The following is a 72,089-nucleotide window of genomic DNA, read 5'->3' as shown; positions in this document are numbered from 1 at the left end:
GAAACTTTAAAGATAACAGCCTACGCATGAGGTCCATCTTGAAATTCTTCATAAGTTCTTCAGAGATAATGAATCATATGTGTCACAGCTATATAGCTAATACAAGTAACAACTTAATAGATACTATATGTAACAGCTAATTACATATGTGTAACATTTAAATATATAATACGTACATCTTAACAGATAATATGTGTAAGAGCTAAAACGATAATGTGTGTGACTTACCATGCCACATTCATAACGGAGGTGATGAGAGTTGAAATGAATTAGAATAGTCTTTATGAATGCATGTAAGATTGTTAGAATAGTCTTTATGAATGCATGTAAGATTATTAGAATAGTCTTTATGAATGCGTGTAAGATTATTAGAATAGTCTTTATGAATGCGTGTAAGATTATTAGAATAGTCTTTATGAATGCATGTAAGATTATTAGAATAGTCTTTATGAATGCGTGTAAGATTATTAGAATAGTCTTTATGAATGCATGTAAGATTATTAGAATAGTCTTTATGAATGCATGTAAGATTATTTGCATATATAACGAAGTGAATGAACCTGTTTGTGCGTATGTTGTTTTTGTGTGTGTGTTTGTGCGTGCGTGCGTGTGTGCGTGCGTGGTGTCCGTGTGTGTGCCTGTACTAGTTCGGATCAGTGCTGGATCTACTATCGTAAATTCACATGCGTACCCTAGCGTTATACTGACTCCATGCCGACCAGTCCATCTGCAGTCCCATTAATGCCAAACGCTTGGAAACATATCACTGTATGAGTGTTGTATCTTCGAGTGGTTGTAGCTGTCTTAGTGACACTGCAACTTGTAGCTCTTTCATCTGTTACGGCTCTAACAAGCAGAGGAGACTAATCAGCTCGAATAGGGGCTCAAGTGAGTAAGGGAAGAATGTATCCTCGCATTGTGACTTATGTCAAATAATAATAGCAAAATTTTAATGGAGTGAGTGAGTGAGTTTAGTTTTACGACGCACTCAGCAATATTCCAGATATATTGCGGCGGTCTGTAAATAATCGAGTCTGGACCAGACAATCCAGTGATCAACAGCATGGGCATCGATTTGCGCAATTTGGAACCGATGACATGTGGCAACCAAGTCAGCGAGCCTGACCACCCGATCCCGTTAGTCGCCTCTTACGACAAACATAGTCGCCTTTTGTGGCAAGCATGGGTTGCTGAAGACCTATTCTACCCCGGATCTTCACGGATCCTTATTTGTATCAACTTGCATTGGGGTTAAATGGGGTGAACAGACTCTTACGACAAGCATGGGTTACTGAAGATCAATTGTAACAGGGATCTTCACGGGTTTGTTCGTATACGAGTTATCATAGATTTCATATCTTCAATTCCAGATTGCACAGACTCCCACCGACCTCACGAGAACGACACCAACAAGTTCCAGGTGTTCCACAACAATGTCTGGTGGGACCAGGTGTGTCAGACCGGCCTCATTTGGAACCAGACCCTTTGCAGGTGCGAGTACTCCTCAGGTTTGAAGAGGATGCCCAAGTGCCCCGACTACCGGGCCCACAGCAACGACACCAGCAAGTACGAGCAGTTGGTCAACAGCAAGTGGATCATCCGAGAGTGCAATCTGGCTGTGACCGGTTTACTCTGGAACCAGACCGCCTGCAGATGTGTGTGGGGCCCAGATGGTGAAAAGGACTTCCTGTCTCGCCAAAGTAGGTCCCGAGGCTGAATTTGTTAGGCTGCAAAAAATGTTTAATGTTTACCCTATATACTTTTCAAAACGTGAAGATGTAGAACTTTCTTATTGAAAACCGTTTGGTGTTATGATAAGCACAACCAATAATCACACATTGAACTGGATTCCATCATGCAAAACCATCTGTCAAGTATATTTTATGGGAGTGAGTGTATGTGTGAGTTGGGTTTTACACCACTTTTAGCAATATTGTGAGCACAAGAAATGGGCTCACACACATGGGGGATCGAGTCCTGGTCTTTGACTTGACGAGCGAACGCTTTAACCGCTAGGCTGCCACATCGCATGTTTCACTTGACACGGGAAAACGGAAAATACGTTTTTGTTGCAAAAATACATGAGTGTCGTGAATGAAGCTTTTCCGTTTTGCAACTTATACAAAAGATGTGAGTGATTTTTTCTTAAACGCCACAGAATGCAATACCCATGCCTATATCACAGTGCCTTGCACTAATATATTATTCACAACGTTCCACTCAGTCGGACCTCCATGACACAGTACCGAACCTGACTACACCATTAAACGCCACAAGGATATCGGAGCACGAAGTTCATGATTCTCATGTATGCCATGTACTGCATACGACATATTCTTGTTGTACGTTTTCACGTATTTATGCATTTATTATATATCTTTTATCCTGTATTTCAATCCTGATTACGCAGTATTTCGTTTCTTTGATGCTGTATTTTATGGACTTTCTCGCACACTATTTGTAACAAATGCCAATTACTTGTCGAAAACCGTAACCAGTAATTCTGAAGGAATCCGTTACCCCGGTGAAGAAAATGATTCATAAGTACACCGCCAGGCACAGAAAGTATACACTTGACAGCCTCATTTGACCCCAAGATTACAAAACTTACTGACCCGTGAAGATCCGGGTTAGAATTGATCTTCAGTAACCCATGCTTGTCCTAAAAGGCGACTAACGGATCTAGTGGTCAGGCTCGCTGACTTGTTGACACATGTCATCGTATCACAAATGCGTAGATCGATGCTCATGCTGTTGATCACTGGATTGTCTGGTCTAGACTCGATTATTTACAGACCGCCGCCATATAGCTGGATTATGGCTGAGTGCAGCTTATAACTAAACTCACTCACTCACAAACCTTACTAAACCTTACTATTCTTAACGCAGTCGCGAAAAAACTGCAAACGAATGTTCTTAAATACAACTATGGCACCTTTGTCAAATCCTTTATCATCGGATAAGTGGTTATACTTCCGGAAGTAATCAGAGGTGAGGTGAGGTGAAGTGAATTTGGGTTTAACGTCGTGCTTGAGAATATTTCGCTCATATAACGACGTGCATGCGTGTGTATGTGTATGTGCGGCTTCTTGTACTAGCCCAGACTTAAGCTGGTTTTATAGTGCTAGCCCACTGAGATACCATGCCGCAGTGAAGCATGAATACCCCACTCCGACACATTATACTGACTCCGAGCCGACCAGTCCTTGTTGTACCCATTAATGCCGAGCGCCAGACAGGGACCAACAAGTACCATATTTTAACGGCTTTTGGTATGACGCGGTCAGGGATCGAACCCGCGGCCTTCCGCTCTCCGGGCGGACGCTCTAACCACTACACCACGGAGGCGGTCGGAAGTAATCAGAACAATAGTTTACCATAAAAGTAAGCGATATATAATCATGGGATAATTTTGTAGTTCACTTGTAAAAACATATATAAAAAGCAGAAGCGAAAACGAGGAGCGGCGAAAATGTTCTCATTGTCCTAAATAACGGCTAACAACCTTGGTGACCTGACAATTATGAAGTAGGTCTTAGCAGTACTCCTTTACTGAAGGAGTGCTAATGGATCTGTTTACTGTATTTACTAAATAAATGTCTTGTCTTACAGGAGCCACACCATGCGACACAATGTTCAATGTTACATTTGACAACGGCATCCTTGACAACGCAAAAAGCTCCTACATCGAGTTGTCACCAAGTGCGAAGATATCCCTTCGCGAGTCCACGCAAAAGGGTAATAAGTACGCATACTTGGAGGATGGATATATGAACGTGTGGTACTTCGCCGGAAATGAACTCAGCGAATCTCTACGCGTTGAATTCAGCTTCAAAGCTGAAGATAATCCAACAACACGTGACAAATACCAGATCATCTTGTCCAATGGGTGCAACGTAACTGCCCTTGGTTACACGACCCCGTCTCTTGCAATTGGCTACAGGGCAGCGGACGAATCCTTCCTTCTCGCCTTCGAGACGATCAACGTGAGGAAAGCCATTGTCTGTACACGCGAGCTGGTGAGTGTAGGAAAACAAAACAAATAAAAACATTGTCGTCTGTTTGAAATTGTGTGTCAGAGAGTTTGGCTGTAAATATGGAAATATTTCTAAACGATGTTAAAGAAATAATGCTCCCTTCATCACAGGAGTGCTAAAATCAGTTTTGCACTTGTAGCGCATCTGCTCTTGTATAAGACTCAAAATAGCTTTTGAGTTGAAGTCGTGGCTATCAAACAATCTGAACTATTAAATCAGTTAAATATGTAATGCATAAAACATACATAAGAAGGTCACACAATAAATTTCAAAACGCGCAAACATTAAGGATACCCAAAAGTGCATTTCGTGGTTTTACACGACGGAAGATGACGGAATATACGACTTCCACCATTCAACAAGTGAGGTTTACATGAATTGTTGACCACAGTGTCTAATAGAGTCTTATATTTGCTCAAATCGTCTCATGAGAATTATAACACCATTCTATTTGAATGGTGAGTACTTCTTAGCGCGGCTGAAATGAGTTTGTTTCAGCATGTTTTTGATCAATGGATGACCTACGGTGTTAATTCCTTATTTCATAAATGGGTGGATATGTGTTCAAATACTTTCGTTATGTTCTGTCGTGTGGTCTGTTGACAATGTTTAAACCGTCAGTTCCGATGTGTTCGTTTTCGAGATTAAGGTCTCCAGTTCTTTTTTTCTGTTAAGGATTCCCTCTTTAGTTCCCCTATGTTTTGATATCATGATTTAAGTCTGCAGCTCTTCTTTGTTCCATTGTCGCTGAATACGTTTTTAATCCAAATATGTTCTATTGGCTCCGGCCAAGTCTTCAATTCAGACCTGTTCTATTGTCATGGTGTTAGTCAGTATGATCTGTTGTCAAGGTGTAACTATCCATTGTCTGTGTTCTGTTGTGTGTCCTATTATTTCCGTCTATTGCAGTCACCATATGACTGGCACCGGGTGTCCCTCATCTACGAGGACGGCACGCTCCTACTGAGGGTGGACAATCAGCCGTGCATCATTTCTGAAGACTTCACTGGTACGTATGGCACATACACTTAACATCCTTGAGTCGAAAGTTCATTGACCGATCACAAAGATTTTGATCATGTCTTTCTTTAATTGAATACGCAAGGAAGACATTTCATAAGTATGTATTCATCTACATAACTGAAACATCTATTGTTTCTTTTTTATTTTATGAATAACTAAGCCTTTCTTTTACCTTTAACTGTTCCATACAGTAATCTACTCCAGTTCACGGTCGTTATCATTTTTGTGTTGAATGACAATGTGGAATTGTTCTGGGATTTGTCCTCACTCGAATGAGTTTGACACAACAGTGTTCATGTGTATATCATTAATCTCTAGTTTCGATGCGAAAACAATGATTTCCGTAAGCTCCTAAGACGTATATTGGGTTAAAGAAGCAGGCTTTTGGGTCTTACTAATAACACCAGACCGGAAATACCAACCAACTTGTGGTTTTCAGAAATATATTGTACGGGGTCCCTCTTATTCATGCCTTCCCCAAAACGACAACAACGTAACACCTGTCTCAACTATAAAACTTTAACTTACGACAGTTAGCGACGATGGTATTGTCAGAATGGATCCGGATCTGATTTGAATTATACAGTGATGCGACCATGGCGGAAGGCTTTTACGGCCGCTTCACACACAATAATATGGAAGCCTGTTAGTGCCACAGTGTAGAAAAAAATGTCATCTTCGTAGAAGATAATTCCATAAAGGAAGGAGATACTTTCATCGACGAGGATCATTCTTCCATCTACGTAGAAGATGCTTAGATCTATGTACAGATATAAGATCCGTGTAAAAATATCTTGAAGAAAACGTTATTGTGATCGTCATCAATCATTTCCTTTCTTACCAGGTCCCGTACAGAAGACGTCTTGCCCGCTGACCGTGGGTACTGATCCTTTAGAGAAGGAGACGAAATACAGAGGTTACATTGACGATGTGAGTTTTGTGAGAATCAAATAATAGTTGTTATCGTAGTTTTCTACATTTCATATCCTTATCGAGTTGTATTGGAAGGTGGTGAATCCTAATAGACTGACTGACTGAGTATGGTTTTACGCCGTTTTTAGCAATAATCCAGCAATATCACGGCGGGGGACACCATAAATGGGCTTCACAAATTGTACCCATGTGGGGAATCGAACCCGGGCCTTCGGCGTGTGGAGTGAACGCTTTAACCACTGGGCTACCACCACCACCAAACCACCCCACCCCCAAACCACCCCACCCCCAAATTGACAGTTTCGATAAACCGCTACGATAAGTAACCTGTGAAGGTCCGGGTTAGAATGAACCTTCAGTAACCCATGCTTGTCGTAAGAGGCGACTAACGGGATCGGGTGGTTAGACTCGCTGACTTGGTTGACCACATGTCATCGTATCCCAATTGCGCAGATCGATGCTCATGCTGTTGATCACTGGATTGTCTGGTCCAGACTCGATCCTGACCACCCGATCCCGTTAGTTGGTTGATGTATGTCATTGTATCCCGCTTTTTGGTGCTCCCGAATTTAATTCACTGGATTGTCTGATCCAAACTCGATTATTTACAGACCGCCGCCATATAGCTGTAATATTGCTGAGTGCGGCGTAAAACTAAACTCTCTCACTACGATAAGTAAATGTGTGTAGAGGATTTTGGTATTTTGTTTTACCAAAACGTTCATGTTTTCATATACATAATTTGAAAGAATTGTCTTACTCATTTGTACTGAAATTATTTAGGGAATAGTTATTAGAAGAAGACTATTTTAAAAGTGGCGACTTTGAACAATATTTGGACAATGTTCTCGATTCAAAATTTTAACGCTGAATGAAAGAAAAATCTGGATTGTCTTTACATGGCCGAAAGTGTATAAAGCATTAACAACTGCTATCTAAAGTCTCTTCCGGTTCACATTTTTAGCCCCTTGAAGTGCAACTGTCGTTCGAAATGCCCCGTGTTCACTTTTCCGAGGCAAGATCTTTCACTTTAGTAATCTTTGATTGGCCAGATGAAATTTCCTTCTGATTTGACTTGTAATGGGGCATCCTAAGATCTTTTTGTATCGATAGCGAGCACTTCGAACTGTATATATCATAAATGTTTAATGCAAGTCCCTTAGGCTTGACAATCACGTTTCAGTAAAACAATCGCATTTTGTATCTTCTAGATCCTGGTCGCCAGATACTGCAGACGATTCGTGGAACAAGTACCACTTGACGACTTTGATCTCCATGACTACAACGAAGAAGAGGCAGATGACACAGAGAACTTGATTGACACATTCTCAAACATCGACGTAGGATTCAAAGCATTGCTTTAAAACCACGATTACCTACAGCAGACAGTGACAGATGTGTGCGCTGAGAATTTCACCACAAACAGTGGGACATTTGCAAGTATGGTCCCCGACTAGTTGTAGTCTCGTGGACATCTCGCGAGATTTCCTGCAACGTGACTTCCGCCATAGCCAAGTAGAGGCCATGCGTGGCTTCGCGTAGCCTGGCTACTTGTGTTTCATGAGCACCGATGTGTATTCTTATTTATTGTCGTCGGATGTGGAACATGTCCTTTTATAATATATATTGGTCTTTTTATGTATTTTCTGGAATAAACTTTTAAAAAAATACAACTATTTGTATCCATGAACGGTAAGTGTAACGCGTCCCGTCAAGCCATCCCTGACGTTGGGATAAGCTAACTGATATTAGCCTTTCGCCAACACCAGATCTCATGACCAATTTTCAATGTATTCATATAGTTTTCAAAGTTTGTCTTCTTTTGCGTCCATTGGAACATGACACATTATCCTTAGCGTTAAGTAAGCGCAAATTATTGTGAAACATATCTGCGAATGAAATGTTTTTACATGCAAAGACAAATATTTTGATGTTGCAAGGTAACGATCAACTGTACAATGGAACATTGCACCTAACATGTGGAAATGAACCACAACAGAATAGTCGGTTGACAAGCAACATCACACGGTCTGTAGCGAGTGTGTCCACCTTGTGCATTGATGCAGATCTGGAACCCCTTTGTCTCATTGAGGCCACTAAACACTGTTGAAAGTCCCGAGGAAAACGATTTCACGCCGGGAGAAGGATATTGCCGCGTTCCCGCAGCGTTGTTGGAGGATTCGGTTGACGTCGTCGACGTTGCTCTTTTTCATGCGTTAAATTGGTGACAAACCTGGGCATATCACATTAACATTGTTCTGATTAAAACACTGGAGTACAACTGAGCTATATCTGGCGTTATCGTTCTGTTGCAAAAACGGTAAAGTGGCCATTTACAAACTATCGTCTCGGTACCTCACAGCCTGCAAGTTTCCCTCAATCACAACCATTGGCGTCCTTGCTACAGCTGTTAGTTGACGCCAGGTCATAACTCCCCGCCACGAGCACCTGGCCTGACGTAAGGTTCACCTGTGGGCCTGTAGACTGAAGGAAACATGACTCATCGGGGAAGAGAATGTGCTTCTCGTCGTCGAGTGTTGTCTGCTCCACTGAAGACGTCGACGACCTGGCGTCAGACGTAGACGGGTAGACATTGTCAAACTGTCCTCCTCGAAGATATACCTCTGTAGCCAGGTATGGTGCGAGCGGTTGAGGGTTGCTGGTTGGAACCTGTGATGGAGTTCGAATCCATAGGTCTTGGGGCTGTTACTGGTAGGCGGACATTATGGGGACGAACTATAACTTGATTGGTTTGCTTAAAACGTCGCCTATGGAAGTTGAATCAACGAGCAACGTCACGCTGCTAGGTAGAAGGGTTACGAATACCTATACCTCATCAACTGCTATTTTCACCGAGGTGTGGCATGTCGAACTTGTTCCTTTCGTAGACTATTGTAACACACTCTTTCTCAATTTCAAATCCAAAAATTCTTTCACAAGACTACCAATGAAAGTATTCCACAATAACTTTTGCCCCTGAGTATGCTATAAGATCTAATATCGGTGCTCACCGTTTAACGATCTGCGGCTAAGTCGACATCTGTTCGCTAGTCCCAAGACTTCAAACCAACTACTAATTCACCGACAAGAACTGCAAGTTATGATCATAATTCTCCACGTCACTCTTAGACCCGGTTTGTGTGGTGGCCACTGCCATTGTTTAGATCGATGGGACATCCCCCTGACGTAATTCTAAATGTCGTTGGCTGGGTGGTACAGTGTTTGCTCGTTACAATAAAGGCGATGTTCGTTTCTAAATGGGTACAATAGGTACAAAGCCCATTTCTGGAGGCTCCAGCCGATATATGGTGTGAATACTGTTAAGTGCAAAGTAAAGTGTATTTTAAAGCGAGTGGCATTCACGTGGGAGCTTAATTTGGGAGACTTTCATCCCTTAAAACGTTCATAGATCCTGTATTAGAATGACATTTAGAGTTTACTGAGTTTAGTTTTACGCCGCACTCAGCAATATTCCAGATATATGGCGTTTAGAAGTGATACACATAAGGAAGAGAGTTTTGTGGATGACACCTTCTTTTATATGAGGAACACAACTTTTAGGAGTATGATCCTTACTCCTTCATCGGGTGAATATACTCCGAAACGTTGTGTTCCTCATAAAAAAGAAGTTGTCATCCATAAAACGCTCTTCCTTTATGGAGACTGTGGTTCAAGGTATTACGGATACTAGTGCAGAGTCAATACCTGATTTCCTTGCTCATCCTCTCACATTACCTTGAGTTAGTGAGTGAGTGAGTGTACACTTTGAGCATAGTCACATACGAATACCAGTTTGGATAAGCCATATGGACATGCCTCAGTTACCGAAAACCAGCCAACCATAGTAATCGGATTTGAATATGCATTGGTGAAGTTTGGTCCACTTTATTCTCAATCTTCTCTTAAATTAAAATTGAAAAAAACATTACGAAAATGCAAGATACATTTGTCAGTTACCCTCTCCACAGAATCGTTTAAACACACCCACCATTCTTGTTGGATCTAGCATTCTTGTTGAAAGGCAGTCGAGTGAAGGAGTGTTTGTTTTGAGATTTGGGTTGATGTTGACATGAAACGGAAGTTAATGCAAACGGATTACGATTCTCTGAAGGTGTAGAAAGATCGCTTAGTTGATAATATTTGACCGGTGGCGAAAAACAAAATCAAATATTGTCTGGACACGTGCGACACACAGACTTCGTTCAACAAAACAAAACGACATCTACCTGAATGGAAGGAGCACGACAGTATTCTCAAAGACTTCTGTTATAATTCGACTGGTTGATCTTTTTCTTTATTTTAAAAGTTTATTTATTAAAAGATGTAAACACAATTTTGAATCTGCTGTTGCAATAAAACTGGGCAAGCCAAATTTCTTTAAAAATGTGTGTTGTGGATGCCCAAGAATTGTTTCCTCGACGTCTTCTTAAATGTTGAGATAAAAACGCTCTTTGTAATAAAATTAATCTTAGAGTAAGAGAGTCAGTGAATGAATAGTTTCACACCGCCCGCCTTTAGCCTTATTACAAAATATTTACTTAGCTCCTTTGCACTTTTTAAATCAATGTTTTGAAGACGTGTATACAAGACAGGAAAACCTTAATACAATAACCCAACGCAATGATGTTGGTGTACGACACTCTGCATTTATAAACATTTGTAACAAGCTTCAGTCAGTAATGTTTATCAACGCAACGAACAGTATACAGTGCTATCACAGCGTGATGCCGGAGCGAATGAGCATGATTTGACAACACTTTATAATGTTCCAGCAATATGGGACACCAGAAATAAGATTTACACAATGTACCCATGTGCACAGGGGCTTGTAACGCTAAAAACTGCCATCAAGGTATATACTGTCACTGACGGGGTCACTGACAGAGTTGTGTCGTGCCCGTTCGCCATTGACGACCTTGGCTTTAACCTGCCCCGCACTAAAAAGAGTCAGCGATTTGATGGGACATATTTTATTTTTAGCCAATGAGCTCCCTTACTCTTTTCAGTGCGGGGCAGGTTAAGGCCAAGGTCGTCAATGGCGAACGGGCACGACACAATTCTGTTTGCGATGAATAAATGTACGTAAACTCATTATGAGAGTGAGATGTAAGTGTCTCCGAAAGAATGGCGACTCGCGCTTACAGGCGCCTTCAGTTCAACATGTTTTGGTGCATGTCGTCTGTGTATACTGTGAAATAAACAAGAAAATGGGTGAGTTACTGCTACAAATTCTGAGCAGGGATTTTGGTTCGGAATCGAGAAATGACGATTTTTCGAGCTTCTGAAGACCCTAGCTCCCAAAGTACTGCTTCGATTTTTGTGCTGTATGTCTCATTTTGTAGGTAAATCTATTGGCTTGAAATGTGTGCATACTTTAAATGGAATAAATACATTGAGCATTATTGAATTCGCCCTTAAACGAACTTGGTGTGTTGACCTCGTTACATCACTTTCCTTTTATATAGTATTAAGACCCCGTCAGTGACAGTATATACCTTGATGGCAGTTTTTAGCGCTACAAGCCCCTGTGCCCATGTGGGGAATCGAACACGGGTCTTCAGCGTGTCAGGTGAACGTTTTAACCACAAGGCTACTCAGTGTGATCTGGCGAGCTCGACGTGATGCAGGATGATGAACATGTGGAATCCGCGACTACGGTGTTGGTAAACCAAGGATGACACAAGGATGCAAGACGAACCCATGACCTCTACAGGGCGTGTTACGTCGCCTAAAGTGACAAGGTCGTCGGTGGCCCCAGTATAAAAAGACTCATCAAATACAGGGAATGGCTCATGTTGACCGTGCATTGAGATTGTCAAGTGAAGTTTGGCTGTGTTAACTAGTCAGGTAAACAAACGTACTCTGACAGGTGCAGTGTTGAGGTTCTGGCCATTACTGGACGACATCTAGGCTTAGACGTCAAAAAATCCTTAAAGATCAAATATACTCCAGGGGGGTACAAATACATAAATCACTAACTGGCATTAAAACCCCGTCATTAAAACTACTCATTTAGATCTTTAATTAATTTAAATCGACCTTTTTGACAACAGTGCACAATTCTCACCCGCGAACGAAAACCTCTGATGAATACTATAATAAGAGGTGAAAAATATATCACTACTGACAAACCTTTCTTAAGTTCTTAAACTGTTCGTAAGGCTTTGTAGCGGTATTCAGTTGGCTGGTAAAATCTCCCTTTGACAAACAACACGATAGTGATATCTCACTTGTGGCATGGATTTAATAGCGACAATACATTTAAATTATTTGTACATTGTGGTGATTCTAATGCTATAAACTACACGACAAAAATAACTCACACATGCAGAAAACAACACGCATGCAATACTTGTGGAGAGAGGCCACAGAAGGGAATTACTTCTGGCCCACTGGACGACAAAAGTCACATTGAGAATGGAATAAAATAACTCGTTCCTCCATCTTGAAAAATCAAGGGTCAAGGCCACTGGTCCAGTGACCCGGACATAGGGCTCCTGATGAGACACATTCTGGTAGTATTTTACTGTTGCGGGCAACCACGTGTGATTACCATCTGGAAAGAGATGATGCCACATACAGAGCATATTCTGCCGTTATACATATGCAAGTACAGCAAACGTACAAGTTCATGTCACAGACAGCATGCAATTACCTCAGTGAGGTGTATATCTAGGTTTATAAGTCCACCAAGGAATTCGTTTAACTGAATAAACTTACAGACAATTATTTGTATACTAGTATTTTTATTAGTTATTGGAAATAACATATGAAACGCGAATGCCAACTCCATGCTATGAAATTCGTTCGTGATCATTCGGGTAGGTTGAGCAGAGTTGTTCGATGCCAAAATTGATAAAACTTTTGAAACCAATTTACTGCTGCTCCCATAGTGATATTGCTGAAACATTGATAAAACCGGTTAAACCCATACTCACTCACTCACTCTTCCCGAGTGAATAGCGGTGGGGTAGCCTAGGGATTAAAGCGTTCGCTTGTCACGCCGAAGACCCGGGTTCGATTCCACACATAGGTACAATTGTGATGCCCATTTCTGGTGTCCCCCGCCGTGATATTGCTGGAATATTGCTAAAACGGCGTTATATTGAACTCACGCACTCTTTCCGAAAACAAAGTAAACATCACATTTACAAACCTCGTCAAGGTGAACACATGATTTTTCCCCAGGGAGCGTCAAGGGGCAGTCAGTTGTCTTGATGTCCCCTGAAAAGTACGAATATTTGAATAGTTACACTGACCAAATCGGACCAAAATGTGAATTGCAAGGTTCTTGATAAGACCATTCAAAGAGCAGTTACCACCCAGAGTGGTTTGACTTCAATTTCCTATATTATATGCGAGAAAACGTTTACGTAATCAAAAGAAAGCTCTGCATCAAGCAAAGTGTTCGATTCCGTCTGAATCATAAACAATTGTTAATATGGTGATATTACCACTTGGCACCCGTCACTAATACAAGCCAAGTGCTCACCTGAACAAATCTAGCAACATTGGGTGCAGCACTCGGTGTAACTTACAACTGCAAAGCTTCACTCGTAAAAAGCAACCTCACTTCAACATTCAGTCACACCTACTGACATGAACTGTTTCACTACAACCTACAATTATGAAGGATGTGTTGCAGCGTACAACACACACAGCCTTCACACAGCGCAACCTTAAGGCAACCAACAACATCACACAAACTACTTACACAATGCAACCTACTGTCAACCAGAAACATCACACAAACCACTTACACAATGCAACCTAATGGCAACCAACAACATCACACAAACCACTTACACAATGCAACCTAATGGCAACCAACAACATCACACAAACCACTTACACAATGCAACCTAATGACAACCAACAACATCACACAAACCACTTACACAATGCAACCTAAGGCCAACAACAACACACAAACCACTTACACAATGCAACCTAATGGCAACCAACAACATCACACAAACCACTTACACAATGCAGGCAACCTAAATCACACAAACCACTTACACAATGCAACCTAATGGCCAACAACAATACACAAACCACTTTACACAATGCAACCTAATGGCAACCAACAACACACAAACCACTTTCACACAAACCACTTACAAAATGCAACCTAAAAGGCAAAACAACAACACAAAACAAACCACTTACACAATGCAACCCTAAAGGCAACCAACAACACACAAACCACTTACACAATGCAACCTAAAGGCAACCAACAACATCCACACAAACCAATTACACAATGCAACCTAAAGGCAATCCAACACAGCCAACAACATCACACAAACCACTTACACAATGCAACCTAAAGGCAACCAACAACATCACACAAACCACTTACACAATGCACAATGCAACCTAATGGCAACCAACAACATCAACACAAAACCACTTACAACAATGCAACCTAATGGCAACCAACAACAATACACAAAACTAATGGCACCAGCAACAATACACACAATGCAACCTAAAGGCAAAACCAACAATGCAACCTATCAACCACAAACCACTTACACAATGCAACCTAAAGGCAACCAGCAACATCACACAAACCACTTACACAATGCAACCTTATGGCAAACAGCAACAGCACACAAACCACTTACACAATGCAACCAGCAACATTACACAAACCACTTACAAAATGCAACCTAAAGTCAACCAACAATACACAAATCACTTACACAATGCAACCTAATGGCAACCAACACCATCACACAATCCACTTACACAATGCAACCTAAAGGCAAACAACAACACACAAACCACTTACACAATGCAACCGAATGGCAACCAACAACACACAAACCACTTACACAATGCAACATAAAGGCAACCAGCAACAATAATAATACAAACCACTTACACAATGCAACCTAATGGCAACCAACAACAATGCACATGGCAAACCACTTACAATGCAACCTAATGGCAACCAACAACAATACACAAACCACTTACACAATGCAACCTAATGGCAACCAACAACACACAAACCACTTACACAATGCAACCTAATGGCAACCAACAACACACACAAACCACTTACAAAATGCAACCTAAAGGCAACCAACAACACACAAACCACTTACACAATGCAACCTAATGGCAACCAACAACACACACAAACCACTTACACAATGCAACCTAAAGGCAACCAGCAACAATACACAAACCACTTACACAATGCAACCTAATGGCAACCAACAACATCACACAAACCACTTACACAATGCAACCTAATAACACAAGGCAATCACAATGCAACACAGAAATCACTTACAAAATGCAACCTAATGGCAACTATCAATAATCCACAAACCACTTACACAATGCAACCTAAAAGCAATCAAGAACATCACACAAACCACTTACACAATGCAACCTAATGGCAACCAATAACACACAAACCACTTACGCAATGCAACAGGAAGGCAATCAGCAACACAGAAATCACTTACAAAATGCAACCTAATGGCAACTATCAATAATCCACAAACCACTTACACAATGCAACCTAATGTCAACCAGCAACACACAAACCACTTACACAATGCAACTTAATGTCAACCAGCAACACACAAACCACTTACACAATGCAACCTAATAGAAACCAGCAACACACAAACCACTTACACAATGCAACCTAATGGCAACCAGCAACACACAAGCCACTTACACAATGCAACCTTGTGGCAACCAGCAACACACACAAGCCACTTACACAATGCAACTTAATATCAACCAGCAACACACAAACCACTTACACAATGCAACCTAATGTCAACCAGCAACACACAAACCACTTACACAATGCAACTTAATGTCAACCAGTAACACACAAACCACTTACACAATGCAACCTAATGTCAACCAGCAACACACAAACCACTTACACAATGCAACCTAATGTCAACCAGCAACACACAAACCACTTACACAATGCAACCTAATAGCAACCAGCAACAACACACAAACCACTTACACAATGCAACCTTATGTCAACCAACAACACACAAACCACTTACACAATGCAACATAAAGGCAACCAACAACACACAAACGACTTACACAATGCAACCTTATGGCAACCAACAACACACAAACCACTTGCACAATGCAACCTAAAGGCAACCAGCAACACACAAACAAACCACTTGTCCAATGCAACTTAATGGCAAACAACAACACACAAACCACTTGCACAATGCAACCTAATGACAACCAGCAACACACAAACCACTTGCACAATGCAACTTAATGGCAAACAACAACAGCACACAAACCACTTGCACAATGCAACCTAAAGGCAACCAACAACACACAAACCACTTACACAATGCAACCTAATGTCAACCAGCAACACACAAACCACTTACACAATGCAACCTAAAGGCAACCAACAACACACAAGCCACTTACACAATGCAACCTAATAGCAACCAGCAACAACACACAAACCACTTACACAATGCAACCTAAAGTCAACCAACAACACACAAACCACTTACACAATGCAACATAAAGGCAACCAACAACACACAAACCACTTGCACAATGCAACCTAAAGGCAACCAACAACACACAAACCACTTTCCCAATGCAACATAAAGGCAAACAACAACAGCACACAAACCACTTGCACAATGCAACCTTACGGCAACTTTGAATCTACACACAAATCACTTGCACACCTTCCCGTGTTTTCACATCACGACAGCACATTTATAGTATCGCAAATAATGACACAGGGTGATAAATGGGATGCACGCTGTCGCGAGTTTTCACTGACCTGAAAAGAGGCTGGATCTGATACAGATGGCGTTGTTGACGCTGACCTCCAGGAAGTTATCTTCATACCGGATGTCCACATCATTCCAGCCAGTTCCCTGAAACAGTATGCACAACTTATAGTTATATCACGTGCACAACAGGCAAATGTCAATGGACATACGAACACATGGGTGTTTATACTTCGCTGTCATCTTCTGAACTTACTGGAGAATTTACGTAAGCATAACATACTGAAAGTTTATTCCTCCTACTCATGAACATTTTACATGGAGCCCCCACTGTGCAGGGAAGGTGTTCATTAGAAGGAGAGTCATGAGGCAGAGACCAATGTTGCTGTACAGACAACAGATGATGGAGAAAGATCCTTCAAAAACGATATAAAGTATCGTTATTATCGCCACTTTGTAGAGATGTCGAAATGGTTGCTACCACGATTCTGTAAAATTATCGTTCGTACTGTGATTTTGTACAAATATCGTTCCTACAGCTGTACAAATAACGTCATTACAGCGATGTTGTACAAGTATCGGCTCTACAGCGATGTTGTACAATATCGTCCCTACAGCGATGTTGTAAAAGTATCGTCTGTACAGAGATGTTGTACAAGTATCGTCCGTACAGCGATCATGTACAAATATCGTCCGTACAGTGATCGTCCCTACAGCGATACAAATATCGTCCGTACAGCGATGTTGTACAAGTATCGTCCGTACAGCGATGTTGTACAAGTATCGTCCGTACAGCGATGTTGTACAAGTATCGTCCATACAGCGATGTTGTACAAGTATCGTCCGCACAGCGATGTTGTACAAGTATCGTCCATACAGCGATGTTGTACAAGTATCGTCCCTACAGCGATCGTGTACAAATATCGTCCGTACAGCGATGTTGTACAAGTATCGTCCGTTAAGCGATCATGTACAAATATATCCGTACACCGATGTTGTACAAGTATCGTCCGTACCACGAAGGTATGCAAGTGTCGTCCGTGCAGCGATGTTGTACAAGTATCGGCCGTACAGGGATGTTGTACAAGTATCGTCCCTACAGCGATGTTGTACAAGGATCGTCCCTACAGCGATGTTGTACAAGTATCGTCCGTACAGCGATGTTGTACAAGTATCGTCCCTACAGCGATGTTGTACAAGTATCGTCCCTACAGCGATGTTGTACAAATATCGTCCCTACAGCGATGTTGTACAAATATCGTCTCTACAGCGATGCTGTACAAGTATCGTCCCTACAGCGATGTTGTACAAGTATCGTCCCTACAGCGATGTTGTACAAATATCGTCCGTACAGCGATGTTGTACAAATATCGTCCGTACAGCGATGCCAAGTATCGTACAAGTATCGTCGATGATGTACAAGTATCGTCCCTACAGCGATGTTGTACAAATATCGTCCCTACAGCGATGTTGTACAAGTATCGTCCCTACAGCGATGTTGTACAAGTATCGTCCGTACAGCGATGTTGTACAAGTATCGTCCCTACAGCGATCATGTACAAATATCGTCCGTACAGATGTTGTACAAGTATCGTCCCTACAGCGATGTTGTACAAGTATCGTCCGTACAGCGATGTTGTACAAGTATCGTCCCTACAGCGATGTTGTACAAGTATCGTCCGTACAGCGATGTTGTACAAGTATCGTCCCTACAGTGATGTTGTACAAGTATCGTCCCTACAGCGATGTTGTACAAATATCGTCTGTACAGCAATGTTGTACAAATATCGTCCGTACAGCGATGTTGTACAAGTATCGTCCCTACAGTGATGTTGTACAAGTATCGTCCGTACAGCGATGTTGTACAAGTATCAAAGCGATATCGTCCGTACAGCGATGTTGTACAAGTATCGTCCCTACAGCTGTATCGTCCCTGTACAACAGTATCGTCAAGTATCGTCTCTACAGCGATGTTGTACAAGTATCGTCTGCGATGTTGTACAAATATCGTCCCTACAGCGATGTTGTACAAATATCGTCCGTCTACAGCGATGCTGTACAAATATCGTCCCTACAGCGATGTTGTATAAGTCGTCCCTACAGCGATGTTGTACAAATATCGTCCCTACAGTGATGCTGTACAAATATCGTCCGTACAGCAATGTTGTACAAGCTGTACAAATATCGTCCCTACAGCGATGTTGTACAAATATCGTCCCTATCGTCCCTCAGCGATGTTGTACAAATATCGTCCCTACAGCGATGTTGTACAAGTATTATCCCTACAGCGATGCTGTACAAGTATCGTCCGTACAGCGATGTTGTACAAGTATCGTCTCTACAGCGATGTTGTACAAGTATCGTCCCCAGAGCGATGTTGTACAAGTATCGTCTGTACAGCTATGCTGTACAAGTATCGTCCGTACAGCGATCATGTACAAGTATCGTCCCTACAGCGATGTTGTACAAATATCGTCTCTACAGCGATGCTGTACAAATATGGTCCCTACGGCGATGCTGTACAAATATCGTTTCTAGTGCGATGCTGTACAAATACCGTAGAAATATCTTTATTATCGTTATTTAGTAGGGCCATCATTCCTTCCGCGGTATGGACATATCGTTCCTACCGATTCTGTCAAGGTGCATCCCTCCCTTGATGGCTGAACGTCATTTTCGGATTCGAACTCCATCGAGAACTCTCTGGACCAGGGCCTGTACGACACTCTCAGTGTTGGGGGCAGTTTGTTCACATCGGAGCAGCCGTTGTGAATCACAGTTATCTCCGCCGAGGGGTTGTTGTCACAGGGCTTGAAACGGAAGGTGATGTGGAAAGACTTGCCCAGGGTGTTGCTCTTGAAGAAAGGGATTGCGACAGTGGAGTCTTGGAACAAGGCACAGCCGCCACCAACAGCGGTTGGATCCTGCACGATACGGGAGTTGTCGGGCCTGGTTCGTTTGAGCCATAGACCACGTGACAGCTCCTCGATGGCTTGGTCAAAGGTCATGTTTAACATCACGAGGCATGGTGAAGGAACAGCTGTAAGAAATACACATTCGAAAATATTGATAATCTTGAGGGAGTGTCGCAAATATAGCTTTGAGAGTTTCACATATTTTGCGGGAGTGAGAGTTTAGCAATATTCCAATATCACGACAGCAGGACACCAGAAATGGGCTCCACAAAATGTATCCATGTGGAGGATCGAACCAGGATTTCCGGCGTGACGAACTGACGCTTTAACCACTAGGCTATCCAACCGCCCTGTTCATATCGGAAATCGAACACGTTCGCAAGAGTCGGGTTCGATTCCTTACATGGACAGGCGTGAAGCCAAGTTCTGCTGTCTCCCGACGTTACAATGCTGTAATATTGCAAACACGGTATAAGACAATAGTCAGGATATCTTTATATTAGTAAAAGATACTATCCTGCAATGCACACACTAATATTGATATAAAAAATAAATTGTTCTCGTCACGATATGGCTGCAACATTGCCGATGTGACGCTAAATATAAACTCACTCACTCACTATCCTGCAATGGGACCACCGTTATTGCCCTACGTTTTGATATCTAACAGCAATCACATCCATACCACCTGCATGACTGGCACATTACAAAAACCCAAGACGGGTATCCACTGGATGCTTACCTCTTGTTTAAACAGATAAACGCCGTACACGTAAGCGTACCCTTATGTTATCCCTTACAAAGCCAGTAATCAACATCATGAGCATAGATCTACGCAATTGGGATACCATAATGTTTCAACCAAGTCGGCGAGCCTGACCACCCGATCCCGTTAGTCGCCTCTTACGACAAGCATGGGTAGCTGAAGACCAATTGTAACCAGGATCTTCACTGGTCAGAAACCTGCGATGGTGGGATTTAATCCTGGTTAGCCCCGACTGTGTTTCTAGGTTTGTCAACACCAAACTCAAAACAGGAAACGTCGGAGACATCAACCAGTACCACAGCATCGTCCACAAGAATATCAGGTGTAAAGAATAAAAAGAAGTTGTTATCCAAAAAATTGTCATGTATTCATGTCGGAGACCTGGCCCCAATTTCTACAAACAAAGTTATGTTTTTACTCAAATTTCAAACTGAGTTTGACAGTTTGAAACTGCTGAATTTTTAACTCAACTGCATTTTTAAAATACAAACGCCCAAACAACTAAAGTAATCTATCAACCAAACTCTAATTGTCTACTATGTTTGAGTTTAACATCAATTTCAGTTCATTCTGGGAAATGCATTTTCTCAAATTTGAGTAAAAACTCTAACTTAATTCAAAACTCAGACTTAAGTTTGTTTTGAGAAATCGGGGCCTGAATCACTTCTGCCATCCTTCCACATTAAGCTAAAACTCTTTGATATAGCTGAAATACGGTTAAGAGAAGCTATAAAACCAACTTTCTCATTTATGTCATTCCTACCAAGGTCCTACCTTGACTTTGCTCCACCCTGCGAGGTGGGAAGGTCCTATCCGGGCCCCACTCACACCTGCAGGTCTTCTGGTCCCAGATCAGGCCGGTGTAGAAGGGCCAGTTGCAGTCTTCCGTGATCCAGCCGTTGTCAGTCTTCCTGGCATACATGCTTGGGTTGTCTGGGTGGGGTTGGTGGAAGTTGCAGTTGGGGCCCTCCACCTCTTGGTCTTCATCAGGGACGGGCGTGGCAGGAACAGGAGTGGTAGTGGGTGGGGGTGGGGTGGTGGTCCTCCTGTACCCATCCCTACACTGACAAGCATCGTGGTCGTATATCTGGTACAGGTTACACTCTTGGTCGATCCATTGCGATCTCCAACCGTTCCGGGAGAAAATCTGATAGGCGTTTTCCTGAGTTGGGTGAGGTCGTTTTACCCCTCTACGGCATTCTGAATGACATATGGATAATATTTTCTGAATTTACCATTTTGAAAGGTTTTACTATTTGACTTATAATCAGTATCAGAGTATTTAGTACCATTAAGTTAGCTGGTCTTACTTAGGTGTATTTTGTGTTTGTAAGGACTATTAGTTTTAACTATAGATATGATGTGATAAATATTTTTTCTCTGTTCATATCTCTTGCTATTTTAAAATTAATACAAAAGTACACAATCGGAAATAAAAAACAACAACAACAACATACCATTCTTTCTGACAAAATATACACGAATTCATAAATATGAGAAACGAAATTTGATCGTTTGAGTGAGAGTCAATTCGTTTTTGCGATATGCAATCATTGTTTAATTGAAGCGAAGATATTTATCGTCAAACGCCCGCTGCCTATTATATACCATCGCATCGCAATGCAAAAAAAAAAGAAATGTGAATAGTGTATATTTTCGAAACACATGTCCGATTGATTTAAATGTATGAGTACAAAAAGAGCTGTAACCTTATAAAACAGAGGCAGTGAAGTTAAAGCAGACAATCCCGTCAAAATCCAATCCAAACTAATATATATCAACACTAACCCATAGTAGGCAAAAAAGAAACACAATTGATATCATCCGCTGGTGAAAATAGCTAAGCCAACTAATGTTAACAAAATACATACCATTTAAAATTTGTCCACACGTAAGCACGACAAATACAGTCACCAAGAAAAAACAAATTTGATTCTGAAATGCAAGAAAAAATTCTGAGAAATGAACAGGGGGCAGTCATATTCATGTAAATTAAAAACGATTAAGTTTGTATATAATTACAACGTTAATTAGTAGTTATAGTCAGTAGCTTCAAAAGATATAGTATTAATGTTTGATTTATACTGCATACACGTAGGCCAATATTCTAAAATAAACAGTTTCAAGTTATCTTTCTTAATCTAGCAATCATTAAGTGTTTCGTCAGACAGATTTGCCGGATTAACCAACCAAATCATAAAACAACATCTCTATCAAACCTGAAACGTTATACTATCTTTGACACAAAACAAAGGCAGTAAGAAACAATTACTCATAAACTGCCACGCAAACTTCAATCAATGAATATTGATCAACGTTAATGACATAATTACAGTATAGTTCCGCTAGAAGAACCCGTGCTACTACATACCTGACACATAGTTATGCTTCCAGTGTTCAAATAAGTTAAATAAAGGCTGAGAAAAACTCCGTTCTTTCGTTTTATACGCAGCCCCTCGAGTGTCCAGCGAAAGTCAAATTGCCCGGAGGTGGAAAGCGGCTTATGGGTGATTTTCTCTACTAATTGATATTTACATATACAAATCCTTTCGCGTGGGCAAACTCAATTTGACCAATGAAAGACCGAGTTCTTGAGACTACGTCATAAGGTCAAGACAACAGAAAGCTGCGTGCCAAGAGAAATGTTTCCTTCAAGAACACGCTTGTTTGTTTGTCATGACTGAATTCTGAGAAGGGGAGAAAAACTTAGTGCCTACCTGTATAAACAAACCTTACTTATAGTTCTACGTGACTAAACGACATCATCACGTTTGTAATTTTCTTTTCACTTTTATTGTTTTATTTTGCAGATGAATAAGTCGTTTTAATTATCGACGTTGACAGAACCCTCCACTAAACTGAATTCAAGTGATGAGGAAGATGTTATTAAAGCTGGCAACAATGAACTACATAACCATTTAAAAAATATGTGCACTAAAATTTCAGCACATACTTTAACTGTTGTAATACTATCATACCACATAGGTAGGTTAATGTGACGCTTGTTATATATATATATATATATATATATATATATATATAACCAGTATAATCCTCGCTTTACTCTAGACATAAGTCACAGGGACATAAACCAATACGAGAAAACCACAGGTACATTTGAACTGGAAGCAGTTAAGGTCTTGGCCTCATAACAGTAAAGGCAGGGAGATACCTCATTCTTCAAAAACAAGCCTCTTGGATTAGTGGTCGTTACTTGCGCCCCCTGTTTTATTTTCCTATTTGAACAGTGTCTTCTTTCCTTCTCACAAATCAGTGTTATTGTTTGTACGCAGTTTAAAATTTCTGAGACAAAAATGCCTCCCTAAACAAGTTAAGTTTACAAACGGATATGAGTTCGCGACGTCCAATATACAGCGATATTTGAGACGTTCCGGCAAGCGTCAATGTCGTTTGTGTTGTCAAGGTGATTGGATCGGCAGCCCAGAACGTGTCCCTCCACTGGCTGAGAAACACAGCATATATTTTTTAAGAAGGCAATGCCAAAAGTTGCGGGTTTAAAAGTATTTTTGATGTTGTACGCCAGCTTAGCCTGTGTAAACGCCCTCGCTTACAATATACACACACCTGCAGTCAAGACGTCACGGCCATAATTCATATACCTTAAGGGAATACGCAGTTTCTTCACGTTTTGTAATTGCACTATTTTAATTACTTTTGTAAATTTTTAAGAAATCCGTAAATCAACAGAACGTCGTTTTTCAATTCCCTGTGCAATGTGAAGATCGTCAGCGTAATCCTTCATTAAGCATGTGAAGTTTTCTAAAACGAAGAGAGGCTGTGCATGGAATGAGAATAACTACAGCGTAAATACTACCGAGAACGTCCTTGAACCCTATGGCCATATATTGCACCCATGAAACTTGTCAAGAGTAAATGAATATGTGGTGTTCAAGGAGATAGTTTCTGCCCTTACTTATTAATGTTAACAACAGAATGTCTGTCGGTTGAGAATAAAGTTCTGCTTTTCCTTTTGAGTTGATATTTCAATAAGAGGTGTTTGTACCCTCATAGAAAATCATGTTAAGATCTACAGCATAGAATGCTCACAGTGAGTTGGGACAGCCCATATAATACATGAACTTTGAATGTTCATTACAATAATTACTTAATTACATGCTGTTAAAAACACAAATAAAAAGAGTGTCAGAGGAACATTTATTGGAAACATTAACGATAGTATTAATAACCATAAAATATCACAGAACATATTAACATGCAGCTAAAAAACAAGAATTCACAGGCTGTTAGATTTAAGCTGAAGTCTCATCTGTTAATGTAAGAGGATTATGGAAATGAAATACGTTTTCGTACATTATCAACATAGATATACTAAACATATATAGAAGACAGCAGCTTCTAACCTCTCCAAAGATAACTTTAACCTAAACAGCTTTAAAAAATAGTTTTACTCCATATTTGTGTAAAATTAAAAGTAATGATGAAAGTAAATACTCGTAACATGGTATTAATGAAAACAAACCCAACATGGAGTCTTTCCCCTGTGGTTGTTACACAAATGTTTATAAGATAAGGACAAAAGTTTATGGATGAACAACTTCTTTATTCGGATGATGTCATCATCATTAGAGTCACTCATTGAGTGAGTAAACGAGTTTAGTTTTACGCCGTACTCAGCAATATTCCAGCTATATGGCGGAAAGAAATTGAAAAAACCCCTCAAACCTCCAAAGGCACATCTACATGATATGGAGAGGCAGTATAGCAAATTTGGTAAAGATTGTTCAAGTAGTTTTAGAGTTATGTTCCGGAAACAATGGGAACGCCGACGCCAACGGAAACTCAACCAAAATCAATATGTCTCCGACCCTTCGCGGGGAGACATAATTTCAAGGAAGTGCACATGACAATAATTTGAGATGCATGTTTACAACAGAATTGATTCACGAGGGGACTTGGTTATCACCAATCACCATGACTGTACATTTACATGTGGTGGATTCCAAACTTATATATCCGGGTATCAAATACTCGATAACAACCGCAATTAAAATAAAAATTTAAAATCATATATTTACAGCTGGTAGCTATACAGAACACAGTACACGTTCTGAGAAAACCCGGTTCTACACTAACGAAGAGTGATGGACGCAATTTATCGCTTGTTTTGAATGAAGTCTTGAGAATCCAATCACGATTAAAAGCCAAATTGGCCCCCTATCAAACCCGATTTGGTCCCCACTGGTGCATCTGTTTGATGCGGGACGATTTTAGAGCATTGAAATTAAGGATTATTACAACTCATGTTCTTAGCCCATAAAATCATAGCATAGATACTCATAGATGTTTTCATATGATACCACAAACATGACCACAGTTGTCCAAAGAACTCAAATGTCAACAAATTCAACAATATGAAAACATATATTACACACGTGACACACAATTCTAAAAAATAATACAGTGACAAACGATACTTTAATAAATACATACAAAACTCCAATTTAACGATAGCAAACTATGTGGTCTAGTCAGAAAGTGTCACAGATATGTAGCACACGACGGCAGTTGAGTCAGGGCTTCTTTAGCAATGAGAGACATCAAAAAGATATGTCGTAGGTTGCCCAACTGTTCATAGAAACAGGATATGCCACGTGTCACTAAAATCGACATTCCGTTGAGGTAAAGTAATACGAGTAAGTGAAGATTTCTTACCAATATTCAAACAATATCCTGGACATTGGGGAGGGTAAGGCACTACATTAGGCTTCATATATTGCACCCATGTTGGAATCGAACCCGCGCCCTCAGCGTAACGCAGGAACACCTTAACCGTTGCGCTACCCCATCGTACTAACCACTATATGCAACCCCATCGCGCCCAAGATACTACGTTACCAGTTCGATATTTATTTTAATTATAATTGCAGATGAACATACTAACACCTGTTATGTGAATATTTCCAAACATTATATTTTTCATTAATATATCTCAGAGAAGCAGTATCGATGTCGAGAGGCGTTATATTTCCGTGACAATAAGGATCACTAAGCCTTGCGACCCAAAGGATATGCTACGTACATCAACCAGATTTAGAAGCTGCATTATGTGAATGTTCTGATTAACACGTGAGTGAGTGAGTTTAGTTTTACGCCGCACTCAACAATATTTCAGCTATATGGCGGCGGTCTGTAAATAATCGAGTCTGGGACAGACAATCCAGTGATCAACATCATGAGCATCTAGATCTGTGGACTTGGGAACCAACCAATGACATGTGTCAACCAAGTCAGCGAACCTGACCACCCGATCCCGTTAGTCGCCTCTTACGACAAGCATGGGTTACTGAAGATCAATTCTAACCCTGACCTTCATGGGTGAATAACAAGTGAAGTGATTGGTGCGTTTTGCACTTTCTTAAAGGAATTACTTTGACGTGGGTAGAGTGTTTTCTTTAAAGTTATTCATCCATGTAAAACTTTCTTCATACACAAAATGAGTAGCATATTCTTTGTGTCCACAACATCTTGTAACATTATTATCAGAAAGGCATAAACTTTTCAGGAACACTTCCCTGGGGAAAATCCCCGAACATACTGATCATATATTTTAATTAAACATTGTCAAACAGCAACGAGATCATATTTTCAGGACTTCAGCGTCACTCCAAGGAGGTAAGTGGCAAGAACTCACACATAAGTATCACGTGCTAGCAGTATCTAGCAACAACATACTCTCTTGCAGAAACTTGTTTTATCTTCTTTTGGAGGGTTCTGAGTGCGCGTGAAGGTCAAGAATACTTGTTCCAAGGTAGTTTGATGCACAGAATAATCCTCCACACCGAACTGTGTCTTCGTGTCCTCCATCAGACTGAACACCTGAGCCAGTCGAACGCTGGCATCGGGGATCTGGAAGTGGGCATAGCCCTGATGGTCATCAAACACCTGAGCTTGGGGGTAATTGGCCTTAATGAAGGCGATTAGGGGCTGGGTTGGGGCGTTCGTCAGTCCATTGTCCATAACGCCCATTCGGGCTATCAGGGTGTAACCCTGACCGAACTTGTTCTTCAGATGCTGGGGGGTTCCTAGGCAGACAAAGCGCCCATTGACCATGATGGCGATTCTCGTACACAGGGCGTCACATTCCTCCATGCTGCCAACAGAAAACAGGACTGAGTCAGAACTTCAAAATAACATGTGACAACAGTGACCTGATTGATGAACCTAACGTTCACGTACAATACATTTCTGGGATACTCTGACTGTCTGGTCTTACAGACTAAAATATTGCGTAAACGCCGGAGAATATTCAGTCCCGATTATTGAAGCTGAGGGAAAATAGTTTTGATAATTATATGAATGAATCTATGAAAGTTCTACTAATTTTATAATGACTAGCTAGTAGAATTAATGCATCTGTTTATCACTGTCAGCCAAAGGTTTCAAAAGGCAATTATTAGGCAACACCGTCTTTTGTTAATTGGAACGAGTAGCCAGACGACAGATGTGGATATTATGCAATGGCTTTCATTCTATACAAACCTGTGGGATGTCAGTATAAGAATTATATGAATGAATCTATGAAAGTTCTACTAATTTTATAATGACTAGCTAGTAGAATTAATGCATCTGTTTATCACTGTCAGCCAAAGGTTTCAAAAGGCAATTATTAGGCTACACCGTCTTTTGTTAATTGGAACCAGTAGCCAGTCGACAGATGTGGATATTATTCAATGGCTTTCATTCTATACAAACCTGTGGGATGTCAGTATAAGAGTTCTGCCGCACTCCCGGACTTTTGACAGGACGTTCCAGAGCTGCCTCCTGGCTTTCGGGTCCATCCCCGTGGACGGCTCATCCAGCATGATGAAGGCTGGGTCTCCAACCAGAGCGATGGCGGTGCTTAGTTTACGCTTGTTGCCACCACTGTAAACAAACGCCATTAAAATGTGCAGATGAGCTTATTGTTAGCTAAACCATTGCTCTGTCTGTCTTCAGGTTCTTTAAATGTTTACGGAATAAAACATTTCTGTCTGTCTGCATCAATTAGCAGTGTACCCGTACATTGCGGCAACCACGCTTACTATCACTGGCTACTTATAACATCAATAAAGTCGCAAGATATATTTGGGTCAACATGGCACACAAGGAAACACGGGACCGACACACTATCCGGTCTTAACGCCACGACTGTCCTTAATGAATTCTAATATGTGACTTGCAATAGCACTGACGCTAAGATTGATTCCTGGAACGGTTGGAATGGATCCCTGACCATAGCATTGCTGCCCGCCCTAACGTAGGCACATTCTGCTGAATTCATCAGAGTAACCCAGAACTCGACAATGCAACAAGGCAAAATCTTTCCAAGTATGCATGCCACTGTTCAATTCCAGAGCGATTCGCATGTGATGAGTTAGTGAGAGGGTTTCTGTTGAGCCTGGTTTATGTTTTGTTTAGCCATATCTCACGACATAGATATTTCAGATCAGAACCGAATCCAGTTTCGGTGGACCACCCATGGCCCCTTTATCTACCTGTAGTTCCCAGTTGGTCTGTCGCCATACTGGGACAGCATCATGATTTCCAGTAGTTTGTCACAGACTCCCGGAATACAGCTCTCTGGAACTCCTTTGAGTCTCGCATACATGGAGAGGGTCTCCCGTCCGGTCATCTGCTCAATCAGGGCATCAAACTGGGGGCAGTAGCCCATGTTCTCCTGCACCTATTGGAAAATACGTAGAAAATATGCAAGAGATATTTTACTTCGGAACAAACGTTTAGATCAATGATTCGGCAGGTACGCAGCCCCATTAGAAATGTGTTCAATAGTGAATGAGATGAACTTTTAGGCCTCACCTAAGAGAGTTCAATGTAAGCTAAGTAAGGGTAGTCTTTGGACTATACCAGTAAAAGTTCCAATGCCATGCTTTACACATATACTTAAAATGTGAAAGGATTGGATGGTCTTTTAACTTATTATATGTTTTAAGAAAAACGTTTTTAGTAGTATGGATTTGTATATGAGGGCATCTCAAACCTGTTGTGTATTGCTCTTTATGTCATATGACCAGAGATAAGCATTCCCATTGGTCACCATCACATCTCCCGTTAACATCTTAAACGTTGTGGTCTTCCCGGCGCCATTTTGACCAAGAAGACCAAAGCACTCCTTCTCAGGTATCCCTACGCTGATGTGATCGACAGCCACAAAGTTCCCATAGCGTTTGTACAGATTCCTCAGAACGAGGGCATCATCTGCTTCACCTTTAGTAGGGGACGACGATGCAACGCGCTGTTTCTCGGCTGCAACGTCGTTGTCTTCAATCTGAACGTTTTCCATATGTACGACGTCATCCACATCGGTTTCCTTGGGACGGAGGGTATACCAGACACGCTGCGGAATCTGGTATTCTATACACAGAGTAAGCGCGATGAACACGCAGCCTTGCAGGAACATGAAGACGAGGAACCGACCGATACCAGGGGTGTCCCATTCCAGGTAGTTGGAGTAGAACTTGAGACAGGTGTCGCCACCACAGTTTCCTATACAACAGTACAACACGAATCTTCAGAATAAAACACCAATGACCATTACAGATCACCAATACAAATATTCAAAAGTTACTTCAAACAGGCATGAACTTGTTGGATTAGCGCTCGTCGATTCTGTTAGTGTTTGCAAATTGTCGTCGTTTTACGATGTTTTTTTACGAGTGTGTCATCGATCTTTAATCGAAACTTCAAGTGGTTTTAGTTGCAAACTCGGTCTTTTGATGTGAATATTTGACAAGCAACATACTTTGTTACATCGTACCTACCACAACCTTTTTCTCCACATATCTCTAACATTTTGTCAGAGTGTCGTATTGAACTTGCTTTAAACAATATGTGACTTTGAACACACACTGCTTTTGAGAAAGGGGTCTCAGCAGGAACAAGTGTTATATATGGGATAACACCTTCTCAGTAAGGTAGAGATTCTAGTCTATTTGGGAGTTCAGGCCCATCCAATATTCGAACCCACACTGTCGGATTCAGGCACCAAATCGCCAGAACATAAAGTCAACGATCTAACCCAATCAGCCACCACGGCTTCCACGAAAAAGGAAGTCTGGAACTGGAAGCTTAGATCGCATATTTTGTTTGCCCCTATGACTATTTCAAACTGACACGGCTTCCAAGGCACATTAACCATTTGTGCTGTACTAGAATTCCACGGCATCTGTCGTAGACGTGTCCCCTTCGCTGAAGCCAATCATCAGGCCATACTACCTGGACAACGTGCATTTTTATAGTGGTTCTAAATATGAGAACTTGAGGTAGCATTTTTGAATATATATAAGGATATAATCAATGTAAAGAAATGATAGAAGCTCTTTTTAGTGATGAGACAATCTGTGGCGAGTGTATAGCAAATTGACCCTTCTAGATCCAAGGTTATGTAACGGCTGATGAAAAAGCTATCTCCTTACGAGAGGATGCTCAGGGCTGTTGATCACTGGATTGTCTAGTCCTGACTCGATTATTTACATACCGTCGCCATATAGCTGGTATATTGTGCGGCGTAAAACTAAACTCAATGAATTAAAAAATGAGTAGTCATTCTTACGTAACGTTGGGGAAATCACTATGGAAACACCACTATTATCTTATTCAATGAAATATCTGAAATATTTAAAAAATACTGACAATGATAATAACACAAAACATACAAAGAACGGTTAATATAAACCACAATAGTCTTGAGACACCGGCTTTCGGCGAGTTCATTGAAACCATTATTACATCAACGAGATTCTACAGTAATTATTTTGTAACATATAATGTTTCCTTAGTTAATCAGCTGTTTGACTGACCTTTACAGCAAGGCATGGGGATGCCCCTTGGACATAATATGTCATACTTCAGCTTGATGCAGGTATCTGTCACCACCTTGTTGACGTACATCTCAGAGAAGCACTTCCCCAGGCAGTAGTGGGGGAAGACGATGGAGAAGATCCAGTCCAGGGCCTCCCCTACATCCTCTGTCCCCAGTCCCGGAATCATCAACACAAACGTCGCAAGGAGAGTCAGCAATCCTAGCACAGAGAGTACGTGAGTTTTGTTTTACGCTGCTTTTAGCAATATTCCAACAATATTACAGTGTAAGACACCAGGAAAAGTAAGTGAGTGAGTTTAGTTTTACACCTCTTTTATCAATATTCCAGCAATATCACGGCGGGACAGACCAGAAATGGGCTTCACAAATTGTTTCTATGTGGGAACTCGACCCCGGGTCTTTGAATGCTTTAAACACTTGGCTACCTGAGGCCACGCAAAGGAGGGTTAGAATGGACAGGGTACATTAAAACGTAAAGAAAGGAAATATAGACTTCTTCAAGGGACTGAATTTTGTTTGTTTTATAGATGTTTAAAGCCACTCAAAATATTCCAGACTAATGGTATTATTAAGTGCAAGTCATTGGTATAATGTGACCCGTTAGAATTGACCTTCAATATCCCATGCTTGTCGTAAGAAGTGACTAACGGGATCAGGTGGTCAGGCTCGCTGACTTGTTTGACACATGTCATCGTATCCCAGTTGCGTAGATCGATGTTCATGCTGTTTATTATTGGATTGTCTGGTTCAGATACGATTATTTACAGATCGCTGCCATATAGCTGGAATATTGCTGAGTTGACAACAAACAAACAAAACATTGGCATTATGTACACCGATACACGTTCCGCTTTACGTTTACATGCAATTGACTAAGCACCTATCCTGAACAATATTCAGTTGCCATTTACGACAAGCATACTTTCCTGAACAGTGTTACAGTAGTAAAGTCGATCTTATGGAGATGAGTGAGACACGAAGTCAGCCTTCAATGCTGGTATAGACAATGGCTCACCTGACAAGATGTTGAGGATGATGATGATGACCATGCCGGTGGCTGGGGTTTTGAACATATACTGTAGGAGGTACATGAAGGGCAGGACAGACCAGCCGTAGACGATGAACACGAGGAAGACGAGGCCGAGTCGGTGGTCGAGGACGTAAGCGTCAGTTTGAAAGGCAGCAAAAACGGGCAACAGAACCAAACATGGAATGATGTAGTTGATGAAGTCCCAAGCCAAATTGGACAGCCAGAACACAGTAGGTCCAACTCCGCTGACGACCTGAAGATGCTTTGCGCCAACCTGCCTCTCCTTGATGAGGAAGTAAACAAAGGAAGACGTCAGGAAGGCCATTCCAAAGAGGATGTTGAAGGCTATAGTGAACCCAAAGCTTGAAGCGAGAAGAGCAGTTTGTTCAGAAGCATCTGATACGTTCTTTGGAAGAGGATAACTGTTAGTTGCAATGGAATAGTCGGAGGATGTGAAAGACTTCAGGATGCCGTTCATCATATACGAAAGGGCTATAGGAGCTGCATGGTAGGGCTGTCCATTGTAGTATCCTCTGGCAACTGTGTCAGATTCATACTCTGCTCCAATGATCATTCTTTTGTTATAGGTGGACACACCAAGCTGGTCTGCCCTGGACAGGAGGTAGGTTGTCATGTTCCCTTGACTTGTCTCTGCAAACTCTGCTGTGTCACCAGCGCCAAGCTGACCAATATAGGATTCGGCAAAACTCTCGGTAAGCGCCATGGAGCCGTTTTGGTAAGGTACATTGGATCCCCCGAAGGGGTTGAGGTTGAGGGGAAGGGATTCCTCTGATAGCACGCCTGGTCTCGTCTTCTCCACCACCAGGGCCAGGATGGTGGCTATGACGGGTAGGACCAACTGGACAATGGAGATAAGTCGGTTTCGCCACGTGTGGAGTGCTTTCTTCACAAAGCAGCCCTTGAACCGGGACAGTTCCAGATGCATTCCGGTAGCTTTCTTGAAGCCCTTGTTGAATGCTACATCCGCAACATAACAAAATGAATTGCGTTAGTTGACACGTTTATAGTACACACGTGGTTAATGGGAAGACGTTTCTCGTGAAGTAGACTGTGTTGTAAAGTGATTTGATCTATTTGATAACAACATAAATTAGAGTTACTACATTTAAGCGACTAATATATTAGAAACAGGTTATAAACCTCATTTTTGTGGAGTAGACTGTGTTGTAAAAGTGATTTGATCTATTTGATAACAATATAAATTAGAGTCAATACATTTAAACAACTAATACATTAGAAACAAGTTATATGCCTCCTTTTCTTGGAGTAAACTGTGATGTAAGGTGATTGGATCTATTTGATAACAACATAAATTAGAGTTACTACATTTTAACGACTAATACATTAGAAACAGGTTATAAACCTCATTTTTGTGGAGTAGACTGTGATGTAAAGTGATTTGATCTATTTGATAACAACATAAATTAGAGTCAATACATTTAAACTAATACATTAGAAACAAGTTATATGCCTCCTTTCCTTGGAGTAAACTGTGATGTAAGGTGATTGGATCTATTTGATAAAAATATTATGTAAGAGACATTACATTGATACTAATAATAAATTAGAAACACATGACCAAATATAACACACATCACGGATACTACTAGTGAGTGAGTATGTTTTAGCAATATTCCAGCAATATAAGGGTTGGGAACACCATAAATCGGCTCAACACATTGGACCCCTTCTTGGGAATCGAACCCGGTTCTTCGGCGTGACGAGAGGACAGGATACTACTAGGTTCAGAGAAATTAGATGTCCATATTTTACCAAAGCAACATACATATCTATAGATGTCAATTTTGTATATAATAGTAACCGCCCTCAGAACCATGTAAATACTACAGGCTATACAAAAATGATATAGGCCCTTACATAAGAAGTTATCGTCAACGGAATTGGCCATAGTTCCATATGACGAGCTCTTGTTCGGTCCGTCTCCATTAAGCACCTTCGCGCTGCCATTGATCTCCTTCTCCATCATAGGGTTGGTATACGACATGGTTCCATCGACTGATGGCCTGACGGCAATGTCGTCCCCAGTGTCCACCTGACTCTCGCCGACCCTGAAGTACAAGTATTGATATGACGAAGAGGGTCTTAGCGGATAATCGCTATATCACACAAGGGTGCTTTTACTCAATGACCAAGGTGTACATCTTTTCATATCATGAAGATTGTTAACCGTTACTGCAATCCCGCTTGTTTCTGATTCTCCGATAATGAAGTACAACCTTGATATGACGAAGACGGTTATAGCGAATAATTAGAATATCGCATCACACAAGGGTACCTTTTCTCGATGATCATGGGGTGCATCTTTTAATATTACGAATATGGTTATAACAATCCAGCGAGTTTTGACTCGCCAGTCCTGAAGGAAAAGTCTTTATATTATAAAGAAGGTTATTAATAGCGAATGATCGTTCTTCCCCACTCTCCGACCTTGAAGCACAACTCTTAATACATGTATTACACAGATGGTTTTAGCGATAATCGTTTCAACACCTTCAGGGCGCTTCTGAATCGCCAGTCCTTAAGTACATTTTTTTATGTCACAAAGTCGAGTAAAGTGAATATTCGTTACAGTAAACCAAGGATGCTTTTGGCTTGCTGACCCTGAAATTTAACTAATGTGAAAAGCAACCCAAAATGGTGCAAATCTCCCAGCGAGGTCACTTTGATGAAAGCCACATTCGTTATCAAGTGTTAAACAAGGGTTCACTTACTTCAAAAACACTTCCTCCATGGTGGTTGCAGTTGTACCAAAACTACAAATACCGAGTTCTTTCCCCCTAGATTCAATCTCCGTGAAGAGAGGAGCAAAGTTGGCTGACTGATCATCGGGCAGCAGGTAGGAGAGTTCAGCATTGATCTCACTCTCCATGACGGCTGTAGGGACGTGTTGCTGGACAACTGCCGTCACTGACGCCACCTGACAGGTGGGTTCCTTCACCATCACCAGGTGGTAGCCAGCTCCTGTTGGAATACATTTATTCATGTGAGCATATACTTGGTTGTAGTGACGGCGGACTCAGCAATATTCCAGCCATATGGAGGAGGTAGGTAAACAATCACCCAGACAATCCAGTGATCAACGGCATCCACGCAATTGGGATACGATGACATGTGTCAGCCAAGTCAGCGAGTCTGACCATCCGATCCCATTACTCGCCTATAACGACATGCATTATCTGCTGAAGACCAAATCTAACCCTGATCTTCAGGGATGACTATATCATGCATTAATAAGTGCATGATTGCTCAACACAATGCGAACAAGACGTCAAAGAAAACACAATAAATTACCATAAAGCTTTTTCAAGAAGTAAGATGTCCCACAGCATTTGACCACCCCTTCTGCCATGATGGCGATGCGGTCACCCAGGAGGTCAGCCTCATCCATGAAGTGAGTGGTCAGCAACATGGTCCGGCCCTGTCGGTTCCTCTGAAGGATGTCCCAGGTCTGTCGTCTGGCTGCAGGATCCATACCGGAAGTTGGCTCATCCAGGATAACGATCTGAACAAAGAATTATTACATGGACAAAATAGTGGCCCCGTGTATTCTCAATGAAACAATAATACAAACACACTGACATTGTGGTTATTATCTACGTTTACTTGAGACCACTTGGAAATGCAGACTCTAAGACAACCTTCTGTGAACTGATTGTGTGAGTCTAATAAGGTCATGTTTCAAATACTAGCCCTATCCCAGGTGGTGTGTGGTCCTGTGCACAGGTCACAAATCAGTTGGAAGTTAAGCAACGTTGAGCGCGGAGAGTCCTTTGATTGGTGACCGTGTCTGACAGCTTGTCTCTTGCTAGTTTCTAGAACTTCAGTCCTGCCCCACAACGAAGCACACGTGATACATGTGGTCTCACCTTGGGCAAGTGAGTTTGTTCAAAATTGCCTCTTTTCACCCAGCAGACAAATGGGTACCCGGAGGGATAGGTCATGTGACTATATACCGTCTAGCGTCTCACGGGCAGCTTGGGTTATCAGGGGTAATAATAATCAGATTGTTTGCGCGCATGCATTAGGCGTGGAGAAGTGCGCATGATAAATGGACTATTAATATTATTACTATTATTATTATATCCTGAGATATATGTCCGCCCTTAATCAGTATCTCGTGCTCTTTACTACATGTTACACATCCTTACTTTGCATTGAACAAATGAGGATTGTAATAACTATCTCTGACTGGGCGGCGGTTGAACAAACCCCTTTCATTGTGTACCAAACAACAATCTATCATTAGGTCCACATGTCTGAACTTGTGGGGAAGATCCAGGGTTAGAGGAAGGGTCACATGAAACTTATGCTTGTTGTAAGAGTCGACTAAAGGGAAAGGGTGGTCAGGCTTGATGACCTGACTGCATGTCATCGTATCCCAATAAGGTGGTCAGATGGTGTCAATTACAGTGTTGTCTAGTCCGTGTTATTTGAAGAACATCATCATACACCTGTTATACTGCTGAGTGTAGTGGAAAACCAGAAGAAAGACGTTTGAACCAAAATGATCGTGCATGATGAAACATAAGTTGGTCACTGTTAGACACTGATTTAATTACGCATTAATAATTGAATATTAATTTGCCTCACCTTCGAACCCCCGATGAGGGCAATCCCCACCGAAAGTTTCCTCTTCTGGCCTCCAGACAGATGCTGGGATTGTGTGTGTCGCTTCAAGTCCAACCCGACTTCGTGGATAATGCGATCAACTTCTGATTTGGCCTCGTGCTTCTGGCAGCCCTTCAACTACACACATATAGGGAGGTGATAACCTGGTCTATATTAATACATTAATGCCAAGGTATGCATGACAACATAACATACATGATATATTGTAACTGTATGACACTGTTTCTGTTCAGCGTCATTGGGGCTTTGTAAACATTGGGAAATCAAAACCAGGAACTTTTGTGCGACAAGCAGTAACCCCTTTGCCTTTGTATTCAAATGAATGCATGTATTGTCAGCTCTCAGCCGTGTAATGTTAAAACGCCCCATTCTGTTTTCAATCCATTTAACTGCTATATGATTATATAATATATGAATACAGGTAACTACAACAAATTCATTATTTCACTGATACTCAACAGAAAACGATGCAAATGCGATAATAATGACACTGGTACATACACACAAAAATGCTTTCATCGTGTGACTGTCATCGACGCATTTTCGGAGCAACGACAATTACAGAAGCACCTTGGGGTCATATTTTTATACTTGAAATTCTTGAAATATTAACTTGAAGTTTCAAGATATTAGTTTGAAATGTCAAAACTACCCATAATGACGTCTCAACATAAAATCATATGGAGCTATGGGCGTGGTTGGCTTTTACACCGAGTTATAATATCGAGTCTTGACGCTAGACTTTAGCGCGCCCTGTAAGTACGTACATCATATGGAGCTATGGGCGTGGTTGGCTTTTACACCCAGTTATAATATCGAGTCTTGACGCTAGACTTTGGCGCGCCCTGTAAGTACGTACATCAGCGAAGAATTCCATATGTTCCTGTACGGTAAGACTGTCGAACAGAATGTTGTGTTGAGGACATAATCCCAGGCTCTTCCTGACGCTCTGGATGTCTGTTCGAATGTCATGGCCATTGACGATTGCGGTTCCTCCAGATGGGGGAATGAAACCTACGGAAAAGAACGGAAACGTTTTATTAAGGTATAGAAGATTCAAGAAGTCTCTGGTTGTAACGAAACCTCGGAAATGTAAGTTCGGTTTATTAAAAAATTCATAGAAAAACAGTGTTACCGACATCCTGTTATTTCCCTGCTTTATTGTTTGCAGTGAGTGAGTGAGTATGGTTCTACATCGCTTTTAACAAGATCCCAGCAATATTACGGTGGGGGGACACCATAAAATGGCTTCAAACTTTGTACCTATGTGGGGAATCGAACCCTGGTCTTCCACGTGACGAGCAAACGCTTTAACCACTAGGCTACCCCTCCGCCCCTCTATTGTGTGCAGATGAACTTTCTGACGTGGCACCGTTGCTGTCGATAAGGTATTATTGTGTATAGCCGTCTGAGGGTAACCCCCAATAGGTCATCTAACTGTGTGGGGTTGATACAAAACGAGTACTTAAGTACGTGGAGTACTCAAAGTTCCTACTCACCAGTGAGAACTGACATTGTTGTTGTTTTCCCAGCGCCGTTGTGACCAAGTAGAACAGAGATCTGACCCTCGTACATATTGAGACTCATCCCATCCACAGCCACCTTCTTCTTAGACCCAGAACCAAACACCTGTTCACCACGAAACATATTAATGTTTACTTATCGCGTTTTAAGAACGGACTACTTAATGATGCGGACGTAAAATACTATTTGAATTTGAATAGAAGGTGAGACCAAAATGGTTTTGATGTCCCTTGGAAGATCATTACACTGGCAAATAGACAAAGCAAAGTGTGTGTGTGTGTGTGTGTGTGTGTACGTGTGTGTGTGTGTGTGTGCGTGTACGTGCGCACCTGCGTGCGTGTGTGTGCGTGCGTGCGTGTAAGGCTGTTTCTATCAGATCAATCATTTGCTCAATGCAACTCCCGTTTACAACTTACAATAGAGGTAGCATTACAGGTCATTTGGATCCGGGTTAGAACTGGTTTCCAGTAGCCCATGCTTGTTGTAAGAGGTGACTAACGGGATCGGGTGGTCAGGCTCGCTGACTCGGTTGACACATGTGATCGCATCTCAGTTCGGAAGACCGATGCTCATGCTGTCATTCACTGGATTGTCTGGTCCAGATTACATTATTTCCACACCGCTGTTATATTGTTGGTATGTTGCTGAGCAACAGCAGGACATTTTAGGTTATTACTCAATTGTTGAGTGAGTTGAGTTTTAGAAGTAGGCCTATTTTCGTCATATTACAGAGTGTCAGCTCACGACACACACACCGATTCCATCTCTATATTAATTACTGACCTTCCTTAGGTTCTTGATGCAAACACCTGGGCTGAGGCCAATTGGTTCCTTCTCAAAATGTCTCTCGTCGGCGTGCTTGACTTCACTTGCATCAACTTTGACTTTGTCTGCGCCACACCAATAAGTTCCCTTAAGGATAGAAATAACAGACTGAAGTATCCGGTTAATCGATACACATTAGTGACCATAGACTGTAACAATATGAAGAAGTTAAAACAATCTTCCATATTTATTTGTAAGGATTGTTTTGCACTAAAGCTTTAGGTTACATTTTTGAACATGATCAGTGTATAATTTGTTTCTTATATTGCCTCTATTAAGTCAGAACCCTCTGCTACTTGAACGGTCAAACACAACGTGTTTTCATATGCGGTAAAAACTGACTCGTTGTTCAAGACCATTTCACACATATTATCATGTAAAAATAATTACTGAGTCAGAAAGAAAGTTGATTTAAGCAGAGTCAGTGAGGAACTAAGCGACGCTTGTTGCAGCACAACCCTCAGAACCCAGATTCGAACTCGGGTTTTGACCTTGGCATGAGAGCACTTTAACAACACGTCTACGTCCGGTACTTCTTGATGGCAGGGAATAATGTTATTATGTTATTATAATGTTATTAACGCATATCCCAAGTGCACATATACAACACAAACAATCAACAACAAACGATAATAATATACAGATTTAACGCGTAAACATATCGGTGACTGACGTTTTTCGCAGATACCGTTACCCTTCCACTGCCTAATAATTCAGCTTTGGTTGTAGACGTCCCAGGGAGCTGAGAATGAAATTCTGTGCAAACCGGGGCATTATTGTAGAGCTTTAAGGTGTGGATTTGTCACATTACAATTATACATATCTAGTGTGACGTGCTGTGTGGGGCCTGTCATTGTCCTGTTGAAACAACTCCCTCTGGCGATCAATGATTGGAAGGAGGTGTGGGCGTAGGATTTCGTCACAGTACCGTTGAGCTGTCAGGTTGCGCTGGATCATCACCAAATCACTTCTCCTACGGCAGGTGATCGCTACCCACATCATAACACTGTCCCGGCCGAATCTGTCATTGTTGTCGAAGCACAGGGCCAAAATAAGGTCTCCTGGCAAGTAAACCAGCCTCTCTCAACCTGTTCCTGACGGTCTGTGCAGAAAGCCTCCTCAATCCGGGTATTTGTCGAGCGGTACTGGTCGCCGTAGCTATTCGATATGACGCAGGTGAAGTACCCGGATGTAGCGATCCTGCGCCGCAGTGGTCGCTCGAGGTCTCCCACTACGAGGGGCATCTGCTACCGAATTCTGCCGGCGAAATCTCTCCCATCGCCGTGAAATGGTGCTTTGGTGAACATTCATGCGTCGGACAACTGCACGTTGAGACTGGCCAGCTTTAAGCAAACCAATGGCGATATGACGGTTGGCTTCACTTAGACGTGGCATTTTGCGTTCGTCAACAATATTCCAAATACAGTGAATAATCGACAGACAGCGATCAACCTTTTATACCCATCATTGAGACTATCTGATCCCCTACTTTCACGTGCATTGCATGTGAATTGTGTATTCTGTGACACTACACGCCGAAATTGAAAATCATTCTGTTAAATACGGGTATTTTACGGATGGTGCGTTTTGTTGTGATGTTTCATAACATAAACACCAAAGGACTCATAAACAGAGCAAAACCATTTGTAAAATGAATCACGTTTTAATTCAATGCTACATGAAATTGCTATTTTCATGATGCATTTCTTTTTTGGGAGAGTATTTTATTTACATCACGAACATTCGGCACCAGACAGTATGCAAATCAAAGCGGACGTAAGCCCATAGGGCAATCGATGACCTCATTGCTTGTGAATGAATGCTTGAGTGTGTATGGTTTTACGACTCTTTTACCAATATTTCACAATATCAAGACGGGAGAACCCGAATTGACCTTCACACATTGTACTAATGTGGGTAAAGATGTTTGAGATACAGATACATGCAGATCGTCCGAGTCGAAGTGTAATGGCGGCAGCGGAATTAACCGAATGAATCCGAACGATCTGTTTAAACACTCGCTCGTAAAATCTCTGTACCTGTGTCAGGTATCGCGAGGCCTCTGTCAGCGACATTCACTCACCGTGACCAGAAAACCGGTTCCGAAATGGTTTCATTGTGTTCAGTAAGTGAGTGAGTATGGGTTTACGCCGCTTTTAGAAATAATTCATCAATATTACGTCGGGGGACACCGGAAATGGACTTAACACATTCACTGAAGAATAGAAACCGGGCTCTTGATGTGACGAGCGAACGTTATACCCACAAGGCTACCCCACTGTACCTTGAATAGGAGAAGTGTATGGTGCTGACAAACCTAAAAACACCTGCGATCATAGGTTCCTATCGCGCCAAAGGGACGCAACTCTACACAGCAAATTGAGACGACCACACCAACGGTCAACAAGACTAAAATTGAATAACACAAACTTCATTCCAAACTTGATCATATTGAGGAAGTAGAGAGGGAGGCAAACCCACTAGGATCAGAATAACATTCGAGTAATTCTTAATTATAAAATTCACCTTGCCCCGATGAAGAAGATACGTAACTTCGCAAAACCCGAATGTTATTCTGTGAAACTACACACGGTAAGAGAGATGTATACATGGTATGCAAGGCACTGAAGGCAGCTACAAGGTTATGATTCACTCACGTAAAGCGTCCCATGATCGTAATAATAATTATCACATGCACGACCATGTGGCGAGAACACATTAACCACTTGTTTGCAAACATACCTCAATGGACATCTCAGTTACTTTTAGAAGAGGTGAGGTGAGGTGAAATTGGGTTTAACGTCGTGCTTGAGAATATTTCGCTCATATGACGACGTGCATGCGTGTGTATGTGTATGTGCGGCTGCTTGTACTAGCCCAGACTTAACTGGTTTTATAGTGCTAGCCCACTGAGATACCATGCCGCAGTGAAACATGAATACCCCACTCAGACACATTATACTGACTCCGAGCCGACCAGTCCTTGTTGTACCCATTAATGCCGAGCGCCAGGCAGGGACCAACAAGTACCATATTTTAACGTCTTTTGGTATGACGCGGTCGGGGATCGAACCCGCGACCTTCCGCTCTTCGGGCGGACACTTTTAGAAGAGGAAATGTTAGTTAATGTAGACAACCAATAGGAGTGCAGTATTAGATCTGGTGAAGGGTAACAACATATTAGTTATAAATATAAATGACGTCAAATTTCACCTTCAATATTCGATTATATCCGTATTTGATGCTGTTGTTCATGCACCACAAGACAAACTAACAATTGGTAACCATAGTTACATGGACAAAAACCAACAACAATATGACATTATAATGTAAATGTAATGTGAACTAAATTTATAAATCCTCTCCCACCCTACACAATAACCTCAAAGATTTAAAGAATATTTTGAAACCTGCGATTTAGGCCCTAAGAATGTTTGAACTTAAGACAACACAATCAAACCACTGTTTCACGTGCGACGAAAATATTCAACTGAAAACAGCCGTTGTGTAAATCCATATTCAACATCTGGAAATTCAATGGGATATGATAGGTAGTTGTTTTGACCACTTGATCGTAGTAACGTAGTAATTGACATCAGTTCTGAAAACCATCTGTGATAATTATTATCCACATATTTATCCCATATGGTTACGGACCTACCCATATCATTTGTGTTATTGTGCCATCATATGTTATGTTTGGCCTCAAATCCAGCAATAGGTGTTTTGTTGGGATTTTTTTTATCAAATAATTAGTTTTTTTCTGACTTTTTGTAGTGTTTGTCCTTCTATAACGGATAAGCATATTTCAAATGCAGCGCAGCATTGCTCCCAGGGAGCTGAGAAAGAAATTCACGCATACACTGAAATATATACTGTAACATTAGTTTAGTAACAATGTTTGGATTTCGCGCTGTATAAAATATGCATGATATTATCATTTGTCATTAACTTTATATTTAGGTTTGACCTCAAAGTAAATTAGAAAGTGTTTTGAAACACAGACACATTTGTATTCCACAAAAATAACGTATTAATGTATATATGAAATAATCATCGTAATCATGGATTATTCGTCCCAAAAATACTTCTTGTTCTTAATTCCTAAGCGTGGGTGGAAGGCTTCCAGCAGCATATTACGAGGGACAGATAAAAGTAGCATGCGAGTTGCAGAAGATGTCATTTTCATAAAAAAGATTCCTTGATATTGCAATGTTACGATACTGGACAGCAATGTAACTATTTATGTGTAAATTAGCTGATCAACATTAAGCAATGCTCAGAGGAAACTACTCAAAATAATTCATTAATATTCATGCTATTGTGGGAACAAGTATTTCTTTAAAGGGAAAAATAAATAGAACCTTTGATGAATATCTTATTTCTTCCCCTGTAATACTAAATGATATATCATTGCATCTAGACTTGATGTGGTGTCTTTAGAATTATATGAGTCATTAAGTTAAATAACGTATGTTAGGATAAACTGTGTAATATTATTTTGAAGTGCTATTGTTACATAACAACTAAATGCAAGCAACCACACACACAGAAGAAACCAACAAAGTCAAATAAAATATATATTACATTTTTCGATCGCCAAATCTAGAAAAAAATGTAAAAGCAAAACTACAAATTAAAACGAATCGTTCAACATCCTCACTGCATGTACATCGCATGACAGTGATAAATGTGAATGAAACATATAGCATGTACTTAGCAAGTACATTGCATGGTAGTGCAAAACGTGAGTGAAATAAACACGTGACAAAAACAGAGATTTGACACTCGTGATATACAACAATTACTATAAACAGCATGTCACGTGAATTGTGATATATAACATTTCACTGACAGACTACAAACAATATAGTAGGTCACGCGAATGTAACCTTTGAGTTGAAGGAGGTCACTGGACTAGACATTCTTTGACAGTGTGATAAGTCCTATATCAGGACGGAGAACGAGGAGTGTACGATCTTTATCAGTGTTGCCAGTATGCCAGTGGTAGGTATGTTTAGGTACAGGTGACAAGGTGTGATCAGTGTTATGAAAGCTGCTAGCTACCCTTGTATAACACTGAGATAAGGTTTCTTCTGGCAGACACGTTTATTATAACCACATGAGTAGGAAGACTCATGTTTAAGATGTTGTATAATCTGTGTCACGCGTGCAATGAATGAGATATAGGTCATATTTAAGAGATGCGTAACAATAATAACAATAATTGAACAATAATTGAAACCAGCCATGTTTTTCGCGAACTTTGGCATCAGCGCTGATTTCGAGAGTTCTATTCCGAATGCTTATCACGTTTTGCCTTTTACGCTTATAGAATATGTTTTGACAGATATTTTTTAGAAAAGTAAATGTTATGTAAATCGGGAGTAGAACGTTTCGAGTGACAGTGGAACCTCGTTGTTCTGGAATATAGCATCCCAGGTAAAGTTCATATTAACCCATTTTTGATTAATGAAGTGTGGATATTGTGTAACTGTAGCCCTGGTCCATATCGTATCAGCTGTTCTCTCATACTCACTAATACAGTGCAACTCCACATATAGAGAATATACAAAACTCTACATAGAGAATACATGTACATAATACACAATTCGTGTGGACTGACATTGTTTGAGAATATTGTCGTATACGGAAGTCTGAACAGCCGGAGAAACGAAAATATACACGTTTGAATGTGACAATTAAAAAAAACCCAAACAATTATTCGATAATGTAATTGATATGATTATCTAAGGCCATATTACATACAGTACATCAATGGGTATCTCACAACAGAGGGCGTGCACATGGCTTCTCATAAAACCGGTGACCAGTAATTTCACACACACAGCAATAAAAAGAGTGGACATATACTTCGTTTATACCGGCAGTATTCATGTAAGTTTCAGCTTTACTGTTTTAGATACACATATGCCTTGATTATAGGGAAATAAATTAAACATGTCATTTTCAGATATATAATTCACTGAAGTGAAACATCGAATATGAAATATCGATTTTTAATGCGGCTGGACAGGTGAATACAATATGTAACCTAGGTGACGACACAAACATTCGCTCATGCTATCGACCACTGGTGTGTCTGTCCCAGACGCTGGTATACAGACTCGAACATTGCGTAAAACAACACACGGACAATTTCAGTAATGAACCGGTTCACTTACGGTGAAAGGAAAGTACCACGGTTTGGGCACGCCGAACTCGCCTGGCCGGACATTGTCCACGTACCACGTGATGACCAGATGGATGGCGGTGTCGCCTAGCAACATGATCATTGCGTCCAGGAGAGAGTAGTTGTCGTCAACAATTGCTGGGCTGGAGAAGTTGTTCCACTGTGCCCCCGCACCTGAAACAAATGCGACGTATGTCTGTCAGGGATGAGGTTGTTTAATTCTCTATGGGGAAAATCCATGTTGATTAGCATACATAAGTGTGGGGTAACTGGGTACCACGATGCTTTAGGGAATCAGGATATGTTTAACAGATCCTGTTGAGGAAAGTTATGGAATGTATAGAGATGTCCTGGGATCTTTGGTCAGCAGTAACGAGAACTATAATCTGGTTTTAATGAGAGTGATGTGCAGAACAGTTGAGGTGAAACTGTCTACTGAGTCACAGTTATGTGGCTATGTAATGGTGACGTAATAGAAACTTTAGATCGTGGGTTCGAACCCGATTCTCGTGGGGATTTTCTACCATAGCACACACACGCAAGCGGATACACGCGCTCCCTCCCTCACTCACTCGCTCCTCTTCCAAAATTGTCAATTTTTTGTCAGATCATTATGACATTGTTTAACCTATTAAGTAACTCGCTCGTCACTGAACTGTACATATAAACTGAGGTTCAAAAGAAAGTACACACCTGATTCTTTGGTAAAATATTTTCTTAAAAACAGCATTGATATTTAAAAAGTGTTTTGACTCTGCCTTGTCACCAACATTCTTTAAGTGTTTCCAAAACACCACAGATATGTACCCAATTACAACATTGCTAGCAAAATATTTAGTCTTTTTTTTGAATAGTCTCAAAACACTAGGTGTGTACTTTCTTAAGTACGTCAGTATATTATTACCCTAGTGAATATAAATGCATGCATCAGGGTTCGAAATACCCCATATATTAGTGTGCCATGGCACGGTCAATATTGAAATGGCACGGATAAAATATGTTCTCGGTGCCCTTTTGACACGCCTAATGTTTTAGAGACAAAACTCATATTTAGTCATTTAATCCCCAAAACAATTATTTTTTTCCAAATTGAATAATACCATACATATTTGAATGCTCGTAAACCCATTTCTTTATTTAACAATAAATTTCAAATGATCATCATCATTGTCATTTATTCTAAAAACGTGGGCGTACTCGATTTCTTAAAGGCACACCTAAAATATTTGTCTGGTGCCCTAAGGCACACTTAGAATAAAATGTATTTCTATCTCTGATGCATACTCGGTAAGGCTGTTTTCTATCTATCCTGTATATTAATTGTGTTGCTGATAGGTCTCATACTTCTGATGCTGCTAACGGCCTGAGTGTAAATTAAAATATAGGCTCAAACAAAACAATTGCTGTATCAGGTACCTGTTCCATCATTATACAGAGGTATGTCTTGACATTGATTCGACCTAACAGTGTCCAGGGTGCCGTTCCACTAACCGATCTTATCTAAGATCAATCTTAGCAAGTTACGCCAATTTTACAATCGTCTTAGCTAAAAGTTACAGCCGTTCCACTAACCGATCTTAGGCCGATCGTAGCCGGTCCCGATCTTACGATCCGACCCAAGCTTAGATCGAGACTCTTTCGTGCGACAGATAGAGGAATGCGAGGAACTAGTTATCTCCCTTTGCATAGTCTAGCAAATGATGGAAGTAGTTTACGAACCAACTGAGTGAGTGAGTGAGTTTAGATTTACGCCGCACTCAGCAATAGTCCCGCTATATGGCGGCGGTCTGTAAATAATCTAGCTAAGATGCATAGCGTTCACTAACATGAGCGTTCATGTCAGTGAACGCTATGTATCTTATCTATAAATAATCGAGTCTGGACCAGACAATACAGTGATCAACAGCATGAGCATCGATCTGCGCATTTGGGAACCGATGACATGTGTCAACCAAGTCAGCGAGCCTGACCACCCGATCCCGTAAGTTCAATATTCTAACCCGGTCCTTCAAGGGTAGTTTTCCAACCAAGTGTAAACGTGGAGAAAAAACATAGAGCAAAATATTAGGGTAGTTAGCACCTTGGCTTCAGGTGCAAGTGTGTGTGAACGCTGGGTATCAGGCATAATATAATAATAATAAATGCATATTTATAGTGCGCCTATTCCACATCCTGGGGCATGCCCAAAGCGTTATGTACAGATAATTTACACGAGAGTATTTACAGCCGAGACTGAGAACAGGTTTTAAGTCTGAACTTCAAAAATGTCAATTGTGTCAGAGCTTTTAATATGTGCCTGAACCTCGTCAATCAGAATAAACAAGCCGTGAGGAGGCTATATATATAACGTATGGAGAATCTGTCAGTGGTCACCCTGGGAGCCGTTCCACTAACCGATCTTAGCCCTATGCCATTCGTAAACCCCTAAAATCCCAATCTTAGCGTGACGTTACGATCGGCATACCGTTCCACTAACCAATCTTACCTAAGTCAATCGTAAAGTTAAGATTCAAAGTCTAAGTTGCTCATGACCAACTTAGGATAGCTAAAATCAATCGTAGAGAAACCAAAATGGTGGCTTTCCTATTCTATGTGAAAAATAAGTGCGAGCATTTCATCGTGAGCGTCCCCTAAAGTCCCCCATGAAATGAATTTGTATATTTCTGTGATGTAAACAAACACTGCACTGAAGCCTTACAAATGTCAGGACAGTCTGACCACTGTCGTCATGGGAACACAACCGAGCGAGTCGGTGTAACACATTTGTACAACAATATTGCAAAGTCATGGTTAAGAATAGGGACAGCCGTGAAGTGAACAATGTTCTGAAGCAAAAAGATACAAATATGCTTAATTTCACTGCGCATATTTGGTGGGGGATTCTAAAGGCAAGCCGCGTGTGATTCAAGATTAAATTACATTTGTGACGTCATTCCATTGTCTGCTCGCTCCATTACTTTTCAGGAATGGAGCGATGTGTACCAGCTTCAAATTAAAGACTTCATTTTGTCATTTTGACATATAAATTTGATAACAGAAATATTCCCAATACTTTGAATGTAATTTAAGTAGTGTAATATCCTCGTAACTTTCCATTCCTTAAAAACAATGTGCCTCTCGCACGAAAGAGTCTCGATCTAAGCTTGGATCGGATCGTAAGATCGGGACCGGCTACGATCGGCCTAAGATCGGTTAGTGGAACGGGTGTAACGTTTAGCTAAGACGATTGTAAAATTGGCGTAACTTGCTAAGATTGATCTGAGTTAAGATCGGTTAGTGGAACGGCACCCAGGACTCCAGGACTACTCACCAGTGGGGCACGTCGTCATATGAGCGAAACATTCTCAAGCACGACGTTAAACCCAATTTCACCTCACCTCACTTTACCTTTGGGAGGTAGGGTAGTCTAATGGTTAAAGCGTTCCCTCGTCACCTGAAGACTCGGGTTCGATTCCCCTGTCAAGGATACAATGTGTGGAGTCTGTTGTCCCCCGCCGTGATATTGCTGGAATACTGCCAAAAGCGACGTAAAACTACACTCACTCACTCATTCACTCACTCACCAGTCCCTTCGTACAAGGAGATGACATTCGCCCCGTAGGCCATGGCCATATTCAGGAGGATGGAGACGCCCAGCTTCTCGGGGCGAGACATAGTTTCGTAGCGAGATTGGAGGAAGAAGTAGGGGAAGTAGGTGAAGAAGAAGAGGATCCCTGCAATAGCTGCACCCACGTTGGCTGAAATCATATGCCTATGTTTTAGGACTGCATAGGATTACCGGTATATCGCAATGTGCATTTCAGACGATACGCGTTGCAATACTTATCTGCGAACCGGTACATTAAGTGAAGAACACATGGAGTTTTTGTGAATACCTTTATAGTTTAAATTAAAATCTACACAGATTCATTTCAATGTTTTCCTTCGTTATTCAATGACAAAAATAGAAAATAGAATCCCTAACTAGGCAACCCAATTTTGAGATTGCTGTTATCAGAACCATAACATGTATGTTTAGGGACTTATAATGTAGAAAAACAGATTGACATGCACAATTAGTTTCACTCACTGTCAAACACTTAAGATCCCTATATATCGCAATACGGATACCTGAATCGCAATAATTGCAATACAATATATTTGCCAATACACAGCCCTAGCATGCATTACACGAATATTTTTCAAATAACTATGTGTTTTATTCACTCGTTGTGTTACTGAATGTGTATGTTGTTCTAAGCCGCACACAGCTTATTTCAATGTTCCATTAAAAATGCGAATGATGAGAGATGCCTCCCTCATTAAATCAGTTACCAAGGCTGCAACGGACTTTTACTGTACAAAACATGTTGATTAAATTCAGTATTTAAGTGAGGCAATCGCATAGTTGTCAAAAACACGTGTAAAATGTAACCGAGGAAATTGTTGATACCAGTTAAGTACATATTGACTACATAAACCTCGATTGAATAAATATTTTTGGAAAATGATTTCATTTAAAAAGTATTCTGTATAAGTCTTTCTGCTATGTTCATGCCTCGTATAATAGATTGCTTATGTAGTCTATTGTTTAATATAACGTGGTATTGTTTTATATGAGTTATGTCCCCTTCTTACCTTTCTGTGCGAACACACTGATCATAAAACAGAATGAAACGACACACACGCCGTAGCACAGGAGAAACACGAAGAGCAGAGAGGGGTCACTTTCGGCTAAGACCGGACCGTTCGCGCTGATGCTAATGCCGCATAGCAGTGTGTAGACCGCCATCACCAGCACGATGTAGATGAAGACCGTCAGAAACCAAGACATCCAATGTGCAGCGGCACTCAAGCCCATCAACTTCATGGACTCCTAATGACAAGACAAGGCGTGTTTGTTTCTGAGAGTGTGAAGACTTTATCGTTTTGTTTGTTGAAAGATATACTCAACAAGGTTACTGCCGTTGATGACGATCTCAAATTAATCGAATCTGGACCTTGCCAACAGGGTAGTAGGTTACGCAACTAATCGAGTCCTCGTCACATTGAAAAACACCTATTTCTCACCTTTATCATCTCGCATTCAGTGTGCTGTGACGGGTGGAATTATTGGGCCCTGCTGAACAAAATGTTCTTCTTGCTAAGACCAGGATACAGGGACCCGTTTCACAAAGCTATAGTAGCGCTAAGACCTCCTATACTGTAACATGGACTTACGACAGTCGTAGTGCTACGATAGCTTTCTGAATTGGGGCCCAGTTAGAAATCGTTACTTTCGTGGGATCGCTAGGATCGTTTTGATGAACTGACCTACTAAATACACTAAACGCCAAAAGAAACGTTACCCTTCTACCTTTATGAATTACTGAAAAACTATCAAAGATATGTGAGAAGGTATTAGTTTACAAGATAGCTTAACAATACACCTTTATGCAAATCACGAAAACAATTCTCAAAAGCATTCATATTTAGGTGAAATGCATCTTTTTGAGAAGAGTTAAATTGTCCTATATTCGTCCATGCCGAAATAAAACCAATAACAGTGATTTAAAGTCCAAAGGAACGGTTGAAATAAAATTCTCTTTTGGAACAAAGTTAAACCATTTAAAGGCACCATTTTCAACTATTTACACAAGAAACAACTGTTGTAGAGTGTGTAAAATTGTAAAATAATCATTGCTATGATTTCAGTCTTTTAAAACATTTTCTGCTAATTTGCATTTGTGAAAACAAGTAAAACGTGTCTTTGATATTGTGAAAAAATGTTTAGGAACATCTAAAATTATCTTTGTTTACATTTTTGCTTGCAAAGTAACATTTTTCCATTTTTTGTTTACACATAGCAATATCAACTGCCAAAACGCAGCAATATTCAAGCATTATTTGCATCTATTTCACATGTAGAATGATTCTGTAAGGTATGAAGAGAGCCTAGAATACATGATATGATACACAAGTACGAGAAAGATGCCCCGATTAACTGCTGAAGAGAGAGAGAAAGAGCCACTGGGATGGTGCAGATGGGGTGGACATACAATGCTGTTGCCAACGCCCTTGGATGCCACCGTAGCACGGTTATAAGACTTATTCAGAGCTTCAGACAGACTGGGGTCTCCATAGACAGACCAAGAAGTTGGACGTCCACGCATCACAAAGCCAGCTGAATATAGGTACCTCCGTCATTAAGGAAGGAGGGTAACGTTTCTTTTGGCGTTAAGTGTATATATACCTTAACTTAATCTCACAACTGTCGTAACATTAAGGCCGTTTTGTAGACAATTTGTTAGTACCAGCTATGTGGCGCCAAGTCTGCACCAGACAATCTAGTGATCAGCATCGATACGATGACGTGTCAACCAAGTCAGCGAGCATGACCACCTGATCCCGTCAGTCGCCTCTTACGACAAGCATGGATTGCTGAAGACCAATTCTAAACCGGATTTTCATGGGTCCGTGTCACTTAAAACAATCTGAAAATCCTACCTTCAGCTTTCTCTCCTTTTCGTAGACAATGCCTTTGGTCGTTTGAATTGTACAGAGGATGAAACTGAGGAGGAGGAATAGCGGGAACTGGTTCTGCAAGACTTGGATCATGGGGTCCACGATGTACGGCGGATAGGGCATGCGCATCAGGCGAATGTCAAGGCCATCAATGGTGCTGGAGGCGGAAGAATTATGCGTTTTGATGATGGCCGCATCCACGAGACGCTGCACCCACAGAAAACCGGACCCTTTGTAATCTGTAAGCATACATGCGAGTCTATACCTATCACTTCATAGCCAAATTCACAATTCTGTTTGCTAATAAATAATAGCAAATCCCTAATATGGACAACACTACCTCAAATTAAGATAGATCATCTTTTCGGGGGATTGTCAGAAATTAAGCTTAAGAACGAGGTCCAGAATATGGTTAAAGCGTTCGCTCGTCACGCCAAAGACCCGGGTACAATGTCCGAAACCCATTTCTGGTGTCCTCCTCCTTGCTAAATGCGGCGTAAAACTATACTCTTGGATCTCTCAAAAATATTTTTCTGTGATTTTTTATGACTGCAACCTATTTTTCTGACAGCATCCCAAACCGTCAAAAGTTCGGCACAGACTCGATCCCCTGTACTATTTCTTGTGTGAAACGTCGATCATCACTGGTTTGTCTAGAATGTCTGCAGGATCCCCAAACTATATTGCGGCGTAAAATAACACACATATCACCACTAACCTGGAGTAGAGTCACCTCGGGGAGAGTTGGTCTGGAAAAATGGGAAGGTCTGTCGCGTCCGCCATCTGTCGTCCTCTGACAGTATCCGGGGTCGAACAGCGTACGTCAACTTTTGGGGTAGAGCAGTGTCGTCAATGGCAACGTTGAACTGCACTGCGCATGTGAGGTTTTTGGAGTTGAAGGAAAAATAATCCAACATGGTTTCCTCGGTTGGAAATCCCATCATTTCGACTGAGAAAATAAAGGCATCATCATCATCATCATCATCATCAACAACAACAACATCCGTAAACAAAAAACAAGCTGATAACAAATCTAAACTAATCTACTTAATATAATTTAGTGCTTTAGTATATGGTATACTTGGTCCAGTTACGGATTTGGATATTCTTGGATAAATCAAGATGTTGATTGTGTGGAAGACTTCTTGTTGAAATTCAAGTTTAAATGTATTAATATTGATCACCTATTGTACTTTGAACATCTTCAAAAGTATCCAAGTTTAACAATATACAGATTTGTAAAATGTTTTAATAGGTTCGAAGACTATTTATCACTAGTTACTATTAAGCCATACAGAATTGCCCTTTCACAGCTTAGATCCTCAGCACATGATCTTATGATTTCTGAAGGTAGAAAACTTCACATTCCAAGAAGTGAAAGGTTATGTCCTTTGTGTATAATACCTTGTTTAGAGAACGAGTATCACTTTTGCCTTATTTGTCCTTTCTACCAAGGTCTTAGAGAAAATATATTACCAAAATGCTACAATAATCACCCATGTGAAGCAACATTTATTCAACTTGTGACATCTACAGATGCAAGTATTGTCACTTGTTTAGCCAAGTCTGTTTTCCTTGCTTTCAAGAAGCCCAGGAAGTTCCTCCAGTGTCGTGACAATGTATAAATGTATCAATGTGTACCACCATGACGCTACCTCTGTTTTTGCGATGTGAATTGATGATGTAATTGTATACTGGGCCTGTGGCTTATTTACCGAATAAACATACTACTTGGTTTACTATATACACTTTGTATAATATTACATATATTTGTTCACTTTCTAAATTTCAAATAATGCATCTGATGTCTTGTTCAAATATAATATATCATTTATACCTAATTGGAAACTGATCGCCTCCGTGGTGTAGTGGTCAGAGCGTCCGCCCGGAAATCGGAAGGTCGCGGGTTCGACCCTCGGCCTCGTCATACCGAAAGACGTTAAAATATGGTTCTTGTTGGTCCCTGCCTGGCACTCGGCATTAATGGGTACAACAAGGACTGGTCGGCTCGGAGTTAGTATAATGTGTCTGAGTGGGGAATTCATGCTTAACTGCGGCCTGGTATCTCAGTGGGCTAGCACTATAAAACCAGCTTCAGTCTGGGCTAGTACAAGCATCCACACACACACACACACACACACACACACACACACACGCATAGGAGAAATATGGGTTGTTACTACAACAGTAAATCAATCAACTGATTGTTACAAAGTGAAAATGAATTTGTTGGTATCATTTTTTCACTATACTCAAGTAGCGCGCAAGGCATAAGACCGTATTTGTATTTTTTTCTTCAAGAATTTAATCTGATAAAAATTCCACTGAACTGTTCATGTCGTGTATGATAAATTCATTCTTGCCGTAGATACGCTTACGATTTACTTACCGTTGTGATTTGGACCCCTCCCCACATAGATGAGGTTTTATTTGAATGGAAGAACAAGCACAGTCTATCAACTGAGGGGGCATTTCTCTGTTTTCCTGTTTTAAATTAACATAAGTAAACCTACATATATCACGGGTATAAGATATTGCTCTGTCAGAAAATACATCTCAACATTAAACACTGATTTAAGCTGCCCATAGGACTTGCTATAGAAACATTTCTGCAGCAGCAAGCCAGTCTTGTCAAAATGGGTACGTTTGTGTGAAGCCCATTTCTGGTGTCCCCCGCCGTGATGTTGCTGGAATATTGCTAAAAGCGGCGTAAAACCAAACTCAGTCAGTCTTGTCAAAAACTGTCGTAAACATCTGCTTAGATACTATTATTATTTTTTTTCCATAACACATATCCACACCATCTCATGTTCAGAGTGAAACAAAATATTCCCTAATGGGTGTTATTAAAGTTACAGATAGCCCTACGAGCCATTACCACCACGAATGGGCACTGTGTTGACTGTGCCTGACACCGAAAGCAGCCTGACAACTCCGGGTGTGGTATTTCTTCATGGCCCACTAATATCTAAAGTCACGGATGAGCACGGTTTGCGTAAAACTCATTCTGATAGTTTGTTTCAGCCTAGAGCAGCACACGGCTGATACAATGCCAGTCCGACGTTGAATCAGAGTGAGTGAGTTTAGTTTTACGCCGCACTCAGCGTTAGTGTAGCCATATGGAAGTGGTCTGTAAATAATCGCATCTGGACAAGACGTTCCAGTGATCTATGCAATTGAGATACGATGACATGTGTCAACCAAGTCAGCAAGCCTGACTACCCGATCCCGTTAGTCTCCTCTTTCGACAAGCATAGCTTTGTTACTGAAGATCAATTCTAACCCGGATCTTCACGGGTCTCAGATTGAATGTTTTATACTGGCATGTTACATTTACCTTGAATATCCGTCTTATGGGTAGGAGATCTACTTAGATGAGGTTGGTACCCAAATGGTAATGCGTCCCGATTTTTTCTCGTTTTGAATCTATAGAGATCTAAGAGTGAGTGAGTTAAGATTTCTAGTCACATCGGCAGTATTTCAGCCATATTGTGACTAAAACAGTTACACATTCATGACATATAAACCCAGAATATAAACACATGTTGACGAACTACATTATAACAACCAGAAAATCACAGACACAGATGTAAAAATTAGCATGTAAATAAAAAAACATACACAATACAACATATAAGCTACAGATCATCAGCAACTGAAGGTAGATCACCATACTAAGAACCATGGGGTGTTACGTTATGTATGCTTCCTGCAAGGACCCCAGCTAGATTTACACCATCACCTCCGCCGCTGGCGATTGTGCTATGCATTAATTTGCAAAAGATTAAGACTGACTGCCTGAGTTTGGTTTTACGCCGCTTTTAGCAATATTCCAGCAACATCACGGCGGGGGACACCAGAAATGTGCATCACACATTATACCCATGTGGGGATTCGAACCCGGGTCTTCGGCGTGACGAGCCAACGCTTTAACCATTAGGCTACCCCACCGCCCCCGTTTATTGAAAGACAAACAAACAGTTATTACATGATAACTGACCTGGTTAAAAAGATCCTTCATTGTTTTTACACTGCAATATTGATCAAATGTAAAGCAAACATCAATACAGTCAAGCAGGACATGCTTGGCCGTGATTATTTCATCACAAGGGATACAGAATGGAGGAGCCCCACCTTTCAGCGGGTACTAGTATTCATGAGTATATCTAGAATGACCAGTACGGCATCGTCGCATAATAACTCCTTCAAATCTGGACAGACAACCCAAGTAGGTATAACCAATAGTTGGTTTAATTTTTTGTAATATATATATACCCACTTGTGTGTCCCAAGTCGTTTGCATTATATCGCGGATGATCTAATGATCGGTTTGTAATCAGTATAATGAAGTAGAACTGGTGTCCAATATTTGTTGAGTGCTGCGTTACATAATGTAATAATTTCAATTAAAAGTAGATGTTTAGAAGACATGTTTTGATAGCCTGAAGACACAAGAGAGAATCTGAAAATATGACGAACAGTGTATATCTAGATTAGTTATTTATATATTCAAGAGCCCTTAGTATGGCATTAGCCTCTGCTGTAAAAATGGAGTGAGTGAGTGAGTTTAGTTTTACGCCGCTTTTAGCAGTATTCCAGCAATATCACGGCGGGGTCACCAAAAATGGGCTTCACACATAGTACCCATGTGGGGAATCGAACCCGGGTTTTCGGCGTGACGAGCGAACGCTTTAACCACTAGGCTACCCCACCGCTCCTGTAAAAATGGAGGCGCCATCCGATAATCTTGAAGATATTGCTCTGGATCCAATGACAGTTTCACTAGCAACTGTGTCACCATCCTTGGATCCATGTGTAAGATAGATGTGAAACTGTTATAAGTGTTTACTAATTCATTATACTGTTGTTGGTAAATAAGTTGGTTTGTTTCAGACTTCAGTTTAGCTAATGTTAGGTGCACCCTTGGCCCTACTAACTGCAATGGTGGATTAGAGAAAAGCTGAGTTTGGGCTATATTTTCGAGATAGATTTAAGCTGCAGAAACAGCAGATTGTATTCGTATTCCAAGTGGTGGAATAAGTGATGAGATCTGAGAACCCGGTCTAACACATCTGCTGGAGAACTGGTTTCCTCGGAACCACCCACCTTTCTGACCATTCTACTCAAGCCGAAATAGATATTTACATAATGTAATGCACAATAAAATAGCCTTGCTATTCATCGGTATAAGCAAAAGTATTTTATCGTGTTTTAACGGTCATACACACACACACACACGCACGCACGCACACACGCACGCGCTCACCGCACTCAGCAATAATCCAGCTATTGATTAACAGATATTAAGGTAGAGGCGATGCATCACGTCCAGGTTGTCATTATCTATTGTTTTCTATGGTGTTATGTAATTGTCCACGAAACAGGAACCCCAGTAGCCCTAATAACAGCATATGACAACGTTCAGCCTCCTAATTAGCTGCACACAGACTCCATCATGAGTATTCTTGAGCAATCTCGGCAGGTTCAGGTTGTCATGGTAACTGGTAAATATGAGTATCTGGATGTGTGTTAATTACCATAATTAATGAAGAAATATGGGTATACATGAAGGTTTCACAACTGCATGCAGTGAAATAAAGACCAGTCCTAATTCGCATCTTCACGGGAGGTCACCAAAGGAAGGATTTACCGTTATATTACAAAGGTGATTTACTGAAGCTACGTCACAGTATTATAAAATATTAGTCCTTAAAGGATTGCGCCGCTTCAGAAGAATGACTGATATGTAATTATTTCTTGTATTGACAAAGGTGTAAGCTTTGGGTTTACTCTTATTAATCTGTGTTCATTACAGTCATTTGTATTCCGATGCGTGTGAACAGCGAATCATCTTCAGATGATATTTCAGTGTTAATTTGGGACATGTAGAATACATGTCGAGTGTTGTTTAGACAAGGATTGTGTGCAGGGTTGTGTTTGATTATCTCATCAGGCATGGGTCATATCCAAGGCTATGGGGAGATTAGAGATGCACAACCCGACAGCCCGAGTTCTGAGGCGGAAAGCCTATAGCGGTATCGAAGTTAACATATAAGATCCGGGTGATAACTGGTCTTCAGCAACCCATGCTTGTCGGAAGAGGCGACAAACGGGATCAGGTGGTCAGGCTCGCTGACTTGGTTAACATGTCATCGCATCCCAGTTGCGTAGATCGATGCTCAAGCTATTGATCCCTGGATTGTCTGGTCCAGACTCGATTATTTACAGCTAGAATATTGCTGAGTGCGTTAAATATTGCGTTAAACAACACAAAAACAAACCTAAACGTGAACACATGATACTGTCTTGGATATTTGACGTCTGTATAGGTAGTGTCTTGTCTTCAACCACTGGATACGTATAAATAAAAGTAAACATGCAAAACGTACCCCGGAACCTCCATTACAAATAATACAGTATTTATCTTTCACGGGATATCACGCCCATATATGACGACATGGCTAAATTGTTGACTCGAGTATATCACCGATACAATGTGTCGGTGACTCAGATGATAAATTTGGCCATAAACGCCACGTGATACATCGTCATAACCAGTCCTTGGACACGTAACTAAATGTCCTCTCAGCCATCGGATCGTGTTAATCTCAAAAGTCCTTTAGGTACATGTGGCGTATTAATTACTAAACGGAATAATCCGAATTGTACCGAGACAATGAGATCATTAAATGGAACCGAAATGAGTCACTGCCGAGACCAAGTACTCATGTACTCTGTTTACCAATGATCTTGCATTCAGTTATCACATGTGACGTTTTGTGGCAGTTTAGTGGACATTACTGCTGACATTTGTAACCCCCCTCCCCCCAACCCCTGACACTCGAAGATATACCGTATTATTTGTTTGTTGTTTAAAGCGACAATCCAGTTATATGGCCTGATGCCTTATTAGACAAGATGAGGGACCGAAACCATCATTATTGGAACGGCTGGGGTGGCTATTGGGAATTAAATGGACACTTGCATCTGTAAAACTAGACACATTCATCTTACAGTACCAGTGGGACTTAGTATGTATGATACATTATCTTGCACAAAAGTATTTTAATGACTTTGTCGACAGCGTGAAACATTTTTTTTTTTACTTATTACCTTGGAATGCTGATTTGTTTTTTAAATGCCAAGGTCTCCTGTCTTCCACTCAAGTCCCAGAAAGAAAGGATTACACCGTCCTCTTAAAGTAAAATTCATTTAATACCTTCTATGTATTTAAACAATTTTTCATCATGGCTGAGAATGTCCTTATATTTGCTCTCGAATGTCTGTGTTCATTACTTTCACATAGGCGGTGTGGTTTGTGCCGCTTGATACATACTGTTTGCCAAAACATTGAATTTGCGAATAGATTACGAATATTTATGTCGCAATACATTATTGCGAAAATAACGTCACTAGATTGAGTCCACTTGAAACACTGCTCCTCGCGAAAACCGTGACGGTGTCCTTCCTTTTTGCCCTTGAACCCCACACAGGAAGTAGAGGGTTACCTGTCAGGTAACGGCACGAGGATACAAAACGTATGCACCCGTTAATACAGCAGAACTGTTTTTGGAAGATACGTTAATCTACCCGGCTGGTAACACCAACAAATCACCCGTGACAGGAGACTAAAGGCTGATACTAGCAAAGGTAATAAATATGTCATTTATACGCCATGTTATAAGGTGTATGTACACAATAGACGATTCAGTAAAGATTGATTTCTTCGTAAGAACACGTTTACCACCTTTCTCAAACAAGTTCAAAAGACTGTATTTAAATTAACACTATTTGTATTCAAATATTCCTGCTACTAAATTTAGGCGGAGGTTGTGGAATTAAGTAACGTAAACATAACAAAATCCGATCCATATTCAAAGAAATCTGCTATGAATGAGGTGTCGGTGTACAATCTCAACCCTATCATAGACCTTTTGAATATAGTGATAAAAATGACACCAGGTGCTTGACATACATGAGTGTATCGTGTCACAAACACTTGCAAGGCAAGTCAACATTCCCTCGAAAGACATGGGAACGTTTGGTACAAAGTAGGGAATAGTGACATCATTTTGGGCAATGATTCATCAAATAAGGTATTGTCCTGTTACAGGGGCCTTGAAAGGTCCGTGTTATTCTTCGGGATACAAAAAACATCCACTCAGGGGTGAGTGAGTGGCTTCTGTTTACCGCCTACGGTAATCAGTCCTGACGGAGTTGCTCACACTATCTATCACTGGGATGCTCACGATATTGACCACTGTCGATCGATCACTGGATGACATGGTTCAGTGAGTGAGTTTAGTTTTACGCCGCACTCAGCAATATTCCAGCTATATGGCGGTGGTCTGTAAATAATTGAGTCTGGATCAGACAATCCGGTGATCAACAGTATGAGCATCGACCTGCGCAATTGGGAACCGATGACATGGTCCAGATTCGATTATTGACAGAAAGCCGTCATAAAGCTTCTTCAGTGTTAAGTACGTTGGTTAACAACATGCAAACATACTAAGCGTTGGCCTAAGGCCATTTTTAACTGAGTTCACTGACAAGTGAATTACGACGGGACACGATGTTCGAGGAAAACACAGAGTAAAAGAGCTCTTGGTGGTTAATTAGTGAATCCCTCGAGTACAGGCATGATGCTACCTAGCTAATACATGTATACTCTCCCAAAAAAGAAACGCATCTTGAAAATAGCAATTTCATGAAGCAATGAATTAAAACGTGATTCATTTTACAAAAGGTTTTGCTCTGTTTATGTGTCTTATGGTGTTTATGTTTTGAAACATCACAACAAAACGCACCATCCGTAAAATACCCGTATTTAACAGCATGATTTTCAATTTCGGCGTGTAGTGTCACAGAATACACAATTCACATGCAATACACGTGAAAGTTGGGGATCAGATGGTCTCAATGATGGGTATAAAAGGTTGATCGCTGTCTGTCGATTATTCACTGTATATGGAATATTGTTGACGAAAGCAAAATGCCACGTCTAAGTGAAGCCAACCGTCATATCGCCATTGGTTTGCTAGAAGCTGGCCAGTCTCAACGTGCAGTTGCCACCACACGTCTCCATGTGACACTCAAACTGACTTTCCTCGAGTTGGTGCCAAAGACGGATAAGTCTGCAGCTGCATTCCCAGTGTGCAATTTCGCTATATTTCATTGACTCATAAACATAAAATACAGTTGAAATTCCTATATGCGTTTCTTTTGTGGGAGAGTATATTATAAAAGGGAATGAATTTAGGATTCAATCAACGACTACCGACTGTTGACGCAGCCAAGGGATGAAACTCCACAGCTAATTGCGGCGCCTTCAACCACTATACATTTCTACAGTTGGTGCAGTATGCTGCTACCAATGCAACTTTTCAGGAGACGGGTCAATAAGCTTAGTTAACCACAGGTATTTGGGAAATATTGTCTTATCAGGGTTGGTCAACGTTTGTCACTGCCTGACAATATTTATGGATTGATTGTCGGATATCTTTACAACACCCATAAAGTTGTGGGGCACATTTTGTCACGTGAATCTGTTTCTGTGTACCGTCGTAATACACAATGTAGTACCTTGCACAATACCCTAAAAATGGTCACATACTACTTTGGCAAACATTTGTTGGTTAATTTTATCCATTGACATATGCATTCGTTTGTTTTGCTCGTTATTGATGACAATAGACAAAAAAATATGGTCAGAAAAATCTTCTTCACATTCAGTTAGAATTAAAATGCACATATATTGTGATATGGACACCTGAACGTAATATTTGTAAATCGGTTCTTTATGAGTAACAAAAAAGATACATCAGTAAATCAAGAAATGACATTTTGCCACATCAGTATTCCACCAATATGAAGACTGGAGCAGACAATCAAGTGATTGATATTGTGAACAACAAAGCACGACGGCGATTTACGATAAGCCGCAATCTACCAAGTCACCCACACTGACCATCCGATCCATTGTGTCACCACTCACAAGCAGGGTAGCTCGGGAACCTATTCTAACTCGGGATACACACGTGATCATACCCTTTCAAAGAAAAACATATGAAAAATGTATTTACAAGGTAAAAAGCGCATATGTCTGAAATATATTGATACATTCACAATGCCCCTCGAGGCTACACCCACAATGCCACGACGTTCTAAGAATAATGTCAGTGTGTATTTCATTAGAGAGCAAGCAGAGAGGCCATAAACTATTTCCCTAAGAATATAGGTTGGCCATTATCCCAACACGTCCTTTTACCATATCACGTTAAGTAACGGGCATTCCATTGTCAGTGCTGGACCTCAAGACTACTGTTCATTATCTTAGTGTCGACATCACTTCCTCCTGATAGTTTCCGCTGTCGTCGTGTTCGTTCCGTTTCCTTGTTAGATTCAAATATATCCTGCCCATTACCGACACACAAAACTATACATTCTGACGTCATATAACAACTGAACAGTCCTATTATTTGACATGGATCCCGTCTTTGGAGTTTATGATTCAGTGGAGAGCACTTAGGTTTTATAGGGTTTGTAAATGAACGAGTCAACAGGGCTCCAGACACTCTTGGCAAAAGACCATATCATAAAGTCTGGAGGGACATAATCCATAATTAAAATGCCAGCGAACCTTATTCAAATGGCCACACCAATAGCCAAAATGAACACATGAAAAGTGTAAAGTTTGGCTTGGTCGTTGCTTAACATCGCACTCAGCAAGATTCAAGCTATAGACGGCGGTCTGTCAATATTCGAGTCTGGACCAGACAATCCAGTGATCAACAGCATAAGCATCGATCTGCACAATTGAGATACGATGACATGTGTCAACCAAGTCGGCGAGCTTGACCACCCGTTCCCGTTAGTCGCCTCTTACGACAAGCATGGGTTACTGAAGACCAATTCTAACCCGGATCTCCATGCATGGTCATAAGTATAAAGTATAAACAGTGTTTCTTTTAATTTGTACACTTGGTATTTCAATTCTGGAATTTTCAGTCCGTCTGAATTGCTATACGTCACCATGACAGTTAAACTGTAATCAGACCACTGATCATGAAACTCTGCCCCGAAGTGTAGGCAATATATGCTTATTTATGGTTACTCTTAAACATATTTGTTGTGAAAACATATAATGCATTTAGAATATACACGTGACATTTTAAGTTATTAATTTGTGTTTGTGGCTCGGTATTTGCCATTTTCGTTGTGGCTGTCACTTGGATGTATTGGCCATTTTTCACCTTTAGTGGCCAATCTGTACATGGTCTTTCTGACGTATGGCAGAACAGCCTTAACCTGTTAATGAGACTACACAAGGCTGGCTGGGTGTATTGTGATCACTCCGGTAACGGTGATATATGACTTCCTGGGTGGTAAAAGGGTAATAAACGTGAACATGAGACGACAAAACCGGGCAGGCGGACATGGCGTGTTGTCCAGACGAACAGAACACAGATAACCCGATACACATGTTTATTTCTGCTTTTGTGTTTTACCAAACGACAGAGGATATGAGTACATTCTTGTCGCGAGACATCATTTCTTGTTATATTGAGCGATCTGAGTTTTGAGTGAAAATGGTAACTGTCGGTTTGACAAGAAAACGCAGATGCCTTTCACTATGCTTGTCATGGTCTGTCTCTGAAAACCTCTGTGAGGCAGAATGAATGTTGGTGCGTGGGTTATCAATGCTATTTGTTTTCACATAAATACAATATTTAATCACTAAACACAAAACAAATAGACTTTTCCACAAATGTAATTCTGAACCCTCGACTGACAGTCATCACACCACATCATCGTGGGGAAATAAACGACAGTAACTACTTCACTGGCTATGAATGCCATATTCCTGACAAAGATAGATATGTTTGCAGTAGACAAGAATTCGTGTTTATTCACATATACTATGAAGGAATTGGTGATAAAATATTCTTGTTATCTGCAAATTAAATAAATCATATTTTTCTATGTTGAGTAAAACGCCACATTGTGGAGAAACTACTTTCAATTTACCTAGGTGGCACAATGGTTTCCAGACAAACATTAACAATACGAAATGAGAGGATATTCTTAGAAAAATGTCAGATATCCTCTCTGCCTTATCAAACTGAATAGAATCCAAACATAATCCAGCAGTCGACAATGATCATTCACTTATTCAGGATTTCCAAACCTATTTCAGGGTAATGAAAATGAATTACTGTTAAAAAACAATACTTGCACTTTGCCACTGGCATATCTACATAACAATTACACGCAAAATGTAAAAAGCATTTTCAGATTTCTTCTTAATAGTGTGCTCCTACCTGGTACTGGCGATTATTTTTGTTTTTTAATTCAGTAACGAAACTGAAAGAATTCTTCAGGCGTTCATTACAATAAAATGTATACAAACCTTTTAGATATTTTCAGTAATTGATACTGTATCACTTATTCTAAACTTGGAAAGAATCACAATGTTTGTGTAATCTTGCACTATATATCGTCTATGCATTACATAACAGGGAGGTGCGATGGGGTAGTCTAGTGGTTAAAGCGTTCGCTGGTCACGCCGAAGACCGGGTTCGATTCCCCAAATGGGCACAGTGTGTGAAGGTCATTTCTGGTGTCCCCCAACCCCGTGATATTGCTGGAATATTGCTAAAAGCGGCGTAAAACCATACTCACTCACTCACATAACCAGGAACCTATATTTGTGTGGTGATTTTACACACGAGCTACAATCTATAAGAAGATTATGGAGGAAAGTTACATGGTATAACTGGTGTTTCAGTCCGTCGATCTGCGTTACTTATATCTCTTGGCTTTCATACTGAAACGTTTTTTTTCTCTCTTTTGTTCTGACAACAATAAGACTCACACTGTCACGACACGCGTTATTTACGGGTAGCATGCATGTTGGTTTGATTTTCACTTCCTCCTTACTGAATGTTGATTTAAATGTTTATGTCCTCCTCAAGAGGAAACTCAATTGTATGTGAAAGGAGAGTAGTAGCCCACACGGAATTTCTGATTGTTTCTCTTTGACATACAACACACCTGTGTACAACACAACCAAACATTACAGGTATATATTTTTTACCACTGAAGACCATTTAAAGTATCACTTTAACTTTTACGAGGGGCACAACACTACATCATTAGGCGTGTACATTTCGATTAAAATATTATACGCCAATTCTGCACATGGTGTCGTGGGCTTGTTAGGCCACATAAAAGTAATTTCTCGTTTCGCATTACCATGTCACCAAACTGTATACATTTGAATAATCACTGTGATCTTCATATGCCGTTGTCTTACGGCCTGAAAGCAATAAAGTTCTGTTCTGTTCTGTCGTGGGCTTGTTAGGCCAAATAAAAGTAATTTATCGCTTCGCATTACCGCCCGACCCGAAATCATTTTTAATTTTTTGCACTGGTAAATGTACGTTTATAAAGCCGGACGACTTCTCAGCTTCCGGCATTCCAAGTTTTCGACTAAGATTGTAGAGATATTCAGAAAAAAATAATCTTAAAAAATAAAAATAAAATCCGCCCTACCTACCAATTTTTTTTAATAAGGGATGAGAAACCAGAAATGTATTTCACGTGGCCTTATAAAGAGCATGACAAACGATCACTGAAAACAACACATATCAAATTCGCTTACCTGCTATAGACTGGTTCATAGTCAGCTGTACGTCATCCATTAAAGCGTTGATGACTGTAGAGTTAGGTGTAAACAACACCAATCTCCCAGTGTTCTGTCCCACGAACCGAGTTCCATTGGAATCCACACTAAAATCGGAATAAACGGTTGGAGCGTCTATGGGGTCGGTTTCAATCAGGAACCTCACAACAAGAAGCAGGACAGCGAACAATAGGGGGAGAATTATTTCAAAAACCGTCACACACACTTTCCGTTTCTGCAGCAACCAGTTTTTCCACATTAATAAGCCGAGTTGTTTGAAGAACCCCATTCCGTCCGCCTGGCTCCACCCGGATTCCAATGCTTAGAGCAATGCCCGCCCTTGGAATATCAATCTGAAAGTATTAAAGAAATAAACTGACTTATCTCATACCAGAATAACATCGGTGTGTTCCATGTATAGCATGAAAATACAACACCGTCGACTCTGGAGTCGGTTCACACTGTCATGTGTTCAAAGTTCAAGATGAATGCTGACTTACTTGTAATATCGGTCGTACCTGGTATTGAGCAAATCGGTTTAAGTTTAGTATGAGGACCCGTCTTGTACAAGAGGTATGGAGAGTTAGCGTGTTCCCGTCTCCCTGTACCCTACGAGACGACTATAGGTGTGCGGGTGTCATGTGAGCGCAGGACATACTCCTTTATCAGCTGTGACGTCATGTATCGTGATTGCAGGTAGACTTGCTTATTGTCTTGTCATTGGTTGTTTCATAACCGAACTGGTTATATATCTGTGCGGTATGTGTGTGTAAAAACCGCATAGATTACTATAATTAGCAACGCAAATCAATATCACAACAAAAGGTTCATCAAGCTTCACCCGACAGAGTGTGTGCACGCTATGGTCGACATGTTTGGTAGTGTGTGGGGTGAGGTGGGGGTCGGCGCGTGTAATCCATAAGCTGTTAATGTGGCTTGCAAGTGAATTACGAGATAAGAAACTTATGATAAAGCCCCGTTGCTATTCAGTCAGTGCACATGCACCAAGTTAATGAAAGATCAATAGGAAACTTATAAACTACGACTTACTGGTTTCACGGTTTTACAGAGCTAGATTACTCAGATACCACCCATAGTTACACATGGATAGCCTACTTAGACACGCATCACTAACTCCGAGACAAAATTCTTTATTGATAATACCGATGAGGCCATAGTTCTATAGCACAGAATCTGGGTTGTGTTGCATATTAATTAATTTTTACATTTCTAAAATTCATTGCATTGAATATGTACATGGTTTCATTTCTAATTATACAACGTCATAATTTACAATATATGTGTGTATTATTGCTAATACCGTTATAACTCTATGTACAGGTCGGAAGGGATATTCAACTATATCTAAGCCAGTTTACACTATCTACAAAGTCTCTGTTCCATTAAGGTGTCTAAATGTCCGTCCGTTTCAATGGCAAGCGCATGTGAGTGAGTGAGTGAGTGAGTTTGGTTTTACGCCGCTTTTAGCAATATTCCAGCAATATCATGGCGGAGGACACCAGAAATGGGCTACACACATTGCACCCATGTGGGGAATCGAACCCGGGTCTTCGTCATGACGAGCGAACGCTTTATAATTAACCACTAGACTACCCCACCGCCCCCTAAGTTTAGTGATTAGATAACAGTTAGCATTGCGGAGGAAGATGACGAATCAAACCACTTTTAGACGTACATGTCTTTCAGGGTCCGATCACAACGGTTTGAAAACGTACCAGGAATGTCTACAGATTGCAGCTACCAAATAGTACCGTATGGAAATTTGAGTTACTATTTTTAATATTTTCCGTGTCTATTGTCAGTGGTATTTTGACAGCATATTATGTATTTTCAACCAGTAACTTAAAATATAGAGGAAATATGCTAATTACATCACTGCATATTTCGTCCATGGTGTTGCCCCCAAGACATTTCACAAGCATAAACTGTATTCTTTTAGGAAGGATAAGAATATATGGATGAACTACGTCACCCGCAATAAAATATATATAAGTTAATGGTTTCCGGATGTAACTGTACGGTGAATTTGATATACATGTACCACATGTACCATGTTGTATCGGGTTGGTGGTGGGGTTTTGTTATCTATGAAATAACATTGTAAACTATGGATGAGCGATAATTCACTAACGTAAGCCCCTGGATGCAGAGGCAGACTATGAATGAGCGATATATACACTAACGTGAGTCTCTGGATGCAGAGGCAGACTATGAATGAGCGATAATTCACTAACGTAAGCCCCTGGATGCAGAGGCAGACTATGAATGAGCGATATATACACTAACGTAAGCCCCTGGATGCAGAGGCAGACTATGAATGCGATACATACACTAACGTAAGCCCCTGGATGCAGAGGCAGACTATGAATGAGCGATATATACACTAACGTAAGCCCCTGTGGATGCAGAGGCAGACTATGAATGAGCGATATATACACTAACGTAAGCCCCTGTGGATGCAGAGGCAGACTATGAATGAGCGATATATACACTAACGTAAGCCCTTGGATGCAGAGGCAGACTATGAATGAGCGATACATACACTAACGTAAGCCCCTGGATGCAGAGGCAGACTATGAATGAGCGATATATACACTAACGTAAGCCCCTGTGGATGCAGAGGCAGACTATGAATGAGCGATATATACACTAACGTAAGCCCCTGTGGATGCAGAGGCAAACTATGAATGAGCGATATATACACTGACGTAAACCCCTGGATGCAGAGTTGTTTTCTGACGCACATTTCATAGGTTCTTAAAACTGCTCGCCCGCGAGAATTGCGTTCTCTCGGCACTGGATCTATCTACGACTATAACATTACACGGAAATGTAAAATATTGAATTTCCTATCCGATGATGTCAATTCAAGTACAAATACTTAGGAGGTTTGGAAAGTAGACAATGTTTTGTTATGCGTAAAGTTACTGTAAATTTCGCCGCTTTTTATCGTACACCGAAAAAGCACAGTGCGACTTACTTGTCTTACTTATTTGTCATTTTGAAGAAATCTGTGAGCGAATGCAATACTGCCTGAACGAGATAACAATATATGAAAGAGATTTGTATGCTTATGTATAACGTTATATCTTCATAAATGACGTCAAATTACAACAGAGAGACGACTGGCGATACAGATAAGGGGGCATAACTCCGTTAAGCCTAACACCATGTCAGAGATTGTGCTGTGGATATGGACATTATATATTTTCTTGATGTTTTGTTTACAGTGAACTAAACTTTTCCAATACAAAAATCCACTCTGTAACCGGATACGTTTCAAGATAATTATGTACGATAATTCTTAGATTTATACTCTCTTGATCGCTAAGATGTATTTTGACTAATGTTGCACTATGATTAACAGAGTGCCAGCTGTACCATCAAGTGTGATAAAATTAATAAAAAATTTACACCACTTCGTTTGACGTCATGGCTTGTTATATGTATTTGGCAACGTCGGAGAAAGACGTATGTTTATTAGTACTTATCTCACCTAATTTCCGTTCTCGGTTTATATTTCAGAATTTGACATGCTTCTGACAGAACATGAAATGACTGGTTGTACCATTTGAATAATGTCCTAAATAGATAAAAAATTCGATAGTGTTACAGTGTATCTTATTGGCACTATATCACACCACACTATTCTGAAAATATTTTAAAATATATCATGCATTTCTCTCAATAGTACTTACAGTAGGTAGCTACCATATAATTTATTAAAAACACATTACGTACATATATTAAGATTACAATATTAAATTAAAAAGTTCGCTTGAATTAATACAATGTTGCATTAAATCGAAGACTCGCGTCCTCTACCGGCCGAACATTATTTCAAGAGAATCCCATAATGTTATGTCCCTTGGGGCGCTCTTTACGAATAAATTATTGTCCTCCAGAGAGCGTACGTAAGTCCCAAAACCTTCAAAGTTAAATTTAGCCTTATCAGATTTTTAAAACGTAGTATTTTTGTTATTTTAACTGTCGGCTATCTTTTCCTACAATCGCCAGCGGCTGAAGGGATGGTGTAAATCCAACTAGGGTCCATGCAGGTAGCAAAAGCACTCAAGTCCCCATGGTCCCTAGTCTTGTGATCTACCTTCAGTTGTTGGCGACCTATAGCCCGTTTTATATTGTATTGTCTTCATAAATAAAATAGTTTTACATATACATGCTAGTTTTGAACTCCATCTGTGATACTCTAGTTATTTTACAGTCCTTCGATGGCTGATTATTTAACAACTTGAGTTTATTGTTTATGTAAAACATTTTCTCGTTCTCGAGGATCACGTAAATTTTAACACTCTTTACGAATATCCTACGATCAACTTGTGATTAAAACCAGTTCGGCAAACAACGAAAACACCGCATGCGACAGTTGTCGATGGAAGGAGCAAGTTGGCTAGTATTCCTCAACTCAAATCGCGTGCTTCACCATGGAGCAAGTCACACCATGGGATTTGGTGCGAGGGAAAACTAGCCATCTGATTGACTGAAACACTTCGGGTATGCGCTAAGCTTAGAATATGTTGGGAAAGAATATCGCAGCAATAAATAGGAAATTAGAAGTATATACAATACTATGATATGATAAATTCAGACGAAATTGAGAAAGTTTTCCTGCGTGACGCCATGACTGACGCAAAATCACACACAACAACAACGGTGAATTTTGTCATTTGTCATTGTTCCAGTGAAAACAATAAATACAAATAACAATACGTAGATAGTCAGAATGTTTCTGTGACTTACATCACAAATGTATGTACAAACGTTTCCTCAATCAAGGAAAGGACTCTCGCAAATCATGCGTACCAATGCCAGCAAACAAGCCATTTGGTGAAAATTCGGTCACTGGTTGTGATGTCATACGAGGTCAAGGTCGGTTGAATAGGAGTAAACACAATAATCCTGTCCTGTTAATTACAGTTTCAATATTAAGATGTGCCCATGAATAAACCTTGGGGTTAATAATAATAATACTTGTCCTTTTTGATAAAGTCAATGAATTCATTTATATCATTGTCCCTTTTGACAGCAATGTGATTGGCAAGATTCAAGAAAGGCATGCTAAATATGCAGACCTCGCCTTTGAAATGTCTCGCCTGCATCCCAAGTACACTGTCGTCAGGCTCCCCTTTGTTCTCGGTGCCCTTGGTTTGGTACCTCCTGATCTCTTGGCGCAGATCAGGAGAGTGCCCGGGTTCTCCACCGGGAGCACAATCCTTCTGGCACTCTGGGTAATGCAGAAGGCTGAAGTGTTGGGCAGTCTTGGTATGTTCCACTAGACAGTGTTTCCTGGGAGAAGTCCCATTCGCTGTCTGGGCTGCGTGTAGATGGGGCAAGGGCCTGAGCTGATTTTCGTAATATTTTATTTTTTGACTATGAGCTGCTTTTTCTGTAAAATATGTTCATTTCAGAGACTAGCTGTTAGTGTATACCAGCTGCTGTGAGTCCTGTGACCGTAGAACCCTGTTTGGTTTGTAGGACTGTATCAGGTTGCATAGATACGTTGGTGCCTGTCCATAGAAACACTGGTAGGTTGGACACAAGACTTTAAAATCTATCCTGTATTTCACCGACAAAAGTAGCTCCATCAGAACTGATGTAATGTGGGATGTCCTTGATGTTCTTGATACAATACGTGCTCCAGTATTTTGTATCCTCTGAAGCCTTTGAAGAGTTGAAACTGAAAAAGTCTCAATAATTATGAACAGAGCGATATTTACACTGGAAATAATATATATAATAGATGCCGGTGATGCATTTTTTTACAATAAAAGATATTTTTCTTCAGAAAATAATTTAAAAACAATTGTTCGGCTAAAGGAAATATCAAGTAAATATGCATGTAAACTTTCATGTCATATTTTGTTTACTAAGGGACCGTTCATAATTTATGGCGGGGGTTGGGGGGTGAGTGGGATGATGATTTTTATTGAGAAGCATGAACAATGTGAATGGCCCCCCTAAAATTTATGCACAAAATAAGTGACCCCCCTGCATGTCATGTTACAAAATCAGTTACCCCCCTACCCTTCCCATGATTTCTTTGCATAATTTAAACATATATTTATGTACAAAATTTTACTGACCCTCCTAGTACGCGTGTACAAAATTTCTGAGCCTCCTAGCTCCCCAGAACAAAATGGGTGACCCCCTTAAAATCATCAAACACACACCCCACCCCAGCCATAAATTATGAACGGTCCCTAATGTCTTGTATAAGTACTGAAATGTTTGATCAACAAACAAATCTTTTAGCCATGTTCAAAGAAACAACACAGAAATGTGCAACCTTTGTGGTATGGATATATATTTTTGTTACATCGTCCAGTTAGTGTC

General features: G+C 40.7%; 2 protein-coding genes and 1 long non-coding RNA gene across 5 annotated transcripts; 1 reads left to right on the top strand and 2 right to left on the bottom strand.

The window, feature by feature from the left end:
• The first annotated feature begins 4,955 nt into the window (after positions 1-4,955).
• On the top strand, positions 4,956-7,583 carry LOC124257530. Its single transcript, XR_006893295.1, has 3 exons — positions 4,956-5,046; positions 5,905-5,990; positions 7,205-7,583. It is a non-coding gene; the product is annotated as an uncharacterized LOC124257530 (long non-coding RNA).
• A 4,636-nt stretch (positions 7,584-12,219) lies between these two features.
• Positions 12,220-23,465, bottom strand: LOC124257529. The gene is made up of 6 exons (XM_046691622.1): positions 22,315-23,465; positions 21,218-21,643; positions 19,393-19,802; positions 16,813-16,909; positions 13,150-13,217; positions 12,220-12,549 (listed from the first exon to the last, which is right to left on the bottom strand). Exons 2-6 carry the CDS (start codon positions 21,363-21,365, stop codon positions 12,517-12,519), a joined length of 756 nt encoding a protein of 251 aa, XP_046547578.1. The 5' UTR covers positions 21,366-21,643; positions 22,315-23,465; the 3' UTR covers positions 12,220-12,516.
• A 1,657-nt stretch (positions 23,466-25,122) lies between these two features.
• On the bottom strand, positions 25,123-66,380 carry LOC124257521 (phospholipid-transporting ATPase ABCA3-like). Of its 3 annotated transcripts, none has more exons than XM_046691616.1 (21): positions 66,218-66,380; positions 65,697-66,070; positions 52,749-52,979; positions 52,013-52,269; positions 50,165-50,402; positions 49,111-49,284; positions 45,540-45,721; positions 43,942-43,959; positions 39,313-39,441; positions 38,505-38,634; positions 37,865-38,019; positions 36,967-37,122; positions 35,668-35,878; positions 35,088-35,337; positions 34,234-34,424; positions 32,320-33,312; positions 31,282-31,503; positions 29,463-29,968; positions 28,960-29,147; positions 28,178-28,348; positions 25,123-27,575 (listed from the first exon to the last, which is right to left on the bottom strand). In XM_046691616.1, the coding sequence occupies exons 2-21, from the start codon at positions 66,004-66,006 to the stop codon at positions 27,143-27,145; spliced, it is 5,145 nt and encodes a 1,714-aa protein (XP_046547572.1). In that variant the 5' UTR covers positions 66,007-66,070; positions 66,218-66,380; the 3' UTR covers positions 25,123-27,142. The 3 variants fall into 3 exon arrangements, with proteins under 3 accessions (XP_046547572.1, XP_046547573.1, XP_046547574.1); XM_046691617.1 differs by having other exon boundaries at positions 66,236-66,380; XM_046691618.1 differs by lacking the exon at positions 43,942-43,959.
• Positions 66,381-72,089: the final 5,709 nt, after the last annotated feature.

This window comes from Haliotis rubra, unplaced genomic scaffold, assembly GCF_003918875.1.
Source record: "Haliotis rubra isolate DU_JTF1 unplaced genomic scaffold, ASM391887v1 Scf664, whole genome shotgun sequence".
In the NCBI taxonomy this organism is placed as follows: domain Eukaryota; kingdom Metazoa; phylum Mollusca; class Gastropoda; order Lepetellida; family Haliotidae; genus Haliotis; species Haliotis rubra.
This window is presented reverse-complemented; position numbering and strand designations above follow the sequence as displayed.

What these genes read in the sequence shown, in the direction of transcription:
- LOC124257521 (XM_046691616.1), bottom strand. Translation starts at nt 66,006, where the DNA reads ATGGGGTTCTTCAAACAACTCGGCTTATTAATGTGGAAAAACTGGTTG. An exon ending in ATATGGAATTCTTCGCTGAT is followed by an intron (nt 37,123 to 37,864) that starts GTACGTACTTAC and finishes ATATGTGTGTAG; the next exon opens with TTGAAGGGCTGCCAGAAGCA. An exon ending in CTTATACTGACATCCCACAG is followed by an intron (nt 27,576 to 28,177) that starts GTTTGTATAGAA and finishes TTCTGTTGGCAG; the next exon opens with CATGGAGGAATGTGACGCCC.
- LOC124257529 (XM_046691622.1), bottom strand. Translation starts at nt 21,365, where the DNA reads ATGTATGCCAGGAAGACTGACAACGGCTGGATCACGGAAGACTGCAAC. An exon ending in CAGGGTGGAGCAAAGTCAAG is followed by an intron (nt 19,803 to 21,217) that starts GTAGGACCTTGG and finishes TATTTCTTACAG; the next exon opens with CTGTTCCTTCACCATGCCTC. An exon ending in CATGTGTTCACCTTGACGAG is followed by an intron (nt 12,550 to 13,149) that starts GTTTGTAAATGT and finishes ATCTCTTTCCAG; the next exon opens with ATGGTAATCACACGTGGTTG.